General features: G+C 34.8%; 6 protein-coding genes across 14 annotated transcripts; 3 read left to right on the top strand and 3 right to left on the bottom strand.

The window, feature by feature from the left end:
* Positions 1 to 6411: 6411 nt before the first annotated feature.
* Positions 6412 to 8421, top strand: LOC25498018 (cell division cycle 20.2, cofactor of APC complex). The gene is made up of 3 exons (XM_013592755.3): positions 6412 to 6704; positions 6976 to 7245; positions 7481 to 8421. Exons 1-3 carry the CDS (start codon positions 6669 to 6671, stop codon positions 8183 to 8185), a joined length of 1011 nt encoding a protein of 336 aa, XP_013448209.1. The 5' UTR covers positions 6412 to 6668; the 3' UTR covers positions 8186 to 8421.
* Positions 8422 to 11340: 2919 nt separating this feature from the next.
* Positions 11341 to 15128, top strand: LOC25498016 (cyclic nucleotide-gated ion channel 18). The gene is made up of 6 exons (XM_013592753.3): positions 11341 to 11873; positions 12702 to 12914; positions 13184 to 13497; positions 13716 to 13827; positions 13935 to 14171; positions 14359 to 15128. The coding sequence occupies exons 1-6, from the start codon at positions 11397 to 11399 to the stop codon at positions 15052 to 15054; spliced, it is 2049 nt and encodes a 682-aa protein (XP_013448207.1). The 5' UTR covers positions 11341 to 11396; the 3' UTR covers positions 15055 to 15128.
* Positions 15129 to 20897: 5769 nt separating this feature from the next.
* Positions 20898 to 28428, top strand: LOC25498015 (uncharacterized protein YciO). 5 transcript variants are annotated; one of them, XM_039828043.1, is made up of 9 exons: positions 20898 to 21177; positions 21265 to 21380; positions 22532 to 22585; positions 22678 to 22702; positions 22918 to 23040; positions 24127 to 24293; positions 25318 to 25387; positions 26599 to 26697; positions 28106 to 28428. In XM_039828043.1, exons 1-9 carry the CDS (start codon positions 21007 to 21009, stop codon positions 28154 to 28156), a joined length of 876 nt encoding a protein of 291 aa, XP_039683977.1. In that variant the 5' UTR covers positions 20898 to 21006; the 3' UTR covers positions 28157 to 28428. The 5 variants fall into 5 exon arrangements, with proteins under 5 accessions (XP_039683977.1, XP_039683978.1, XP_039683979.1 ...); XM_039828042.1 differs by having other exon boundaries at positions 20899 to 21177; positions 28122 to 28428; XM_039828044.1 differs by lacking the exon at positions 22532 to 22585 and having other exon boundaries at positions 28122 to 28428.
* Positions 28429 to 29586: 1158 nt separating this feature from the next.
* Positions 29587 to 32670, bottom strand: LOC25498014 (DNA-directed RNA polymerase III subunit rpc9). Of its 2 annotated transcripts, none has more exons than XM_013592749.3 (5): positions 32515 to 32670; positions 32017 to 32043; positions 31793 to 31910; positions 31522 to 31674; positions 29587 to 30059 (listed from the first exon to the last, which is right to left on the bottom strand). In XM_013592749.3, the coding sequence occupies exons 2-5, from the start codon at positions 32022 to 32024 to the stop codon at positions 29859 to 29861; spliced, it is 480 nt and encodes a 159-aa protein (XP_013448203.2). In that variant the 5' UTR covers positions 32025 to 32043; positions 32515 to 32670; the 3' UTR covers positions 29587 to 29858. The 2 variants fall into 2 exon arrangements, with proteins under 2 accessions (XP_013448203.2, XP_024625504.2); XM_024769736.2 differs by having other exon boundaries at positions 32017 to 32048; positions 32515 to 32654.
* A 3455-nt stretch (positions 32671 to 36125) lies between these two features.
* LOC25498012 (DNA replication ATP-dependent helicase/nuclease JHS1) lies at positions 36126 to 53952 on the bottom strand. 4 transcript variants are annotated; one of them, XM_013592747.3, is made up of 34 exons: positions 53525 to 53952; positions 51974 to 52141; positions 51670 to 51888; positions 51397 to 51459; positions 50650 to 50859; positions 50515 to 50556; positions 50375 to 50436; positions 46926 to 47058; positions 46280 to 46390; positions 46027 to 46123; positions 45779 to 45861; positions 45491 to 45556; positions 44885 to 45040; positions 44736 to 44791; positions 44575 to 44632; positions 44389 to 44499; positions 44247 to 44303; positions 43637 to 43771; positions 43282 to 43524; positions 43122 to 43196; positions 42825 to 42940; positions 42660 to 42732; positions 42447 to 42551; positions 42164 to 42331; positions 41038 to 41107; positions 40801 to 40952; positions 39668 to 39745; positions 39482 to 39574; positions 39246 to 39383; positions 38187 to 38226; positions 38028 to 38101; positions 36917 to 37054; positions 36532 to 36651; positions 36126 to 36445 (listed from the first exon to the last, which is right to left on the bottom strand). In XM_013592747.3, exons 1-34 carry the CDS (start codon positions 53831 to 53833, stop codon positions 36257 to 36259), a joined length of 4008 nt encoding a protein of 1335 aa, XP_013448201.1. In that variant the 5' UTR covers positions 53834 to 53952; the 3' UTR covers positions 36126 to 36256. The 4 variants fall into 4 exon arrangements, 2 of the variants coding, with proteins under 2 accessions (XP_013448201.1, XP_024627209.1); XM_024771441.2 differs by having other exon boundaries at positions 39246 to 39368; XR_003007232.2 differs by lacking the exons at positions 36126 to 36445; positions 36532 to 36651; positions 36917 to 37054; positions 38028 to 38101; positions 38187 to 38226 and having other exon boundaries at positions 39482 to 39567.
* Positions 53953 to 64242: 10290 nt separating this feature from the next.
* LOC112416586 (uncharacterized) lies at positions 64243 to 66650 on the bottom strand. The gene is made up of 5 exons (XM_024770835.1): positions 66314 to 66650; positions 65985 to 66166; positions 65547 to 65874; positions 65293 to 65498; positions 64243 to 65196 (listed from the first exon to the last, which is right to left on the bottom strand). The coding sequence occupies exons 1-5, from the start codon at positions 66648 to 66650 to the stop codon at positions 64243 to 64245; spliced, it is 2007 nt and encodes a 668-aa protein (XP_024626603.1).
* Positions 66651 to 71101: the final 4451 nt, after the last annotated feature.

Raw genomic sequence — 71101 nt, 5'->3', positions numbered from 1 at the left:
TTTCAAAATGCTTGGCTCTTGAGTGTAGAATTGGATTCTTTGACAAACAAATAGCAGCAGTGTAGAATTGGCTTCTCACTTCTCTTGGTTTTCTCCCGTTTTCTCCAAAAACAGGTTTCGCGTAATCCTTCTTTTTTAATTCTAACTCTCCCCTTTTATATAAATCCTTAACCTACTTATTTTCTCTTATTTCCAAATCTGCCCTCCCAGTCTCAATATTCTATTCTAATATATATATATATATATATATATATATATATATATATATATATATATATATATATAATATAAAATATTTTTGTAACGAATGACAATATATCTCTATAACAATTATATTTCTATAACATATATATTTCTACACCAAATAACATAATATTTCTAAACAAAATAACATAATATTTCTACACCAAATAACATAATATTTCTACACAAAATAACATATATTTCTACACCAAATAACATATATATTATACTAATAAAATCAACATATAACATAACAAAATATCACTCATCAAAACAAATCGACTAAATTATAAAAGACATCTAAACTCAATAAAATAAATAAATAATAAAATAGGGTGTTACACAGGTTGGATGCATTGGAGTGTTCATTACTTTACAATCTTCCAGCTTGAACTTCTTCAGAAGCTCCTTGGTATATTTTGTTTGATGAACATATACTCCATCTTTGCTTTGATTAATTTGAATTCCAAGGAAGAACTTCAACTCTCCCATCATGCTCATTTCAAATTCATCATGCATTAACTTAGAAAATTCCTTGCAAAGAGAGATGCATTAGTAGATTCAAATATTATATCATCAACATATATCTGCACAACAAGAATGTCTTTCTCAACAGTCCTTCTGAAGAGTGTTGTGTCAACTTGACCTCTTTTAAAATCATTTTTAATCAAGAAATTACTTAGTCTATCATACCAAACTCTGGGAGCTTGTTTCAAGCCATATAGTGATTTCTTTAGTTTATAAACATGGTCAGGATGCTTAATATCCTCAAAACCAAGAGGTTGCTTGACAAACACTTCTTCTTCAATAACTCCATTAAGAAATGCACTCTTGACATCCATTTGATATAATATTATGCCATGATTAACTGCATAGGATAGAAGTAACCTGATTGCTTCCAATCTTGAAACTGGAGCAAATATTTCAGTGTAGTCAATGCCTTCTTGTTGACTGTAACCTTGTGCAACAAGTCTAGCTTTGTTTCTGATTACTTCACCTTGTTCATTCAACTTGTTTCTGAATACCCATTTTGTTCCAACAATGTTCTTCTGCTGAGGTTTGGGTACTAGATCCCACACATCATTTCTTTGAAACTGATTGAGCTCTTCTTGCATAGCCAATATCCATCCATCATCTGAAAGTGCTTCATCAACTGTGGCAGGTTCAATCACTGATAATAATAATATCATAGACTCTTCATGTCTGAAGTATGATCTTGTTCTTCTAGGACTATCTTTGTTTCCAATGATTTGATCTTCAAGATGTGAAGACTTGTATTTGAATGTATTCTTGGATTTGCTTGTTAAGAGCCATCTTGAGTTTCATCAAAAGAATTTTCATCTTGTGCTTCTGAGGTTGGTTCAGCTTCTGGAGTGGGTTGAGCTTCTGGACTATCTTCATATTCAACTATCTGATCAGGTTCTAAAATGTCTTCAGTGAACTGTGTAACGCCTCCGCTTGGTGGGCATGTAACGCCCGAGGCGGATGAGGGCGGGGAGTGGTCTGGCTCCTGGCATGCTTCTAGGCAAAACTGAATCATATCGGAATGAGAGGGATCTTGAGGCCCTGCAGGTATGGGACTGCATGGTTGAAGGAAGGCTTATAAGAATTGTTTGGTACTACCTATATTAACAAGATGCATCTTCTTTTCGGTAGCTCATTCCATAAGAACTCCACAGTTAAGCGTGCTTGACTTGGAGCAATTTTGGGATGGGTGACCTACCGGGAAGTTTCCCAGTAAGCGTGCGAGTGAGGACAAAAACACGCTGAAAGGACTCGTGTTGGTTTGTGGGGTCAGTCGGCAATCCTGAAAGCAGTCTGGGGGGTGTTACAAATGGTATCAGAGCAGACCTCTCCCAGTACGATGTGGTTCGAGGATGAACCAAGCGGAAGTTGGTGGGCATGTAACGCCCGAGGCTGATGAGGGCGGGGAGTGGTCTGGCTCCTGGCATGCTTCTAGGCAAAACTGAATCATATTGGAATGAGAGGGATCTTGAGGCCGTGCAGGTATGGGACTGCATGGTTGAAGGAAGGCTTATAAGAATTGTGTGGTACTACCTGTAACACCCCATTCCCAAATATAATTTATTTAATAAAATAAACGCACATCAGAGTAATAATTCTAATGGGCATGTCACACTTCGTTTTCAAATTTTCTTAAATAGAAATATAAAACTATTTAAAATAACCTTCATCAATAATATCATTAATCTGCAGCGGAATAATTGAATTTAAGCAACAACATCAACTGTTTTAAACTTCCAAAAACATCTTGGCATAAAAAGCCTCAACCAGAATAATCCAACAATTAAAGGGCTACAACAGCATTATCCAAAATTTGATACATAGGAATGAAAGAAAACAATAAAATCCCATCTCACGTATCAGAGCCCTAGACACTTTGAGCCACCACCTATTACTCGGGATCACCTGCAAGTTACCCATAGGAAGGACAACATTTCCAAGCAGAAGGAGTGAGATTCTCAATCAATAAAAATAACATATAATAACATTAATTGAAAATCTAACACCTTACAATATCAATGATTATTCAATAAGCATAAGTATTTCATAAATCAACAACAATCATCCATAATAGAATTCAATCAACAATGCAGTTCATCTTATGACACGACATCCCCCCTAATACTCCTCAATAAATGCAAATATGCATGTGGTACCATAATCCAGGGTCGTGACCCACACCGCTGTCGAATGGTTAAAGCATTCTCAACAGGACCTAAGTCCTCACCGCTCCACACCGCTTTGAACAACTAGTGTTCCACCGCTTTGAACGACAAGGCGTTCCAGAGCCGAAGCTCTCCCACTTGATGTTTATGCAACTACCCAACCTGTGTATATCTACATACAACTCAACTACTACATATATTTCATATGACTTAATACTCGACAATTCAGAACATACACAATTATTTATAATTATGCACATACATCAATCACATTCCTCATGTTATACATATACACGTATTCACTTATTTACATACACAATCAACACCAACATTTCCTAATACCAATCAATCCAATCACCGGCTTGTTCTAATAGGCTTCTGCTACCTACACCAAGGTTATACTAGTTAAAGAGGAAGTTATAGAATGCTCAAGAAGTCCCCTCATGCACTAAGTAATAGTTCAGAAAAGGCTGATTAAGACTCACTTCGCTTAAGCGACGGCTAGCTCGCTTAAGCGACCAACTTACAGTAGGTCTGGGTTCAGTTCGCTTACGGGTCGCTCACGGTTCGCTTGAGCGAACTTTGGACAGAATCAAAATGGTTTTTCGCTCACGGGGTCGCTTACCATTCGCTTAAGCGAATTCTTGGTAGAACCAAACTTAATTTTCGCTTACCAGTTCGCTCACGGTTCGCTTAAGCGACGGGTGCTTCGCTTAAGCGACCAATCATCTGGGCAGTGCAAAACCTACGGTTTCAGACCTCTTCTCACTCCAAAAACCCAATTTTAATCCCTCAATCACCCAAAATGTTTTCCAGCAGATGTTCACAGGTCCTATATACAACTAAGCATCTAAGGAAACACCAAAACAGCCATTAACAGCAACAATCACAGATCATTCCACCATCATACACAAATTCATCAATTCATCCAATCACTCATAAATTCCAAATCAGTTTACGATCACAGCAACAACAAGATTAAGTTTATATTCTGAACATTATATTACAATTAGAATTAACATAATCATTACCCATTTCTCTTCATAATCATCATCAAACCCTAACCCTCAATTTATTTTCCAAAACTATGCAATTAGGTCAATTTCAGGAATTATAAATTATGATTATTGAGAGATAGTCTCACCCTTACCTTAGTTTTGCAGAAATTAGACAGCAAGGATCGGTTCTAGGCTCACTCTCTTGTTCTTGCTCTTCTTCTCCCTTTTCTCCCAAAAGCTAGTTTCTTACGTTAAAACATTCTGACTGTTTTTCTTTCTCTCTTAACCTCTTTCTTAACTCCCTTCAATTCTATTAATTCCCCTTAATTTTAATAAATTCTAATTAACTCCCTATTTTCTAAAATTATATTAATTTCCACTTATCTTAAATTATTATTATAATAAACTATATGATAAAATGCACACATCAATTAAATCACCAAAAATCATATAAAATCACATACGAGACTCTAAACAAATCAAAATAATGACTAGGGCGTTACACTACATATATTAACAAGATGCATCTTCTTTTCGGTAGCTCATTCCATAAGAACTCCACAGTTAAGCGTGCTTGATTTGGAGCAATTTTGGGATGGGTGACCTACCGGGAAGTTTCCCGGTAAGCGTGCGAGTGAGGACAAAAACACGCTGAAAAGACTCGTGTTGGTTTGTGGGGTCAATCGGCAATCCTGAAAGCAGTCTGGGGGTGTTACAAACTGTATATTTGCAAAACTTTCATCTTGCTATGGAGTTTCACTTCCAGGCTCTTTCTCATCAAATTAACGTGCATTGATTCTTCAACACAGAGTGTCTCTGAATTATACACTTTGTATTCCTTTGACCTTTCAGAGTAACCTAAAAAGATTCCTCTTTGGTCCTTGGCATCAAATTTCTTTAGGTAGAGCTTGTTATTTAGAATGTAACAAGTACATCCAAATTGATGAAAGTAAAAGATATTGGGTCTTCTTCCTTTAAAGAGTTCATATGCTGTTTTCTTCAAAATAGGTCTGATATAGATTCTATTTTGGACATAACATGTTGTATTCACTGCTTCTGCCCAGAAATGTTTAGCCAAATTGTTTTCATGAATCATGGTTCTAGCCATTTCTTGTAAAGTTATATTCTTTCTCTCTACAACCCCATTTTGTTGTGGAGTTCTAGGAGAAGAGAATTCATGGACAATTCCATGTTTTTCACAAAAATGTTCAAATGGCTCATTTTCAAATTCACCACCATGATCACTTCTGACTTTTAAAATATTCATTTCTTTTTCAGACTGTATTTGAGTGAGAAGCTACTGAATACATCATATGCATTATCCTTACTTCTCAGGAATTTTACCCAAGTCCATCTGCTATAATCATCAACAATGGCTAATCCATATTTACTCCCATATAAGGATGCAGTGTTGACTGGTCCAAATAAATCAATATGAAGTAATTCTAAGGGTCTGGAGGTTGAGACAATGTCTTTTGTTTTTAAACTTACCACTCCCTCAGACACCTTCATGGATACGTGCACATGGTACCTCGTCAGCATAGTAGTGTCGTGTGGGGCACTTGGATAGTCATCAAGAGGCTCAGGGTCCGGCTCCACCACATGCTTCCCCCTCCGCCGCTGCTGCTGTTGGACAACATTCACATCCTCCTTCATTGCCTCAACATCATCCTCCACCTGATGCTCCGCGTCGATCTGCTCGTATTATAGGTTAACCTGAGGCTAAGGCTCATGTCAGCAACAACACGGTGTGGCCTGCCAGCCCTACGCATGGGAGCATGAACTACACCATCTGCCTCCGCCGCCTTTCGACGTGCTCGACTCTCTCTCTCCTAACGGATGCATGCATAGCCTCATTATCACCCCTTCTGCGATCAACATGATTCATACCTGTAACATGCATATTAGGGCACAACACAACACAACACAACAAAGGGGGAAAAAATTACAAAGGTGTATTTCAGATTTCATTATCCGAACTGCAACAATCTTGTTCGGAAAACGAAATCCAAACAGCTTCAGTGAACAAGAAAAAAAAAACAGCCAAAATTACTTGCATGCATAAGGAATTTGAACTAACCTTCAATTTGATGTTTGATAAAGCTTCAAATGCAGTGATTTTGAGCAAAAAAAAATTCCAAATTTAGACCGATTTGTGCTCTTCGGATTTTTAGTTAAGGGAGGGAGAGAGATAGAAAGTTAAAAGTAAAACTCTGAAACTGTAAAATGGGAGGGATGAACTTTCTTTTATATATCGAAGTTGTCCAGATTACATAAGCCGGAATGTATTTCGTATTTTTCCGGATTACGTAATCCGAAGGGCATGTTGGTCATTTTTGCAAGGCGGTGAGTATGGCATAGGGTGGGAAAAGTAATATTCTTAAATTATATAATTATTTTTGGGCCCAAGCCCACAAATAGAGAACACTTAGGTCTTTAACGGCTACTTCGAAACCTATATATAGTTACACCGTATAGTGTTGCTATTCACTCATTCTTCTGATTCTCATTCATTTACTCTTTCGTCTTTCTTTCTCTCTGATCAATCAATCTTCTTCAATCTTTGGTTTCATCGCTCTGAAACTAATCAATCGCCGCTACACAAAACAACACGCTTCAATTTATTATTATCATCAACATTATTATTTCTGTATTTGTTTTTCTTCACTTTTTCCGTTTAATTCTTCTCTGATTCTTCTTGCTTTCTCTCTTTCTTGCTTTCAGGTTTCTTTCACCAATGGCCAAATCCACAAACAATTCTTCTCAGGATATTGTAAGTCTATTTTAAGGTTTTCTTGAATTGTTGGTTCTAGGGTTTTTCTCAATTTACCGTTTTCTTGAATTGCTTGATTTAGAGTTTTCTTGAATTGCTCATTCTAGGGTTTTTTTAAATTTACCGTTTTCTTGAATTGTTCGATTTAGGGTTATTCTCAATTTAGGGTTTTTCTAATTGTGTTTTGTATAATCAATGATGAAATTCTTTATATTCTTTCAATTTCAATTTGCATATTTTGACGAATGTGTTTGTTAAAATGATTTTGCAGACTTATGAAAGGATCTTGGACGCCCCTTATATCTTAGACGACTTTTACTTGAACTTGTTGGACTGGAGTAGCCGCAATGTTGTTGGTATCGCCATTGAAAACTCCGTTTATCTGTGGAATGCTTCTGACACTTCCAGTTCAGAGCTTGTCACGGTGGATGATCAACATGGTCCTGTCACAAGCATTAACTGGGCTCAAGATGGATGCCATTTAGCCGTTGGGTTGAACAATTCCCTTGTTCAAATCTGGGATACAACTGCTAAGAAACAGGTAAATATCATACAAAAATATAGGCCTTGTTGTTATGGTGCTGTTTGTGTTTATATTTATCAAAAAGTATTTATGTACATGGGCAATAAACATAGGAGAACAGTACAAATAGCATGATAAGAAAAGTAAACCGATACTGTACTAATTAGTTTAACCATTCTTTCTATTGTTTCATAATTCAAATGTGAAATTGTTCTGAATTCATTTTTTTATGGTTTGACTTTGGTGACTGCAGTTAAGGACATTGAAGGCTGGTCACAGTCACAGAGCAAGAGTAGGTTCACTGGCATGGAACAATCATATTCTAACAACTGGAGGAATGGATGGTAAGATTGTTAATAATGATGTTAGAGTGAGATCTCACATTGTTGAAAGTTTCAGGGCACATAAAGGTGAGGTTTGTGGGCTCAAATGGTCACCCTCAGGAAAGCAATTGGCGAGTGGTGGAAGCGATTCTGTTGTTCACATATGGGATAGTTCAGTGGTTTCGTCGAATTCACGTACCGGTTGGCTTCACAGGTTTAATGAACACAAAGCTGCTGTGAAGGCACTGGCTTGGTGTCCTTTTCAGGCTAATCTATTGGCTTCTGGTGGAGGTGGAGGTGATCGTTGCATTAAGCTGTGGAACACACACACGGGTGCACGCTTGGATTCTGTTGACACTGGATCACAGGTATCTGGTCTGCTGTGGAACCAGAACGAGCGTGAGCTTCTTAGCTCACACGGTTTCACGGAGAACCAGCTTACCCTTTGGAGCTATCCTTCGATGGTGAGGATGGCGGAGCTCAGAGGTCACACTTCGAGGGTGCTGTGCATGGCGCAGAGTCCAGATGGGTGTACAGTGGCATCTGCATCCGCTGACGAGACTCTGAGATTTTGGAATGTCTTTCGAAGTCCAACATCAGCATGCAAAGCAGCTGCAGCAGAGACAGATAAATGAGCCCTTTGCTAATTCAACCGTATCTGTTGAAGAGGAAGACTTGTGTTACTCATGCGAACCTGAGTTGAAATATCTTAATTTCTTTTGAGGAGGTTGCACTATCTTAATGACAGTCCTATACTTTTAGTTTGCACTAAAAAATGATTGTTTTTTTTTTTTTTTATGGTATCACCCGTTCTAGTTTTTGTAGGTAGTACACAGATGTATTTTTTTTTTTTTCCACGGAAAGATACATACATTATATACATAACTTTGAATTAATGAAGATGATTTGATTTTTTATTTTCACTTTGATTATTTATCTTTCTGTTTATATTGTTCTGGGAAGAGCCCAAATCTTCAAGTTGGATTGTTGTATGAGCTAAGTGTATGGATTTAGATTCTTTGATTTTGAAGTCTTCACACTTATTTGTCTCATCCATTCATGATAATTTTCATTTACCGTACAATTAGCAATGCATCATAAGCAATGAACTATTTCAAATTTATTCATTGTAATCCTCCATTACCATGAACACAGCATAGTTTTTACTAGACCTTGCAAACGGAAATATGATTGATATTTCTGAACAATCAGAGTTAGAGGATATAGTGCATATGGGAAATGCTGAAACTGAAACATCCAATGGGAAACCATCAGTTGTAGCTTGGCTATAAGGAAGAAAAAGGAAATGCTAACCTTGCAGCATGTTCTGAAAAATATTTCCCAGCTGTCTTTGCCTGAGTGCATGAAGATCCCCCAACAGGACAAAACTCCATAACCAAGCAAGAGAATGATTCTGTCTCAAAGTGTGTGTACAATGAAGGTAAAAATGGATGATCAAGAGACTGCAGTATCTCTCTCTCTCGGTCTGCGCCCTCGGAAGCTTCTTGCAACTCGACAGTTCAGTCTTGTTCATCACTAACAGCACTTCCAGTACTCCCTCTACCAATGCTCGTCTTCCTGCTCTCACCTGAATTAGTAACCTCTCCACTTTCAACTGACTTATCGACACTAACACATTCATTGATTCCAGTGTTGGTGAAACTTTCTTTGGCTTCTAAAAAGTCAGTGGTAGAATATAACTATTCTGTGGGCCTGAGCAAAACGTAATCGCTGAGTTTTTCTGATCGTTAACTCGTTTCGATGAACCCAATATGCCATTGTCAGATTCTATATGTCAACGGAATTGTGATCAGTGGAATCGTCGCTGATGCACAATTTTGTTTCGATTGTGGAAATGTTCTTTACCAAACAACTTTCAAAAGTTTCGGTTTGGCTTGCATAGTCAGATTTACTATTAGGGTTGTGATATTGCTTCTCCATTTTAGCTGTTCCTTCATGCTCCACATTTTTAGCTTCCTCATAGGCATCTTTCATCTTTCCTTGACTGTGATGATTGGAAGATGGCCCTTGATTTCTAGATGCCCCTAAAGGTGGCCAAGATGTTGAAGGCGGATTGTGATCTAACGCCGGAAACTGATTTCTGAACCTCTAGTAAAGAACCAACTCCATCAAAAGGTGACTCCACCAATAAATTATTAACAAGCTGCAAAATCAAAATCAGCAAAGAAAATCTCTGAGATGTACTCATAAGAAGAAGAAAAAAAACTCAATACTACAAGTTACAGAATCTCATGAAAAAATTCCTACTAAAAAGTAATTAACACAAATAAGCTTGTTTTAATTAAAAACTATACTATACAAAATTAAAATTGGCCCAGAAAACCTCAAAAACTGAAAATAAAATTAAAAATTAAAATTAAAATCAAGAGACCCATTTTAGGTACAATCTGCAGAAAACCAATATCAAATCAAACATAATCTATTTATAACAGAAATTGATTGAAACACTAAATTTAGAAAAAGAAAACCATTGAAAAATAAAGAGCTTTCACATATCAAAGTTTAAGTTTTTTACAAACATACCAATAGTCAACAAAAACATAAAGAAAAAATAATAAACCACACTCTTCTATTTAAAACAGTCTTTCTCATCATCAGTTTTGTTATCATTATCATTTGTGTTAAAACATCAACATGTTTTAACACAAATGGGTCCTTTTCACCTTCCTTTACCTTGAACAACAAAATACTTTGTCTTAACAGTATTTCAATTTTCAACAGAACATTGTCTCCAATTTTAAGAAATTCATTGGTTGAATTTTGGAAAGAGTATATGTTTGCTGCCAAAGAACTCTTCTAAATATTGGAGGAGTCTCTGAATGACTCATACAGTGAAGGTGGTGGATTCAAAATATATGTTTTCTTGGCAAGTGTATACTGTATAAAGAGAAAAATCTGGTGGAACATGTCCACAGTAGATCTAGTGAGACCTCATATTTCAACGGTGCAAAAATATTGGTGTTGTGTATAATCTAAACGACATGTGCATGGTAAGGGAGGTCAACTTACATCCATAAATGGGGGATCCCAGTGGGAACCATCCCATTTGGGGATATGTTGGTGGGAAATTTTCCCTGTGGAGACGGTGATGGAGAAGAAAGGTCGTCCGAGGGTATTGTAGGGATGGGAATGGAGATCATATCCCCCATTCCGCGAAAATCCTATCTCGGAGAAATTTACTAAAATACATTTTTATATTTGTATATACAATTTTTTTTTTTTTTTGGTGTGTATATACAAATATTTATGTTATATTTATTTATCTTTTCACAAAAAAAACACATGTGAATATTTTTTTTCTTTTATATGTGATGTAATGTCTTAATATTATATTTGTTGTATGGCTTAATTTGAACTTTTCTTTGCCAACTAATTGATTAAAAACAATATAAATTGATGGGGATTTGTAGGGATGGGATAATATATATCCTCATTCTTTCATAGTTGATTAAATATAATATAATAAAACAAAATTGGCCTCGTTTAATTTTGAAATGACGATAATGCCCTTCGAACGAATATTCATAATTGTGTTCCAATGTCATTTCTCTTTAAATACTTAAATATTTTATATTTTAAATTAGTTTTATATATTGTGATGTATACGTAGTGTTTTATTATGTTTCCCTCCTACGTTTGCGCATTTCCTTAAGATACCCGCGAATTTCTCAAGCTTTAAAAAAATGTCTCTCACCATTCTCCTTCCTCTTTGCAACAACCTCATCTCTTCCTTCTTCCTCTGCATTCCTCTTCTTGCCTCTTTCCTTTTCCTTTCTCAACCAATCTGCCGCGGAATCCGTTTAACCCCGGAATCCGCAATGGAAGATGTATAGAATAATATCCACGCCGGCATCCAAGTTCCGCCAATTCCGGCGACTCGGTTCTAAACCAACCATCACCTCCTCCACTGAAGAAGAAGAACAAGCTTCACATATTCTACTATGGCGGTACCAGATCCTGGACCCGGACAGCGAGTTGGTTGCATATTGGAACAAAGTCTTCCTTGTTACGAGTCTCCTCGCATTGTTCATAGATCCTCTTTATTTCTTCCTACCGACGGTTGGCGGACCCGCTTGCTTGTCGGTGGATCCTAAACTAAGCATCGTCATAACCTTTCTTAGAACGTTTGCGGATTTGTTTTATGTTCTTCATATGGTTATGAAGTTTCGGACGGCTTTTGTTGCTCCTAATTCGAGGATTATTGGTCGCGGTGACCTTGTTATGGATCCTTATCAGATTGCTATGCGGTATTTGAAGTCTGATTTTGTTATTGATCTTGCTGCTACCATTCCATTGCCCCAGGTATGTACCATACACCTTTGATGCTTTTTTGAAATGACAAATGTTGGTTGTTATTTGATTATTTAATCGATTTTGAGATAGATAATCGATTAATAGTATAACAAAATGTAACATGTTGGGTAATCCATTAGGGAAATGATATGAGTCAGTATAACAAAATGTATACTTCACCGTCATATAATATTCATTGTATATCAGATTAGATTCAAAGGGCTTAGGTTTAGAATTGGCTGCATTATAACCTTTTGAAGATTACTCGACCTATGGTCCATTTTACTCGGCGCAGTTGACAAGTATATGGCGTGGAGTCATATGATATGGGTCGAGAAGGATCTGGATAAAAATGGGGCTGGGCCCAAAAATTCCTCACCAAAGAACCTAGCTGAATAGGCTGACATTACGACGCAAACTTGGCTAGGTGAATAACAATAACTAGGAAACATTACAGAGAAAAATGTTGTTATTGGTTTAACCTAAACACGAAAAGTTCAATTTAAGAATGAAGGGTAAATCTTAGAAAGTAAATGTTAAATATAATTCATAAGTAATTGAATATATGTTGTTGATGGTTATGTAATGATATATAGTTAGGTATTGTTTATTATAAAGTATAATATTGATTGAATGAGTATCATTTTTGGCATTTGGGGGCAATGACAGAGCGAGTGAGATTCTAACCAATGCATGTTATTGTTGTTTGAAAACTATTTCGAAACCTCCGCTTAGGTCTAAGTTTCGGTTAGACCCTTGAGAATTTTTGGAAAGACTCCCTTTTGAGGATAGCCTGTTTAAAAAAGATATTGATTGATGAGTTTGTTCGAATTGCAGATTGTTGTTTGGTTAGTAATTCCAGCGAGTAGAGGCACAAAAAGTGATCATGCCAACAACAATCTTGCACTTTTTGTTCTTATTCAGTATGTTCCTAGGCTCTTTCTCATCTTTCCTTTGAATGCTCGTATTCAAAAAACAACTGGTGTTATAGCAAAGACTCCCTGGATTGGTGCTGCATACAATCTTGTTCTCTACATGCTAGCTAGCCATGTAATGTGACTATAACCTTGCACTAATTTTATTGAATTGTCTTCATGATTCTAGATTACGGTTAGCAATTGTAATTGTGAATGCAGTATAACAGTTTTAGAAGCCTCCGTAACATCGTTGCAATTGTGGTCAAATCACATTTGTCTGCATTTTACTGCAATATAAAGGTTCACTGTGTAGCCGTAACCGCAACCACAATTTAAGACCGTGGTTTTTTAGTCTTATTATTTTGGTAATTAATTAATGTTTGAAACTGGAAACTAGAACAGGTTACAGGAGCAACTTGGTACCTATCATCAATAGGAAGACAATTCAATTGCTGGAAAACGCAATGCGAACAGGAAAATAAATCGCATACCCTCTCTTGCTTGCCTAGTTTTCTTGACTGTAATAGTATGGATAGCCCTGATAGACAATACTGGATAAACCTCACAAATATTACTAGCAAGTGTGATGCAAAGAGCAAGGTCAACATCAAATACAAGTTTGGGATGTTTGCAGATGCTTTTCTCAATGATGTTGTCACTACTAGTTTTAAGGAAAGATATTTCTATTGTCTTTGGTGGGGTTTAAGAAATTTAAGGTAGATTTTTATTTTTATTTTTATTTTCTTCTGTTCTGTCATGTGTATTCCATTCCTACAATTCATTTCTACTAAAATTACATTTTAGTTCTGTTCTATTCTGTTTGAGTTGTGCTACATTAGATATTGATGTGAATATTGTTCATTTTTCAATTTTAAATCTGTCCGGTAAATGCGATGATTTACATATTTATCTTGGTCGTTATTTCTTTTTGCAGTTCTTATGGACAAAATTTGGACACCACCACATACCTTTGGGAGACACTTTTTTGCATCGTCTTATGCATTGCTGGATTAGTTCTCTTTTCACTTTTGATTGGAAACATGCAGGTAAGAATATTGGATCAGAATTTTACATCATCCTATATAAGTAATAATACAAAATTGGTTTTGTCTATTATTTTGAATTTATTTTTACTACATTTCCCTTGTGGAAGACATACTTGCAATCGATGACGGTTAGACTAGATGAATGGAGGATTCGGAAAAGAGATACAGAAGAGTGGATGAGGCATCGACAGTTACCTCCAGATTTGCAGGAGCGTGTCCGTCGCTTTGTTCAATATAAATGGCTAGCAACAAGAGGAGTAGATGAGGAGGGCATAATGCTTTCCTTACCTTTGGATCTTCGCCGTGAAATTCAGCATCACTTGTGTCTCTCTCTAGTGCGACGTGTATGTCTCTATCCTTTTTCTTCTTCTTAATCTTCCAGTTCATCAAGAAATAACCCTCACTTAATTTGGTGTTCGATCCTGAGCTAAATAAAATCTGGAAAAAACAAATTGTTCTACTCAGAGATCGAACTTGAGTATTGAGTACCTTACTTGTTAATTTGTTTATATAAATTATCATATTATATAGGTGCCTTTCTTCTCACAAATGGATGATCAACTACTTGATGCAATATGTGAACGCCTTGTATCATCACTAAGCACACAAGGCACATATATATTTCAAGAGGACGATCCGGTAGATGAAATGTTGTTTATCATTAGAGGAACATTGGAGAGTTCTACAACAAATGGAGGAAGGTATGGATTCTTCAATTCAATCACACTAAGGCCAGGAGACTTTTGTGGAGAAGAATTGTTAACATGGGCATTATTACCAAACTCAACTCTCAATTTACCTTCCTCTACTCGTACCGTAAAAGCTCTTACTGAAGTAGAAGCTTTTGCGCTACAAGCGGAGGATCTAAAATTTGTGGCGAGTCAGTTCAAGCGTCTTCACAGCAAGAAACTTCAGCATGCTTTTAGATATTATTCACATCAATGGAGAACATGGAGTTCTTGTTTCATACAAGCAGCATGGAGAAAGCATCAGAAAAGAAAGGCAACAAGAGAGTTGTCAATTAAAGAAGGACTTTATTACATGGTTGATCCTGAGATTGAAGAAACATCAAGGAGTGGTAAAAGTTTTAATAATTTTGGTGCTACTGTTTTGGCTTCAAGATTTGCTGCAAATACAAAGAAAGGGAATGATAAGATTCAAGAAAGTGACCCTGTGCCACAGTTGTTTAAACCTCATGAACCTAATTTCTCTGATGATCATGTTTAGTGAGTAAATAACAAGGTGAAATTCAAATGAGTTTAACACTAATTCAATAGGATTTGTTTTGAGTTGGATGTAAATGGTACTGTATTAATATAGATTAGTATTATTCAAAAAAAAAATATAGATTAGTATTATTAATTCTTGCCTTAAAGGAATTTAATTTAAACTTTAATTAAATTTCATGCATTTTGTAATGTTTGGAATCGCACTTGGACTATTTGTTTCATTACCAAATCCTTCGTAAAACGCATACACGTTCGTTCCTTTTTCAAATGTTGGTTCTTCCAAATTTTAGATACAAGAATGTTTAGATGAGATGATATAAATCTCTTTTAACTTGACCAAGGTTCCGGTTTGAACTCTAGATTGGGCATGCAGCAATGTATGTAGAGTTTACCGCTCATTTGAGTTCTACAAAATTTGATAGATTAGTCTCTACAATTATGCGTGAAAAATACCTGTTTACACCACGCACAAAAAAAATAATCATAACTTTTTTTCCAAAAATATTTCATGGAAATCCAATTTTTTTACGTTTGCGACACCTGATTAATCACATGGAAAATGTTGGTTAATTTGATAATATATATGGTTAATTTAGAATATGTTGAAAATTGAGAGTCGTTAATGTTGGAGATTGATATTTTTCTGTTTTGTTAATTACTTTTTACTGCTGTTTTCTGTCATAATTAAAGTGTTGCTTGTTTATGTAGAAGTGCCATAATTAGATTGTTGCTTATTTAGTAAGTAAAATAGTCCCTAGGTAATAATGTCTATTGTTCTTAGGTAATGATGACTAGTGCTTAAGAGTAGATTTAGTGCAAATTTTATGCTCACTCTTACAAGCAAGCTTATGGCTTGGCTCAATATATTTGTATTTTATGCTTCAGTTTAATGTATCAAAATATTTTAGTTTTTATTACTTTGTTCACAAAATATTGTTGTCTTCTCTAATTTTCTGGTTTTTCTTCTTTCTTCTCCATCATTTTCACCTTTAGGTCCTTTTTTCTACATGGTATCAAGAGTCCTATTGATCTTAACTGATCTGTGAGATTAGAAAACTAGTGTAAAAAATTTTAGGGTGAGAGAAAACCAGCAAGAAAACCTTCACAATAACCTTTTAAAAAAACTTTTAAACACCAAAAATGGCTTCCAATAGTGGTTCTTTACCTCCACATCTTGTGTTTTCAGGAGAAAACTATGATTTGTGGGCTGTAAAAATGAAGACTTATTTGAGAGCTTAAAGTTCATGGGATGTGGTTGAAAAGGGCAACAACCCACCACCTCTCCCAAACAACCCAACATTAGCTCAAATAAGAAATCATAGTGATGATGTGGCAAAAGAAGGTAGAGCTCTTGCCATAATACATGCAGATGATATTTTTATTAAGATTTTGAATCTTTAAATTGCAAAAGAAGCTTGGAACAAGCTGAAGAAGGAGTACCAAGGACGTGAAAGAACAAAGAAAATGAAAGTGTTGAACTTGAGAAGAGAGTTTGAAGCACTAAAAATGAAAGAAACTGAAACTGAAACTGTTAAGGGAGTTTTCTAACAGAATTTCTAAAGTTGTTACACAAATCAGATTGTTGGGAGAAGATCTCAGTGATCAAAGAGTTGTGGAAAAAATACTGGTGTGTCTTCCAGAGATGTTTGAAGCAAAAATTTCATCTCTTGAAGAAAATAAGAATTTTTCTGAAATCACAGTTGCAGAGCTTGTTAATGCTTTGCAAGCTTCTGAACAAAGAAGATCTTTAAGGATGGAAGAAAATGTTGAAGGTGCCTTTTTGGCAAGCAACAAAGGCAAAAATCAAAGCTTTAAATGTTTTGGGAAAATGAAGTTTTCACCCTGTCCACATTGTAAAAAAGATATTCATTTAGATAAGTTTTGTTGGTACATGCCAGGAGTTAAATGTAGAGTTTGTAATCAACTTAGTCATGTGGAGAAGGTTTGCAAAAACAAAACAAACCAGCAGGAACAACAAGCCCGAGTTGTTGAGCACCACCAAGAAGATGAGGAGCAATTGTTTAAGGTTTCTTGCTATTTAGCATGTAGTAGCAAAGAAACATGGCTAATTGATAGTGGATGCACCGATCATACGACTAACAATGTTAGTTTTTTTAAAGAGCTTGATGAATCTTTTTACTCCAAAGTTGTCATTGGTAACAGACAACATGTTGAGGTCAAAGGCAAAGGAGTTGTGACTGTTGAAACTCACTCAGGTATAAAATATATTTCAAATGTTTTATTTGTGCCTGAGATAAATCAAAGTCTTTTGAGTGTTGAGCAAATGATGGAGAAAAAATATTCTTTGCATTTTAAGGATATGAAATGCACTATTTTTTATCCTTTTGGATCTAAATTAATGATTGTTGAAATGAGAGGCAAAAGCTTTCCAATAGAGTGGAAGCAAACATCCTTGCGTGTTAGTAGAGTTGAAACAAATTTTTCAGCTCAAAAAAAGGAAACTTTGGATGGCAATTATGCTAGATGCAATATCGCTATGCTAGATGCAATATCGCTATGTTAGAGACTGCAAGGTATATTGAAGCTGCTAATTTTGAGGGTTGTAAAATTACCATGCATGAGGAGAAAAAGATTATAGAAAAGGATGTTAATTGTAATGTTGTTGATGCCTCTGTTTATGACTTGTGTGTTTTTCAAAATGAAAGTGGAGACCTCCTAGATTATGCAAAAAGCGACGATGTCAAGACTACATTTGATTGTGTTTTTTCATTTGGGTGTGTTGTGTCCGGTTGGAATTCAAAGAAGCAAGAACGGATCACCCAATTATCAACTAAAGTTGAGTGTGTTACCGCTGCAACAAATCCAAAAACTTGACCAATGAAGTTTTATCAGATGGAGGTTGAAGAGATGAGGTCAATGCTTGAAGTTTTTTCAAGAGAAATATCAAGGAGGAGTGTTGGAGATTGATATTTTTTTTGTTTTGTTAATTATTTTCCATTGTTGTTTTCTGTCATAATTAAAGTGTTGCTTGTTTATTTATAAGTGTCATAATTAGATTGTTGCTTATTTAGTAAGTAAAACAGTCCCTAGGTAATGATACATATTGTTCTTGGGTAATGATGACTAGTGCTTAAGAGTAGATTTAGAACATATTTTATATTCAGTCTTACAAGCAAACTTATGGCTTGACTCCATATATTTGTAGTGTATGCTTCAGTTTAATGTATCAAAGTATCTTAGCTTTTTTACTTTGTTCACAAAACATTGTTGTCTTCTCTAATTTTCTGGATTTTCTTCTTTCTTCTCCACCATTTTCACCTTTAGGTCCTTTTTTCTACAATTAATTGTTTTTTTGAAAAAGCTAGAGAATATATTAAACGAACGAAAAATGTCCCTCTAGCACAAGACGTGCCAGAGAAACAAAAAGTCAAAGTAAGGTAATCAAAAGATCCAAACTTTAAGTAAGGTAATCAAAATCAAACAATACATAACGCACTTTAAATACGAGTGGCTTTTAACCTTTTCGTTGTTAATCATATAAACGAATTAACTACAATTTTAAGGATGAATCTAAATAATCTTCTATTTAACTCATATAATCACATTTTTTAACATAGTTGACCAAATGTTGTAGGTATAATAAAAGGAAAAAGATAGGTAGACACCCTTTTTTATACACCTTTCATGTACACCTCATGTGTTAGGGGTATTTTAGTAATTTCACATCACATCCTCACCCCTTTCATCTCTTCTTTCAACGTTTTTGCCACATGTCACAAATGTGTGTGGGTGTAAAAGGGTGTATGCCGCCTAAGGTGGTTTATGTATAACAGCTCATAATAAAAAATGGGTGTGTTGATAACATTACTTTCTTTTTTAAGAACATTATATCTTTATCTCTTCTTTTTTTCGCATTGTTCTATATATCGTAAGGGTAAAATTACACTCGTTATCCCTTAATTTAATTTCAGATAACGATTTTTTTTTTTTTATTATAGTTTTGTTTTTTTTATTCATTTGATGAATTTTTAAGCTTCACCCGCGATCCCTTAATTTAAAAAACGAGGTATCATTACCTCTTTTTTTGTGCATCGTTCTATATATCTTAGAGGCAAAATTGCACTCATGATCTCTTAATTTAATTCCATATAAAGATCTTGTTTTTTGTTTTTTTTAATCTTCTTTTAGTGTAATTTTATCCTTTTGAATCATTGCTTAAACCAATGTTTATTGAAGTAGATTGATGTAATTTGAATAATGGATATTGTTAACCTGCAGATTTATTGGCTTATGTTAATTGATCAATATAGAAAGCATATAAAACATTAGTAATAATCTATAAATGTGGTTCATGTAACTAATGAATTGACTTTAAATAAAAGATGATGTAATGTGATGGTTACAACTATAAAAGACAATGAAAGCATGAAGATAAGTGACATTATTTTTTAACGAAATGAACATTCGCTTTCTCATAAAAGAAAAACATTTTCATCATCATGGGATACAAGAAAATGCAGAGAGGCAAAAAATTTCCATAAAAATATCAAGAACATTAAGAAAATCCGCACCGTGGGTTCGAGTATGTTTTCATACTCTCTTGCAGAAATTAATGGTATAGTGAGAATTTTGCTAAGATTGTACTTAAAATATTGAGTGATTAAAAAAGGAAAATTATTCAGTGCTTCTAATTTTTCCTGAATTTCCCATTTCTCACTTAAGGACTGATTTTTGCTTATTTCTTTTTTTTGGAGATCTTCGAATCAAATGATATTTTTGTTCCAATTTTTGCCTCTTCTTCTCCCTCTCAATCAAACTTTTTTTTTGCCATGATGGTCATTCCTATTAGTATCAATGATAGAAGTCGGATCCTGGGATGTAGAAATAGAAGAAGGTGGTTTCCCTTTTTCATACAAAGAAATGATATTTTTGCAGATACAATAAAGAATCAAATTAACATTTCTAAAGGTCTCTTCAATTGACACACATCTCATCTAATCTTATAGTAGACATAAACCTTCCCAAATTTTTTTTTTTTTTTATGAAAAATGCTAATAAGTACTCTTAAGACATTGTTTAATTATTTAAATTCGATACCTTTTACATTTAAAATTGTGTAGTAATAAACCCAGTTGGGTTGATCTAGTAGTATTGATTTGGGATCTGGAGTGTACTCCTCCTCAAGGTCTCAGGTTCGATTCTCTCTGATGCTAATTTGAGCGGGCTAATTTAGCTTTTTAAACAAATTTTATAGGTTCTTTAAACAATGTTTTTATGACACTCTTTAACAAAACCATTCTTTTAAAATAGATAAATACCTTCTTTGAAGCTTAACACCCTTTGTTGCCTCTTACATGTTAAGTTTAGCCCATAAGAATTTCTTAGTATGTAATATACATTATTAACTTTTTTTTTAAACAAACTATTAAGTTATTTTGTGGTAGTCGGGGTTTGAACTTAAATCTTGCATATATTATGTATGGGAAATGCTAACCGGTGCCCTCGGGCACTGGTTAAAGAATAATAAAAAGGGAAATTATTTGTTAATTATTGCATTGAAAATTGTTTAATTAATCCATAAATAAGTCAACAAAACTTCCTTTTATGGTAAGAATTTCCTTTTTTTTTTTAACTTAACCAGTGCCCCGGGACACCGGTTAGCATGACCCATTATGTATTGTATGACCAACTGAATTAAGCTCGAAACAAATAACTAAGTTATTATTATTAGTTTTCCTAAAAAAAAATAAAAATATTATTATTAGTCTTTACAGTGATAAATAAAGAGATATATGTATAATTATTATTTTATAAATAAATTAAAAAATGATTTTGAAAATTGGATATATTATTAGTATTTGATTTGATGGGACCTTTTTCCTTCCAACTAGAGAATCCTTTACCACTAAATTCTCTTCTGCATTGTTCGGTGCTAGAAGGCACGCACGAAAATCATCATCATCATCATCATCCATTATCATCCATAGAAATGGAAATGGCAGCTTGTATTTGTGGCCATAAACCTCCATGGCTTTTCGACGCTTTCTCTCATTGGAAACCACAAAGCCACAGCCACCACAAATCCCGAGGAGGAGTATCAATGGCTTTTAAACGAAGCCCAAAGCGTCTTAAATACACAGATAATACTCGCTTCAACAAGGTCATTTATTCATTACTCTTTTTCCTCTTCTTCCCTTTACACTTTCAACTTTCAACTCAATTCAATACTGCAATATTTATATTACAGGATGGAGGTTTGATTTACATTGAAGCTGACCCTTTTGGTTCTGACTCGTGGAAATTGGAACCTGTTGTTAATCTTTTGAAACAAGGTGCTGTTGGAGTCATTCCTACTGATACACTGTCAGTGCTATCTATCTATCTATCTATTTTGCTATGCTTTTACGTCTGTATTATACTATTATTATTATCTTTGCTTTAACTTCAATATGTTTCTTTTTCATTTGTTATTATTTGTTGTCATTTTAGTCTCTAATTGTGTCATAGACACGAACACCGAACACAACTTGACAAGTCAAAACCCGTAATAATAATTTGAGAAAATAAACTATTTGAACGTAATCACATTTGTCAGTATCGGACATCAGACACAATTTTTTTTATCAGAGGTATGGATTGTAATGAATCACAGAGACGGACACCGAAACCGATAATAAGTTGAGAAAATGAAGAAAAAATAATCAATGTAATAAATAAAATGTGTCAGAGTCGGACACCAGACATGCATTCAATGAGAAATTTGGTGGTCAGGTCATATAGTCTGTAAATGTATCAAAAATAAAACTAAATGCATCTTTGTTGAGTATGGCTCATAGGTACCTAAGAAGCGGGCAGGGTTGAACTTGAACAAACAGACCCAGGGGGTTATGTTACAATCCGGACTGTAATATTTAAATAGAAGTTGTACAATGTAAATCATAATCATTCACTGATATTAATAAAAAGGAACGCAACTACTCTGCTGTTTGAGAATTAGGCACAATTAGCTGAACTTCATTAACAAACATTCTGTGTTTACTTACTGTGTTGGGCCAGTCCATACATGGTTTTGCTTGTTTCAATTGGTCCCTCAGATTAGTCACTCCTTGGGTCGGATACCAAGTTTTCAAAAAATAAAAAACTGTGAGTTTGTTGTTTAAATTTATCGTTTCTTTAGTCTTTTGTACCGGGTTGTCGTTCTAACAATCTTCTAGTAGCAATTTGATTAACAAACTGAACTAATGCAAGACCCATTCAATGACCAAAGTAACTAGCGAAAAACATATTCGAGGGCAAAATTAACTTATGAAGAGACACATTTAAGAATATTTTTTTAACTTCGACTAATGCAGGGCCTATAGTGATAACACTTGATACATTCAGAGACTAAAATGACCGTTAACTATATATTATCCATTTATTTAAGAGTAAGTAGGAGAGGATTAGTTTTCTTCTAATCTCTATATGTTAACAAATTCATTGATGTCATTGTTTTTTTTCTTTTCTACACATAGATATGCAATAGCATGTGACCTAACAAACAACTCAGCCATTGAACGGCTACGTAGGTATAATATAAGTTTGTTAATCTCAATTGAACCATGTTTTACCCCCCCTAAATCACTGCATTAAACAGGAGTATATTTGTGTTGTGTTGCAGAATCAAGAATATAGACGGTTCAAAGGTGAGGAACACAGCTATCTTGTCTTTACTCAGCTGTTCTTGCGCTACCAATTGGATTTCTATGTAGTGGTGTTTGTCACACGTGTCCAATTACTTTACATCTTATTTAGATTTAATGTGTTGATCACATCATCAAAATTTTCTTCATGTATGTTTGTATTCAGTAATGCTACTTGTTGAAGTCATTGATGATTATGGTACCTCTGTTACTTGTAGCCGCTTAGCATCTTATGCCACTCATTTAGCGACATAGATAAGTACACATCTGGGTTTCCGTGTGGTGATGGTCAAGGCCATGCAAATTTATTCAAAGCTGTTAAGCAATGCTTACCTGGTCCTGTAAGTATTCTCTTGAAAGTTAATTAATGAATTTGTGAGCATATTAATGATTTTTGGTGGGGGGGGGGGGGGAATTACATATGTGCGAGAAGCTGAGCTATTTTTTATACAGACCATGAACTATCAAGTAGCTTGACATCTATTTCATGGTGATTTTTGCCAAGTGGAATAACGCTGCTAAGAATGATGTGTGTGTGTATAGAAAAAACAAAATAATAGCTAAAATTTCAACATGCCTGTTTGCCAAAAATCACTAAGCACTAGTGATTTAACCAAGAATTTCAAGAGTTCAATCCCTGAAAACTAACATAATTTCTAACTTACTAATATTTGTCTATCCAAAGAAAAAATTAAAAAATACTATGGGTATCATGCGAAATATCAAGACATAGGACCTTTACATTGTAGGTGTTAGATGAAAGGATGTCAGTTCATTTATATTTAGTTGTTGTAGATGTGTATCTAAGCCATTAAGACTACGTCCGAATAATTATTATGTTGTTAGTGGGCGATAGCTGAGTAGAATTTGGGTTTAGTGCAGAGCTAAACGCAGGTGCAGTATGTTTTGTGCGAACGGATTTTGTGGCCGCAAATAGCAGTGGCATAGAGGCTGAATAGCCCTGTAGCAGCCGGCTATTTACAAAGACAGTGACTGATGTTCAGGTTCTCTGAATAACCCTGTAGGAGGATTCTCATCTGTTCTGCTCACCTCTATTTTCTGGCTATGGCGGCGATGACAATCTCCTGCTTCTTGCCTCTGTTTTCTTTTATTTTTCATCTCTGTTTCTGCGCAGATTTAGAATTTATGTTTAGTGGTATACTTTTCTCTAGTCTTCACAATAGCGGTCATCCCATTAACTGCTATTTGGGAACTTCTAGCCCCTTTCCGAGATTAATAACATATTTGTTATGTTATTCAGTCATTCTTATTCAGCAGTTGGTTTTTCTCATTTAAACATGTTATTCTCCCTATATTTACTACAATTTACAATATCGTGTCGTTATTTGGGTGAATCCTATTGTTTATGCTGTATAGATATTGACAATTACAGTGACTTGCTTACACTAGTCATGTTTGAGTGACAGTACACGTTCATCTTAATGGCTAGCAAAGCATTACCAAAACAGTGTATAAGGTTTGGGACTACTGCTGCCAAATATGCAGCACGAAAAAATGTGGGTGTCCGTATGCCTGATGATGCCATTTGTCAAGCAATACTAAAGGAGATGAGTACACCATTAATATGCACAAGGTATGTTTAATTTGTTGGATCCTTTTTTTTCTTGGAAAAATGATATTTTACTCTGTAACATTAGGCCAAAAGTAGGTTGAGGAGACCACCCTGAAAAACACATCACTTTGAAATGGCAAGATAAGATGGCACTGTCACACCAATGAAGTGATGCAGATATTTAAAACGGAAATGGTTAATATGATATGATGACAAATTGGACCAAGATAATATTAAGTTAAGCTGATGTACTATTATACCCCTTTAAGGTTTCGTTGCGACGAGTTGGGTTTCGAAGGGGAGGGGGACGAGAGGGCTTACTTTTCTTTTTTGAATTAAAGACACTATAAAATGTTTTTAAAAATAAATCAAGTGTGATTGAAGTATTATATGATCATCTATTATGCTGTTCTTTCAAAGCAAACAAAGCCCAAGAGTATATACCCATTCGCATTAGCTTCAGAGCAAAGTTCTAAATGAGGGTAAATAAGTTGGCGGAACATGCATGATGCAGAAGCAAACACTTGGTCTTGATGTGGCTACATCATCTAACCATTTTTACATCAGCCTATCTCAGGCCGTGAGGCTGTTTTCCACCCCCACCTCAGTGCCTCGGCAGCCACATCAGCCAGTTTTGACAACGTGGATTTATTATTATTGTTGGAAATTCAACCTTGGTTGTGGTCAGCCCTAGCTGCCTTATTGCGGCATTTGGGTTGCCTTCATTGCAGCTTTCAACGCCTTCATTTGTGATGGATGTGAACGGGTGGATTTAGTCCCACATTGCCTAAAGACATGGCTTAAGTAGTGCTTATAAAGTTTTAGCGGTTCTCAACATACAAGCCGGTTTCGTAAGGTTGAGTTAGATCCAACCAAAATTGTAAGAATTATCTATCCAATTTCTTTTCAGTATGCCTGCCTATAACCTTTAATGTCATTAGGGCATTGGACCCTTATTTTCCATAATTGGTGCACAAGAGTATGGAGCATATAAGTTGATGCTTGTACCTAATTCTTACCCTAGAATTTTTCTTCTCTATGTTAGCATCAAGTTCCTGAACGAAGACGAATGGTTGATTGATCCAGTTATGATAGCTGATACATATGGACCAGAGGTATCACCGTTTCTATTGCATGATTATTTTTCCAGTGTAAATAATTGTAAAATATAATGATTTTAGCCCCTTCCCAAACAAAAGGGAAAATATGAGTTGCATTTTATTATTTTTATATATTTGTTAGAAATAGGCTGTAAAAAAAACAAGAAATAGGAAATGTACAAAACAAAAGTGACCTAAAACCAACTTGAGTAAAAGAACTGACTCTCGATCTCGAATCAAAACTGATTGGCCCACCAGACTTTAGAACCAAATTAGCAGGGCACCCCTTGCCCCCGGTACACAAGAGAAAAACCATATCAAGTCAAACAAAGATTGCAGCTACGGGACACGCACCCTCCAAACTCCATAAACACCTAAACCACCCGAAAAGCAGAAACAAGAGCTAGTGACGACGAACATGGACCCGTGTAACAGAGGTTGCCTCCAAAGGAAATCACCCCAACAAACACCCACCTCCTCACTTAAAACACCAACCACCACCACACTTCACCACCAGCACCACTGCATCACCACCGCGCATCACCACCACCATCACTACATCACTACGCCGCCAAAGAGGTGTGAGATTCGCCGAAGAAGAGAAGATCAGGAACGCCGGTTGAAACGACCCAACAGTACATGATGGTGGTGTTGCCAAGTTGCCAAGGTCGGTTATGGTTGATATGAGACCTGAATGAACCCCATGGTGCTCAGAACAAACTTAAAACAAGTAGATCTTAACAACCATTCCCTGTTACGGGTACAAAATGCAACCGACAAAGCCTCCGACAAAGAAACGACGAAAGCTTTCTGAGCTGCATCGGGGATGTGGAGAATCTACATGGAAGCAGAAACTCATCACACCACCGTCAACTAGACTTACATGGTGAAAGTAGGCTTTTGGATTGGAAGGAAAAAAAAACTAACGGTGAGGAAAGAAAGTTAGAGAGAAGGCAGAGATATTTTTAGAGAGAGAAAGTTTTAAGTTTAGTAAATTATTTTTGTCAGTTTACTGCACATTCTATTTACGTAGTCATTTTTCTTTACAGATAAGAATTTTCCATTTACATTTTACACATGAAGAATGTGCTTAAAATTGAATACATGATTTTTAGACTATTTATAACAAATCTACTTGGTATGCTTGGCTCTACCAAACCAAAAAAGTTTTCTGATTTATTATAGGTTTTACAAAAGATATTAAAACCATCACTTCGGTTTTTCAGGGTCTTGATTTTGTTGTTGATGGTGGTGTAAGAGTGGCTCAGTCGTCCACTGTGGTTGATATGACCAAATTGCCTCCCAGAGTCCTACGGGAAGGAAAGGTAGTTATCTATCAATTTGAAGTTTACAGATTCTTACGTTGGTTTTTATATGCAAGAACCATTTTTTAACCATTTTTTACCCATTGTGCCATTGGAGACCGCTAATATGGATGGTGAAAACTGATATATATAAAAACCCATTCATAAATTTTAAGTTCTTAAGAGTTCTATCATCAAAATGGTTTTAGCATTGGAGATGCTCTAAGTGTTGGATTGATGTGATAAATACTTTATTATTAGTGTTGTAGAATATATTTTGTGCTGAAAATATATTTATGGACAATAAATATATTTTCGTACCGTATGAAGAACGATTTGATACAAATATATTTTGAAAGGGAATATTATATTTTTGATGCAAATATTCTTTCACTGAAGGAGAAAAAAAAAACGTATCTTCAGTGTGGTATTCGTTCCAAATTTATGAGTTATACTTTTACTATAAATATAGACCTTGAATCAAAGTAAACCTTGAGATAGAGGGGGTTGAAACAAGGGTTTAGAATGGCAACAACAAAACTAGGGTTTGTATAGAGTTTGTCTCTTTGGAACAAACACTAGAGTTTGAGGGTTGATTCACCTTGGGAAACACTATTAAGATTGAGTCTCTTGGTTACGGGAAGAGATTGGGGCTTTGGGTAGAATTAGGCGGGAGATTTATTCTTGTAACCCATTGATATCTCTTTTTGTAAAGTTACTCATCATTATAGTGAAACGGAGGGCTGCTCTCTCCCCCAGACTAGGTCAATTTGGACCGAACTGGGTCAACAAATTCTTTTGTGTTCTCTCTTCCTTTTCTCTCGCTGTTGTTTTCTACTTTTGGCTTGTGTTTATAATTGTTCCATACACTTTGTTTTGGTTGTTTGACGATCCCTTGCTCCACACATCAAGTTTGTTATTGGTGTGATTTTTCATCGAATTCACAACAATTAGCATATGTAGAGAGTGATGCCACTTACTTACTGTGTGCAATTCAATAAGAGCTGTCCAAATGGGTTTTGACCTATTAGCTAATCCGGCTCACAGGTGGGTTGGATTGCAAAAAAAATTAGGTAACTTATACAACGAGATATTTGGGCCATACTACTAAACCCACGAGCTAACATGAGTTTGTTATAACCCATGTGAGGTCAAGTTCACACCACTTTCTTTGAAATGCCCCATCTTACATGGTGTCTCCCCACACTCCGCCATCGAGCGGTGGCAGCACATTTCCCACAATTGATTTCCATAATGTTGCAATGTTTTGTGAGAGTATAAGCAACAAGAATATAATTTTTGTTACGTTTAGTAGCATTTCTATTCAAAGTGAAAATTTTCCTTATGATGGTTAGTAGTGGTAGTATGCAATATCCTATATTCAAATATAATTCATGCCCGTTGCAGTGAACTCAGAAAAGTTACTTAGAATCATATGATTTCAGGGTCCAATTTCAGACTGGATGGTATTGGAAGATAATCAGCAAACTGATGGTGAAGAGGATCTAATCCCTGCTGCCATTTGAATGTTAATCACCCTTTTGAATGAAGATTCAGCATCCAAGACCAGTTACTGACATTATAGGACTCAAGGTGGAAAACTTTATGTAAATAAAAGCATACTGTTGTAAATGTTGATATAGTTGACTTGTACACTTTTGTTGTTGACCAGATACCCTATACTTCATAGGGATATCTGAATTCTTTTTGCAATTAAATAAAATTTGCTGTTTCATTTTTATTTTGTCAAAATTGTCTCTGATTGAACATTTTCAGATATGCCTTCAGTATGTGTTCTGTTCTACAAGATCTTCAACATGAATTCTTATTTCTGACTATTTCTTTGCCTTCAATAACTTTTCCCTTTTGAGAGCTTGAAATGTAGTCGTTGAAAATGAGCTAAACGAAGAGGCTTGGTATAAATGCATGCTGCCTAATTTTCAGAAATGTGAGCTTAAATATTTTCTCTAATGATATGATAATTCATCTATATATGTTTAGTCCTTTCGTGAAAAATAGATTGGCAACTATGCATTGAGCTGATTAGTTATCACAAAAGGAGTATGAATACTGGCATTGGGGTTCACAGGTGACTTGAACCAATGCTCTATACTCTTCATTATATGACAGAGAAACATCATTTTTCTTACTTTTTTGTGGAATGTGAGATTCAACAAAAGAGAAATATTTTCTTAATCATTAACTTTTGTAATAATTAGAGTACTCTAGTGTATTAAAATTGTTGTAATATTGCTATTTTAAAAAAGGAGTGGCTAAGGTTAAGACGCTTACGATTCAGCTCGGTCTTTTTTTTTTTTTTGGAGATTAAGCTCGGTCATGTTATCCTTCAAAAAACACTTAAGTATTTTTTAAGGAAATATTAAAACACATCTACCAACCTTTTTGGGCAATTGAAATCATGTTAAAATATTTATTTTGAATTTTCTGAAGAAAAAAATAAATAAAACCCAATTTTAAACAGATTCACCTTAAAATAAAAAAGAAATGTGAAAACATGATTTCAAAAGTCACATAAAGGTAATTAGATGTATTTTAGTTTTCGTGAAAAAAATATAAATTAAAAAGTAATGTTTGAAGTCTTTTTTCGAACAAAAAAGGCGACTGAACCGTACTCTATCTAAGAAATATATATTGAGATAAGAAGATTCTTAGGAGGGGGGAAGACTATTAGTTATAGAGGGAGAGTTACTGGAGTGAGACATTATGTTTGTTTAGAAAAGACCTCAATTGTGATTTATCTCCTGATTATTTTTGTTGTCTAAGTAACAGAATCACTTATTTCCATTTGAATTTTCTCGTGTTCTATCACAGAAACTCGTACACTTCACAGCACAATTGCGACAATGTCGGTATTCTTTATCATCGCAACAAAGAAAACTCAAAACAACCATCACCAGAACATAAGGTATGAAATATAATTTTGGACAAGAAAAAATACAATGGTTAAAATTTTTTAAGAAAATCTAACAAGCTTTGTTTATAGAGTAAGCAAAGCCATCATTTGCATGCCAAAAGTTTCCTGTAGAAGCAAAGTCTAACACAGCCACCAGACTTACCCTAGATTCACATAAAAATCATTTTCACAGACTCAAAATTTTGCCTAATAAACTTCGTGACATCCTTTAGTGCTACTCATAACTTATCGAGGTTACAATCAGTTCTCAACTTGTGTCCATTTGTTCTCCATCTTCAGTTTGGTCTTGACTAATCTCATCATGTTTCTGTGTTTCTGTTTCTTCATCGCCCTTGGTGATTTCTTCTGGTGTCGCTTTGTCTGGCGGTGCTGGCAATGTGTTTTCCACCTTCTCTACTATTTCAGTTACCTCTTCATCTGGAAAACGCTCCTCACAATCTTCTATGATCTGCGTAATAATTAAAAGTTAACAAACTTATCATAATTATACAAGGGTACATACATGACATTCAAATGCATATAGTTAGTCCGACAAATCAATACTTTACCCTTAACTAGAATGGGAGAAATTGGTGTCCAGAATCAAACACAGCACAACACACTAACTTCTAGGCTTAACAAGTCATGCACAACGTTTTTTTCATAATCAGTATTTAACATGACACACGCAAACTTGATGGTCCTGAAATCCATACGCATTTCCAAGACAAAACAACAAGCCAGCAATTACCCCAAATGTGCATTTTACAAAAACATATAACAAGTATGATAATGAGCCTATGTCATTCTACAATGAAAATAAGAAGGTCGAATCGCTCAAAGGTTGTAAGATACCAATATTAATTGGGCAAAAAATACTGCATAATATCATTATTGGTGTAGAATGAGATCGATTGAAAGAAAAGATACAAAAAATGTACAATGAAGATCATAATATATTTGTGGCGTGGACACTAATATATTTAATACTAAAATACCATATTGTTCAAAAAGAAATACTAAAATACCTTAAACAATACTTAAAATTCATGAAGTATTCATAATTCATGAAGTTAACGTTTCAAAAATTACAAAACCACCCTTAAAATGGTTTAAAGTAATGGGCAAAACCATCTTTTTGCATGGTGTGTGTGTAGTGGCCGCTTTGGCAGCATTGAATCCGCCCCTCACTGCCGAATAGCGGGCCGCTTTGACCGCTATTCACATACGACACGCTCCGTCGCGGCTAGTAGCGGTGGGCTGATTTTTTCCGCTATAGCGGGTGGCGCGGCCGCTACGTCCTTGCAGATTATAACAGTTTCTTATATATTACTAATTATTATGTATTAGTTCACTGCTACACGATATATATTTTTTTTTTTTGGCTTTTGCACCGGTTTCCGACCCACCAAAGGTGAGCGACTAATCCGGCTCATGCGTAGAGGCATGCGCACTGGCCAAGTGTTGTTCCCCCTGGGAATAGAACCCGGTATTCCCCGGGTACGTCCTTGAAAGGAGCTCCTTGCCACGGGAGCCCAAGCAACTTGGTTTAGACGATATTTTTTAGATAATAAGGAAACATGAATACTCTAGAGTTTGATTGGTGAGCATTTTCCTATCTAATAGGAAAAGGCTTTCATTGGTGTTGACGTTTAACTAAAAATATAAATTACATTATAACCTGATACTTATTCATGTCAAAATTCAAAAAACTTGAGTTACTTTTTTTTTTTTGAGAGAAAAAAACTTGAGTTGCTAGTAACCAGTTAACAAAAAAGATTTGAACCCGACATTTAGAGCTAAACACAGATAACAGAAAAAACATATTGCAAAAAATGTGGACACAGACTAAGAAAATGCAGAGCTAGTGCAGCATCTAACAGATTACTCAGACATAAAATAAATGAGAAGAACATAGTTGTGATACTTACGTGATATATTTCAACTTCAGAAGCTGGTCTGATGTTTAACACGTTCAAAACCTCCGCCTCTGACAGATCATGCTGTTTAATAACTGTGAAATACTCCTTGACGCTTTCCCTTGTTTGAGAACCAGCGGGAGTTTTAACCAAGTAATCGTAAACCTGTAAAAGATGCAACACAGTAATCCACCAATAAAACACAAAAATTATTACTATCTATTGGCAAAAAACTAAAATCACGAATCGAAGAGAGATTTGTTGTCTCATCAGAATAACAAACCTTGTACTCAGACATTGCTACTTTGGCAAGAACCCTTGATGGATCTCTCGAAGCTCCTTTAGCTCGTAAGAAATCGAGGACCTCAAAATTTGTTAGTGCACCGGCATTTTCCTCCAAGCTATGAAAAAGAACATTAAACATCAATAATAACTCATGAAAGAGAGACAGACAGATAAATATGAAACATTTGTGCAACAAATTTGACAAGAATGGCAGTGACATACATTTTCATCTCGAGCAACAAATAAAGCCTGTCCTGCAACAAAACAAAATAAGTAAACAACAGAATGCAGTTAAATAAATGAGTTTCTGCAAAATTCAACAAACAATACCTATGAAGCACTGACATAGACACAGACAACGTACACAACACTGACACCTTCGTAACCGATAAAATTTTGAGAAAACTATATAATTCAATGTAATCACTAGTGTCGGTGTCCGACATTTGAAAGAAAGTACGATGCAAATTAAACTAAAAATAAGAAATAACATTGTTAGATGCAACACAATTACAATTAAAATGGTTAAAAAACAAATATAGTAAAAATATTGAAAAACTTGTAATCAATTAGTATTTTAAAATGTAAAGTGAGAATGCAGAAATTAAATTAAAAATTGAAAGTTAATTCACTATCCCCAATTTTTAAACCCTAACAAAATTTGGAATTCTGAAATGCTTATAGAAGGAATTGGAGAAATTAGAGAAGGAATTGGCTTACCTTTGCTTAGAGTGGGTTTGAACTTTGAAGAAGATGATGCAGCTGAGAGTGGAAGAGAGAGTTACTGAACAGGAGAGAAGATGCAAACAAATTGAAGCATGAGGAATTGATTTTTGGGCGCAAGGGAGAGAATGAGAATAACCAAGGCAACGTTGAGCTGGGCCCAATAAAAATAATTTAATTTGGGTTTTTGGAATTTTAAAATTGTTTTCAAAAATATATATTATTATATTTTTTTGGATTTTTAATCAAAGTTTTATCACACTGCCAAGTCTCGAACTGAGTTTCTCAAGGTTAAAATATTTATCTTTCAACCAAATGACCTCTCAGGAATCTGACATATATTATATTTTTATTTCCTACATTTAAATTTTTTTAATTGTTTGAACCATTTATATTCTGAAATGGTTGTCAAGAATATTTTACATAATGTTGTCACTCATACTACACTAATATATGGCTTTTGTATTGCGGGTCAATTGAAACAAGCCATTAGTTTGTTCACCGAAATGGTTTTGAAAAACATCAACCCTGATGTTTATACCTTCAATGAATTAATCAATGGTTTATGTAAGGAAAGAGATATGAAAGGACCTAAGTATGTTTTAGCTGTTATGATATGACAAAGTGTGGAACCAGATGTTGGTGATTTATAATTCTTTGGTTGAAGACGTGATTAAGGCCACATATGTATTCAACTCTATTGCCCGGTGGGGAGTGCCTCCTGATGTTCAAAGCTACAATATCATAATTAATGGATTGTGTAAGAATAAATTGGTGGGTAAATATGTGATTCTCTGCAAATAAATGAAATCCAACTCCTAATATTGTAACATACAATTCACTTATTGATGGACTTTGCAAATCAGAGAGATTCTATGATGTTTGTGATCTATGGATGAGATGCACGATAGAGATCAACCAGATGACGTTATCACTTACGGTTCTTTTGTTAGATGCTTTGTGCAAAAGCGATCATGTGGACAAAGGCGGTTGCATAATTGAGAAAGATCAAAGACTAGAGAACTCAGCGAGACATGTATACTATGATACTTCTAATCAACAATTATCATTTTGATGTAAGGATGTATACTATGATGATTGATAGGCTTTGTAAAAAGGTTTTTTTGTTTTAGTTTTTGTTTAATGAAGCATTGTCTCTACTTGAAAAATTTGAAGACCAACGATTGCACCCCTAACGATGTAACATGTAACATATGAAACTCTTTGTGTTGTGTTTTGTTCAAAAATGACAAGAACGACGGACTACACTTTCAATTTAGTGTTTTATTAAAGTTTTCAACAGAAAGCTGACTATTTCAACAGAAAGTTTTCGACAAAATCTTTTAAGAAATAAAGGAATATTTTTCTGATAACATGACACTAAGGATTAAGGAGGGAAAATGATTATGTACTAATACAGAAACTATTTGGAAAAGGTTCAGTTTTTAAACCATAAAAAACTGTATCAACAATTTACAGTGAACATTATATATGCCAAATTTTTAGTCTACTTTATGATCATATTTCAACAAACACCATTAGTGCCGCAATCTAGAAGGTAGTGTTCTCCTTTTTTGTACGAAACTATTGCGCTTCTGTCTGACTAGTCTCTCATTATATAAGTAAACATATAGGTTCAGCTGTTCTTTATACGCACTTCCTGAGCACTTGTTTGATTATATACTTAAACATTGTAGGAAAAGAAGCTGAGAGCTGCAGCTAAAACGGGTAAGAAAAGAGACGGAGATGTAAAACAGTACAGGATGAGCACATGATTAAGCGACTGACTGATATGATCATACTTTACTGACCATTTAATTCAGAAGCTAAAACAATCGTATAGCTTTCTATACTGAATTCCTTGGCTGCGTTCGCAATAAAACAGATCAGTAGACAAGAGTCGTTAAATAGAACTTCATACAAAAAAATATTTATAAAGTTGCAGAATTTGACCTCTAATAAGCACTAATTTGCTTTAGACATCCAACTACCAAAACTAACTTGCTACAGACTAAATTGGGCCTTTACCAACTAACTTCCTTAAGGGTCGACCATGGTATTATTATGATTATTATTCTATTTTTGACCAGTCTAATTAACTGAATATTAACAGACTTACAAAACGCTAACAGGGCTCATATTAACGGACTGAATATGTAATATGTCGGACTAGAAAAAACAGAAGACTGTAGCTTCAACAACAATATGAAGTTAACAACGTCTGACTTTAATAAAAAACTAAATTGAAAGTGTAGTCCATCTTCATTCTTATGCGTGACAGTAACAGGAAATAAAGATAGATGCCATCTCATGATGGCATATCATCATCGGTTGATTGACTAACCCTTACAACAATGTTCACATAGGATGCAAGCCGTGGTTTGCCGTTTGGAGGATATCAAGATATCAGAATGTGTTCTTTCCATGGAAGACAATCATACGGTAGAAGGTAGTGTTTTCTACATATGTATTGGTGCAGATTCATCCTTGAGGTATCCCCGGTATACACTTGTCTAGTTAATAATGCACAAAGGTTATAGTAAAAGTAGCCTAAAAGAATGTCAAATGTAAAATCATATGAAGTAGTAGGCCAGTTTACTAATCTTTTCTGAGTTTGAAATGAATTTTCATGAGTATAGTTTGTGTCTGTGATGGTATAATATCAGCAGGTCAGTTTAGTTGTAGGCATAATGCAATGGATAGTTAAATTGATACCAAATTTTGTTCAATTTATACTTTGATTGGTAGTGTTTGTCTATCACATATATGCCAGATTAGAACCCACCTATGATCATTCTAATTGTTTTCATGTTAAACTTGATAACTTTATAGTTTGATTGATAATTATAACTTTTTATCATCCATTCTAATTCTTTTCATGTTTTTTGTTTTGCAGGTAATCTCTACATATTGTTTTGGTCTCTAATGAGGATCTTGAAGTCCTAGATTATGACATTAGTATAGAATTTTGTAATCTTGTATTGGGATTTAGTTACTAGCATATTTGACACATTTGTCATTTTTATGTCATGTATTGATATAACAGGATATGTTGCATTTTCATTTTTCAATGTCTTATTTACAAGTAAAATATTTGGATTTCAAATTTAATATGTTTGCTTCTCTTATGCTTTATATATTTTTTTGTCAAAAACTTTCTCTAATTTATTTGATAATAAATTTGAGTGAAGCTAATTCATTTTCACAACGCAGAGCATGAACGATTGAACGAATTAGTGTTTTTTTAAAAAAAATTCGAAAGCATATAACACTTATATTATTATTGTTTTAATTAATAAATGGGAAAAAACATACATAGTGGAATTTGTTGGGAGAAATTTTTCATTCTTTTATATTTTTTTTAATATTAATAATGAAATTTTTACAAAAGAAAATGGAGTCTTCTCGAGGAGAGATAAATGATATAGGATTTCATTCAAAAGAAATTGCAGCTTCCATAGGTTCATGCTCAAATTTGCTACCTTAAAAGGAAATTTGTATGAGAGAATTATACATATGTATTGACTAAAGATAGACTTTTAGACATGTGTATTTGACTCCAGGTCATTTTTCTTAATTAAATAACCGAAAATAGCTTTCTTTTGGAGTGTACTAAAACACTATACAGAATTTCATTTCTAAATTAGTCCCAAAACACACACTCATACATTACATATTTACATCTGGTATATAATATTGCGCAAGCCCCTCTCAAAATGGGGAAAAGAATTTTGACTCATCATTTAGGAACATCTAATGTTTGTTCTGAACATGAAATTTGAGAGCATCTAATCAGCTCTCCTTTACTATAGATATCCTTCTTAGATACATTTAAAATTCCAGATTGCTCCTCAACTTTCTTTATCAGAAGCTTCAGTAATGGAACCTTCAATAGAGTTTTACGAGACCCCACCATTATCAACTTTCTCTGTAATCACGAAGCATGCATACCAATTACTTATGTGAAAGTTATATGAGTGAAAAGTAGGAAGAGTTTGAGCATAACAAAATTACCTTAGCACGAGTAAGAGCCACATTTATCCTGTGCCAGTCTCCCAGCAGAGAAGCGACACAGCTTGTTGGGTTCTCACAAGAACGTACAAAAGATACTAATATGCAGTCTTTATCTCTACCCTGGACAAACAGATGACAAATTTATGAGGATCTTTCTCGTTGTATCATGTTCTCTAAATAACAAATTGTAAATGAGGTAAAACAACAAGGCATAAAAACTAAGGCATGCCTTCAATATTAGTGAAATGCTAAACACTCGACAATTTATGACATTTTTAATCAATTAGTCTCTTGAAATGAAATTTTTTTAAACAGGAATTAAAAAAAGCATAGTTCTAAGGATTAGAAAGATACTAAACCCTTCTAATTTTTGCTCCAGCCTTACCTGGTATTTGTCAATGGTATGTATCTCTAAGGATGTTATGCAAGTAGCATGTCGTATGAGGTTTGCCTGTGAATTATAGGGAGTAATAATGCCAATGTTCTCTCCTCCAATTCCATTTTTTACCAATTCCTTTGCAACCTGCATTATAAAATGAATGAGAACTGTTCCCCTTTGGGATTGGGACTGTTTCTAGTAACAGATGGCAGCAACATAATTACATGGGATGACTTTGGTCCCAAAATAATCAGGTGCATTGATGAATTAAGATCAAAAAAGTAATGAAACAAGTTTTATATCGACCAATATTATCTCATCTCAAGGTATAATAACCAAACATGGAAGAATTAAGAAAGCATTTGATAAAAACAAAAAACATTAGGCCATTGACGAAGAGACACTAATACTAATATATCAGCTATTACATGTTTTTGCATACAACCCCATCCTTAAAATTGTAAGTATCACAATGATTTATTATTATGTATTACAATGATTTATCAAAATGATTCAGCATCACAATGGCTAGTAGATCCATTCTGTTTTAATTTTGTTAGTGTTGGCTCAGTCTGTAAATATAGATATAAAGACTTTGTCTTGCATCAAGAATTCATTTTCATCATCAATAAATGTAATGATTGTTCAGAATCTCTCTGATAGACAATGATCCAGGAATGAAATGGCATTGTTTTGTAAAAACATGTGAAATAACAAAAATATATCATATTTGAACCTCAGTTCAAGATTGAAGTCATAAATAAAATAACCAAAGAGACATGTCTGGCTATACAAAGTTAGACAAAAAATTGGTTGGCTATACAAAATTGGACAAAAATGTGGCTGGCTCCACTAAGTTCAAGTTATGATTCATTAGAACGACTCGTCTGTATTATAAAATATATTGATAACCATGGTTAATACTCTATAGTATTGAAATTTTGGCTAGTCAGAATCATCAATTCAATCCTAAGGGTTGGATGTTTACAGAAGACAATAATCCTTCGCAGTATCCAACAATCTCAACGGAAATATGTTGAGAATCAATATCCATGGTCCAAGGTTTGATATTCTTCCAACAAGAAAATGTGTTGTATTGCAAATACAAATGACATACCTCAGCGATTATGTGAGCTTCAATAGGGTTATTTACAATTTTGTGATCCCTTTCCTCTAAGGCAGGCAGCATATCTGAGTGGCAAAGAAATATTCATATTAGTGATCCCATTTTCAATGTCCTTTAGGATAAATGATGAAAATAGGATGATATACAAACCAGTATCTATAAATATCACTGGCCTTCTGGGATTCAAAACCTGCATTTGTGAACAATGAGGAATAAGATTAAACTCTAGGAACATATGATTTTACATTAATATTGACCAAAACTATCCAATGTTTATGTTTAGAATTAATATTGGCGAATTTTATGTCCACATTTCAAGTTGATTTGTGATCTAAAATGAGTATATAGATACTGTCACTTTTCTTAATGATTTCCCTTGATGTAGTTGGAGTTTTGATGGAAAGTTAACCTTGTGTGGTTTGTATATCCTTGATAATTGTTATAATGAAAAGGAAAAATAAAGACTTTGTGAGCGGGGACTAATTGTTAGTTTATTCATGAAGTTCAACCTAGGGAGATCATAAATACATTGTTTGTGAATGCCAATGACCTGTTGCAAGATATCTTCACCAAATTGCTTATAGGACCAAGAATATCTTATCTATGTGACAAGTAAGATGCATACGCCATTGAGAGACAGAGTTGAGATATTTAAATTTGAAATATCATGTGATGATACTATCATTGTAGATATTTTGTTCTAACATAATATGATAGATTATATTAGATTAGAGATTGTTTGTATCCTTATCTTTGGTTAGATACATATTAGTAGTATAAATGAACATATTGAGAGTAACTCAAGATATTTAGAACCAATTTCAGCCATTTTCTAAAAATTTAAGTGTAACAAATTCAGATCGCTTTAAAATTCAGAAAACAGTTTCAGTTTCAGAATGATCACTTTATCTAACTTCTCAAAAGTTGTAATGTAAACTGTTCTCTTAATTTCTCATTGGTCATCGGAGTCAAACACTGTAACAAGTACACATCCATTATTAAGTAAAATAAAACGAGGGAATAGAACTAACAAAAGAATGACATTAAGATATTAAGCTATACATAGACATAAAAAGTTATACAGAAAAAACAAATCAAAATTGATTGCATCGAAATTGGGTAGAAGCTCCACTAAACGAAACAAATTACGCAATAAATACAAATTCCACACAAATAAGATAATGCAAATATGGAAGATAATATCCTTACATTTTCTAGCCAAGGCAAACTGCAGTTTAAGCCAGAAAACTCAAGTTTGGCATTAGCTATCTCAGATGTACCACACCTCAGTCTGTCACCATATATCAAGGCATTTGACAAGTCCATAATACCCTGACACATACGGTACTGTATACATTTTACTTAGTAACTGATGTAGAGAGAAAAGGAAGGAAAAATGACAAAACCATAGCTTGTAATGCAAATATGTAGTAGCTACAACAGACCTGACTCTGTAAAGCTGAAATTGCCTGTGGATGAGCTTCTGAAAGCCTACAAAATAAACTCATCCCCATGCCATTCTCTCGGGCCTCTGTACTCTAAGAATGTTCAGATAAAAAATTTCACAATTCAGTGTTATCAATGAATTTTGTACACGAAAGTGTTGATACTGCAAGACTAAGGGCGCATACATGGACAAGTGGTGGCAGTTGATAATGATCCCCCACAAGAACAAACGTTGAAGCAAATCTTAGAGGGCCCAAGGACACCTACAGTGGAAAAATTTGCATTATAAGTTGTCATCAATAATGTATATTTGCAGTTATTAATAATAATTATGTTCAGCTCATTAATCCAGCCCATTGAATTTAGAATAGAGCATTTAAACAAATTAGTGCATGTAGTTTATTCAAGAATTTGAAATATATCAGATAGTATTTTCCACCAGGTATCAGTCTGTCCAATATTTGTTGGACCATCTGATATCAGGTCACATGGGTCACGCTCCAGATGTCATTCCTGGGCATAAGGGGTTGTATCAAGAGCCCCCCATTAGATGAGATAAGGCCTGAATACGACTTTATAAGTGGGGGTAGTCCTCACCTAACAAGCCGGTTTAGTAAGGGTTGAGTTAGGCCCAACCTATATTCTATGATGGTATCAGAGCTCCCGATTTTGAGGGCCTTACTTCGGCATAAACCCTAGCCACCGTCTTTGCGGTTTCTTTTTGTTCTTTCCGCCTTCATTGTGGTTTCTTTGCTGGCTTCTTTGCATCCCCTTAGAATTTCAGTTCCTCTTTATTGTCAGTTCCTCTTTTGTATATATATATTTGCACAACCTCATTGCAAAATATAAGTTGACCATTCTAAACTATTCAACTCACACAAGATCCGCTTTCAAAAAAATAAAACTCACACCAGACCCTGCATGTTTGTTTCTAGATTATATCCGCCATCTCCATAGGCTGCACACCTATTATATCCGCCATGTTTCATCTATAGGGTGCAACACTATGTTTATATGGCGGGTTTCTGGCTGGCTGCCATAATCTGTCATTCACCATGGCTAACACCAAGTTCAATTAAGGGTCTTTGGATAAAAGGTGGCAAGCCATCATAGAGGCTGCATTGCCATTCGTCTCTTTTCATTCCAAATACATGCTTTCATTTTGTGTCAGTTTATTTCAGCAGCAAAGAGATAATTTTGCCACTAATACAATCAATTTTTCAACGCTGCTACAAATTACAACCTTCCTATCGGTACATATACATGTCATTGATGTCACATATGCCTTGAAAATTTATGAGCTAAAAAAGAAACATACCGGCAGAGTGGTCTGCCCAGCTTCATCCATAATGCATACATCAAATCTCCTATTGGCAAGCAGGGGACTGGAAATGCCCAAACAAGTAACTGCAACAACTTTGACTTGTTCTAACCTTATTTTGATATCTTCAACACTCTTTACGTTTGTTTCTGTGATAGATACTTCTGTCAAAAGATTTTTATTCAAAAATTATGACGAATTAAAAGGAAGAGTACTAGTTAAAAATTGGCAAACCTGAGAGGCAGTGCCCTCTAACCTCTTCATGTACTGCTTCATGTCTTCCAACACGTACAAAATCAATGCCCTGGATCCATTTATATTGCAATAACATTTAATGAAGTGTAAAGTTATAATTTAAGAAATATAAAACCACGTTATATTATAGTCATTGGACTATAGAAGGCCATACAACAGAAAAGAAAATTAAGTACTCTGATATTTTCTGACAAATATCAACAGAAACACAGTAAGAAAAAGAGCTGAATCCCCTTTGTGTTTTTTAGTTCCCACACCATTACCTCCAAGAAATTAAATGGAAAGAATTTTTTGGATTATCGTAATGCATGGATTTATGGTATTTGACGGCCAAGCTTCCTGAACACCTCACTAAGGCTACTGGTATTTCTGCGTCTGAGAAAGAGGATGCTCACCAAAATCAACATATTTAGCGTGTGGTGCATGTTGATGATATTATCATTAAAGGTGATGATCAAGAAAACATTAATCCAAAAAAAAGAACATTAAGAACCTTACGCAACACTTATAGATGCAATTCCAAACCAAAGACTTAGGTCAACTTAGTTTCTTGGGAACACCAGCAGAACAATCTCAGAAGATGAAATAGAAAAGAAAAAGATGCTTTATGGAAACTATAATAAAGGACAAAGAACAATGTTTCTTGTGACAACTCTCTATTGTTTTAGATGTGTTGATTAAGTGATTAGCAATGAATGTGTAAGACATTAAATTTGATTACATCATTTTTAGCTTTTCGGTGGTAGATAGAAGAATGAAGTTAAAAACTATCATACCTTGTTTTAGAATTTTGTAATGAAGCAGATTGCTTGATTTCAGTTCACAATTTAAATTTTTATAAATAATGTTCATATTTTATTAATTAAAATAATTACAATAAATAAATTAATATATATTTATCTATCTGTTTTAGTGTCCTATGCTTTTGACATTAGCAATGTCAATGTGTTTGTGTGTTGTAAGTTGTCAGTGTCTGAGTCTGTGCTTCATAGATAGACAATGATCAATTTAAGAAAATACCCTGCATGCTTTACATGCAACAAGCAGGCATATTTAATGATAAGATGCAATAAATGAAGATGTTATAATACGCATGCATGGATACCTGTGCTTTTAACTTGATTAGTAAATTATCAACAGCAGAATTTGTATAGGCTGTTAGTAAAATGGATGTCCCTCTAATCAATAAGGCTTTCACAGCATGGACCATGGTGGATGTCTTTCCCGTTCCAGGCATCCCTAATATAAGTGCATAATCTTTTGCCACAAGTATCTGACAATCAGCAACAAAGCGGAACACCAAGAGATATTATTTTATTGATGACAAACTAAAGCAACTTGAATAAATTAATGAAATGAATTCCTGAAATTTCAACTTCATCAGAAACCTTGAGAATTGCTCTACGTTGATCATCATTCAAACTCTGCTCAGACCAAACGTAAGATATTGCTGGATCATGGCTAACTATAGAGCTACCGTCAAATCTAGGAGCCTATAGGAAGCATGCCATCAGGAGGACAGAGAAAAGGAGAAATCAGAATTTAGTAAACATGGTGATCTTGGGAGAGGGGAATGCATTCATAAATAGCAAGTTATTTACCTCAAGGTCAACAATCATCCTCCGGAGATGACCACTTTGATCATCTTGTAGAAAAAGTTGTACAAGATTAAACCTTCAAATAAAATGACAAACAAATAATTATAACATCTAATTTGTCACACCTAGCAAATCAAAGTTTGTAAAAAGCAGTAGACCAAAAAGCACCTCATAATTGCAAATGAAGTCACAGCTTCATCCTTGTCGATTCTCCAAACCTGCTGAAGGAGATCATGTTCCGTGGAAGACCTCCCAGGAATTCTCAAGAGCTTGGAAAAGGAAACCTACGAGAATTTTAAAAAGTGATAACAAGAACTGATCAACTCAGGAAGAAAAAATTGTTGAACCAAGGATTATGCTACGTTGTCTTTGGCTACATGTGCTTGTCAAGATAATAAGAAGTAAAATGGTAATTTTAGGTAAAAAGCAGAAAACAAACAAAAAAGAAATAATTATAAGACTCACAGATATATGATTGTGACTAATATCTGAAATCACCCCTTTTGCAATAGTTTGATGGCTCGATTCATTACTCAATATCTAAAAAGTAAATAAACATAAGTTACTAATTAAGAAGTTAAATAATCGATGATTAAATAATGCAAAAGACAACCATTACTCATACCACATAGTCACCACTTCTCAGTGTGAGATCCAAATCATTTTTCAAAGAGGCACTAGAAGGATCATCATCAGAAACTATAGAGGGATAAGAATTATCTTGTGGTACAAAACGATAAATGAAACGATTATCTTCGTGAGATGTTGAATAAGGTATTCCTTGTGAAGCATCAATAACAATAGAAGAAACACCACCGGCGCTGCGACTCCTCAAATTATATGAACGCCACACGTCTTTCTTTATGAACTGAAATATTCAAGGAAATAAGAAATTGGAAAAAGAAGGAATTTTTATAATATGACAAATAAGAATAAATCTTAGAGGACAAAAGGCAAACAAAAGATTTTAAAATTTTCACCTCAGTCCCTTTCGCTTCCAAGTCAATCAAATGATCCCAATGGCAGAGGAACTTAGAATGAGATGATCTTAAGTGATTAGTATTGGAATCAAAAATATCTCCCAATCCATTGTTCTCGACGCTTCCACCATGTGCCTATGCATTTTATTGTTAAGGTACCATGAACATATGAGAAAACATATTACCTAGACAACATTCTTACTTAAATTAAGTAATAACATTATGACATGCTCCATATGACAATATAGTTTCACGTCTTTTAACATCTTCACTACTCTAATACATATTCCAAATAGTGCTAGGCATATGTGTGATCAAGACCAGCCAGTGCTAGATTACAAAGGATTACACAGATATTACTTCCAATAATCATAATGGGAAGGAACAGAGTGCAATAAGAGATACTGGACAATGGTTAAATTCATTAAAATTGTACACTTTTAGGGCATGGTATCTTATTCTTAACTTTGGAAGTATAAATGCAATTACTAAATATAAATTATATATATATATATAGATAATCCACAATAAAAAAAATAAAAAAATTCCCAATCACCGGTGGTCTTTCAAAGCAGTCAATAGAATTATTATCTACAAGGTAAAGAAGTACCTTATGATAAATGCTACAGACATTAAGATGTCGACAACCTCTGCACATGCTAGTACTCTACAATCAGAAAATGAAGACTTGTAATGACATTCTGATGAAGTCATTAAAAGCACATTATTTAACATTATGGGAAACCACATACCTGTAACACTGGTGGAAGTTGTTGCAAGACTAATGCTTTGAGAATCTCACTTGCAAGCTCATTACGCCGTATTATTAACCCAACTAAGTCAGATCTTTGAACCGTAATTCCCTTTTGTACATAAAAAATTCAACAATGTTACCTTCATTAACAGGAAGAAACTGATTTAAAGCAACAAAACCTTACCTGTGTCTGATCTGTTTGGAGATAATACAGAAGACCAGAATCAATGGTCTTCTTGTACCTATTAACATAAGCAAGACAACATAAATAAAAGAAATCTTTTAGACTAATCCTTCAATGCATATGTATATATACATGTTCTGTAAGAAATAAATAGTTTGAACCTTTCAGACATCAGGAGAGTGTACAGAATTACTTGGGCATTATGTTCTACTGATGTCTGCAGATATAACAAGCAAAACATGTTAAAACTGGTGTATTTATCTTATCTGAATTTTTATGGGTTGATTAGAAATGAGGACCGGAATCTTGCCTGGCCACTAGGTGATTTTCCAGTTTTGAACTCTACTGGCATGATCTTCCCCTCTGGTCGATCTTTTCTAGAATGAACCTTCACTCTAACCGAAGCATCAATCATCCCTTTTAAACCATATTTTGGTGCCCATGCCATTTCTTCAATATCAATTACCTACTAATAACATAAGATTCTAAAAGTGCATATATGTGCATTTTATGCAAAACATTTATTATCAAGGGCAATCTGACATGCATTTATGAGCATATCCTGGAAATAAGTGATACACATCGAATACCTACATTCACGCTTTTACCTATCAAAGACTGTTCTGCTAAAATACAATCACTTAAACCTTTAATTTGACAATAGATAAAATTATATCAAGTAGAAGAGAGAAAATACACAACTATTGCAAGGATAACATATCTTAAAAAATGATCGGACTGAAAAAGCATATAGATTGCGTATTTGTAGGACAAATAAGCCTCAAACGTATTAGAATCTAAAGTAACTCGCAGCTTGCTTAGTCATAAATGTACTTCTGCTAGATTTATATTTCTGTTTACACAATATGCATGAATGATCATTCAGTTATACACAAGAAAGCAAATTAGAGCTTGCCTCAGATATGCCAATATTCTTCATTCCATTAACACTTCCAAAATTAACGTTAGGATCTTCTCTTTCCTGACAAAATACCCCAAGTCATCAGTCAAAATATTTCAAAATAAAAAATGGGATTTAAGCATTTTCCTAATAAAATGATATAGATTTTAGAAAAAGGTGAAAAAGAACATATGACCTTTTAACCTAGAAAGTTACATTTGGCAATAACAAAGGAAATATGGCCATTCTAAACTATAACAACAATTAGTGTTTGAGAACAGAGCATGAACGATTTTGACCCACCTCCATATTTCTGAACAGCATGATCCAATTGTATATTCTAGGGATAGCATCAATCATGGTTTTGTGAACATCCTTTTCATTTACTGCAATGTTCACGTGAAGAATAAATTAGTGCTCCCCAATAAAATGGTCCACAGTCACTAAATATGTTTTATCCAAGAATGACTGTTGATTAAATTCCGAACTCCAATGAGATGTGTGTACATATAAATACGTGATAATATAAAGAGAAAGACACAATGCCACACCTCCACATGCAAATAAACTTTCAACATTTCTTTGTAAAACCACTTCTGTGTAAGACTCCAAGAAGTCTATTGTAGGATTGTCATTTGTAAGCCCAGCCTACACGAAGAAACCAAGCCCAAATATAATTATAATATACACATACATAAATACACATGTGTATAAAGAAGTATATGTTTAATGCCGATTCATTGAAATGGGAGAACATGTAAATATATATACTGTCGTACAGGTTACATGATGTATTTTAGAGACCTGAAAAATTTGGTGAAGCAAGGTTCCACATAAAGCTGCAGTTGAGTACTCATTGCATTTTAGCCTTTCATCTAAGACAGTTCTCCTTGGGCAAGTAAAACTGGAAGCGACCTGGAATATACTTTTATATTAGGAATATACACATGCCTAATTATATATCACCTAAAATAAATCGATATGCACACAAAGACATTCAGCATGGACAATCAAGCCGAAATGAGCCTACTTCGATATTCAGCATGGACAATCCAACCGACACGAGCCTGCTTCGATAATTCCTTAAAATCCAGAAACATGAAGCACAATAACCATTTCTAATTAAAATCAACTAAAGGATCAAAGTTCCCTAAGTTGGACTAGAAAATAAATAGATGCAAATCTAGGACTATACGAATTGCACCTGACATGTCTGCTAAAACCACCACTTTTAAAGCATGTAGATGTGAAGAAAAAAAATAAAGTTTAACACAATCTGCAGTATGTCCACTTTAGAATAAATAACACTTATTATAAAGGAAATATTTGACAAGATAGAGTTTCATAATCTGAAACTGTAAGAAATCACTCTTAATACAAAAATATGTTGACAAGACTGAAGTAACATCTGGAAGTACGTAATTTGGATGAGAGAGTACAAGATAACTACCCGTGTTCCAGACACAAGAATATCCGGGTGTACAATCAAAAAATTATTATCATGATTAATATCACAACTGCCCCCTTCGTCAAATTCACCAATTATGTTCACAGTATTTCCAGGTGCGACTACACTGTAAGACCTGGAATAATTAAATGAAGGAATTAGATATGCTAGAAATAAGATAATTGCAAAGGGGGTGGGCCGGACTATACAAAACTGAGAACTCAATCTTCCAAACAGTATTGTAAAGAATTCAGTTAAGTGTTCATGATTATAACAAGTTAAGTAAATAACTAAAAAACCAGAGAAGCAAAGGACTTGTAGAGAAAAACAAATTATTGTGAATTGGAACCACACTGTCGAGTGTCTTAATTCCATGGTATTGGTACTAAACGAAAAAACCAACCCACTATAAAGCCCCTTAGCCAGTATAGACCAGTACTACTGTGGTATACCTACCTACAGAAAATAACAAAAATAATTTTGATCAGTGTTGTCAAGATCACGATCTAAATCATAACATCACACAATCTTACAATCTTGGCACCTCTATATGAGTTGGAACAAATGCAAAATTTCTGTTCGATGTGAGATCACATGCAAGATTGTTGAGATCATGAGAATATGAGATCTCAAAGAGAGTTAATGAGTCAGCTTGTGCAACTTGGTTCCCCTAAACCCAGGTTTTTAACCTTGCTTGAGCCCTAAAATGCCATTTTGCTTTTCCGACAATAGAAACCAATCTCTTTCGAGTCTATCTGTTCACCTCTTCGCATATTTCCTCAACTATCTCAACCCTCTATTCTCATTTGTCTGGCTGCATCACTCCATCTCTCAACCCTCTTTGTTGTGGTTGAGGTTCAGTTTTTGTTTGAATTAAAATTGGATAGTGGTTGAGTGTTTTCAAGTTGTGGGTCAAACTCTGGTGTGATTGGAAATCAGTTTCCATGCTGTCGATGGTCAATATTTGTTGAAAAAAGGCTTCTGTGCGAGGTGATAGTGGTTCTAGAGGTAGTGGGCAGGGGCCTGTGGTAGTGTAATTCTGGCTGCGTTAAGTTTGAAGTATTAATTAGGATACCTCATGTTTGTGACTAATTATAGCTTGTTTTGGATGTTAAGGTTATTAAATTTCAGTTTTCAGGTTATTAACAAGCTATAATTAGTCACTTACAGGTTTTTTATACAACCTCTACGTCGATCAGGACACTCTAAAGTTGGTTGCATAGCATGTGATTATAATTCCAACACTTGGCATGGACAACCACATGGTCATATTACGGGCTCTCTGATAGAAATCAACTGATATAGAAGAATAAAATAGGGAAAATCCCTTTGATTACGGAATAATATTGCAGAACTTCGAGGGTCTGCACCTCCCTATTGCCAAAATGGCCCCTTCCCAGTCAAATCCTCAGATGCCCCTCAATCTTCCCATCCCTCCCCAATTTATTCTTAAAACTTAACCTCCCACTACTGACTTAATTGATTATTAATCATAATATAATAATAAACCATAACTGCATAATTAACTACTATAATTATAATAAAACTGACACAATTCTAATAAGATATCCAACAATACTCCCCCCCTAAATATTCACCTTGTCCTCAAGGTGAAGGATATCATAAGTGTCCACCTGGGTCCCATAACTTGAAGTATAATGACAGAGCACTGTGTGAATCATGCAAACTTATGCCTTGATCATATACCCTGTTTGTGGTGATATTTTTTAGCAAAAAATACAGGATGATTGATGTCGTGGTGCCCACAGTAGTTCCCCTTATCTCTGACCCCATACTCATTTCTTTATTGCAAAGAAGTTTGCACAAATCTGTTTTGCTCTCCTGTCCCATTTCCACAATCATGACATGCATATGGACATTTTCTACATCTCTCTCTATTTTCCCCATTTCTACATCTTCCCAACCTTTCTCTTCTCCTATCGCGGTGGGATTTGGATTGCCCTGGTTAATATCTTGTGGTTGAATATTGAATGAACCTTGAGTCGTCAACCACTCCAATTCAGTTTCAGGTTCCTCTTCTTCATCAGACATAGGCATGATATCCCGATATTCCGGTTTAAAACGCCAAATAAATGCAAGTGAGAACATATGCCAACTAACCTGTTGATGGCGTCGATTCCACCAGTGTGACCATTGGCGAGCACGACCTCTGAGTAACATCAACGCATCTGTCAGTTTCTCCTCATCTGGTGTATCTCTCTTTTTGAAATGTTCCTCAATGCATAGCAGCCACCAGTATGCATCTTCTTTGCCATCAAACACTCGAAACTCCATTTCTTCCATAACGGTACAACGGTTCCAAGATCGATGCTCTGATACCAGTTAATAGAAATCAACTGATATAGAAGAATAAAATAGGGAAAATCCCTTTGATTACAGAATAATATTGCAGAACTTCGAAGGTCTGCACCTCCCTATTGCCAAAATGGCCCCTTCCCGGTCAAATCCTCAGATGCCCCTCAATCTTCCCATCCCTCCCCTATTTATTCTTAAAACTTAACCTCCCACTACTGACTTAATTAATTATTAATCATAATATAATAATAAACCATAACTGCATAATTAACTACTATAATTATAATAAAACTGACACAATTCTAATAAGATATCCAACACTCTCCAGTGCATCAACTCATTGGAAACTCATCTACTTAACCGCTACAGGGATCTCAAAGTCTCAAACCCTTTAGACTGAACCTAAAAATTCCAATACAACATGCATTAATGACTCAGCGAATTTCATGTGAAATACGTCATCGCTAGATATAATCCTAAGAGATACTCTAAGGTACTATAAAATTATAAACTGATCCTCGGAAATAACTTAATATGTTCTAATATAATATCGAAGATATTATAAGATATTTTAAAAGATTTGAACACTCCCCTTCAAACCAAATTTGAATAAGCTTTAAGCTTGTTGCTAATATACCCGTCAAAAGAGAAAACCAAACCAACTAGTATCAGAGCTGCAATAAATGCCCACAAAATATATCCAAACAAAATTGCAATAATATTAGGCCAGATGTTGTCATTCACTTTAAACAACAAACTTAAGTGTGTGACGGGTAAAAAAAAAATTTGAAATCAGTGCCGCTGACTCAACCTTGACATAAGTTGAACGAAGGGACTACTAGAAACTATTGATAGTGTACTAAGACCAATGACTAAAAGCCTTCAATTAGAGACGAAATTGAGAAAAGACAGCATATTGTGTGTGACAAGAGTGACTTGGACAAATGATCAACGAACAACTTGGAACTGAGTGCAAGACTTGGCATAGATGATACTAGCGAATGGCCTCAAATAAAAAGATGCAAAAGAAACTAGACAATAATAAAACATTTCTCTTTTCCCAATACATATTATTGAAATGCATTAAGGAAAGGATAGACATAAAAGCTCAAGTATACTAGAGCACACCAGCTTACCATTCATCCCACAAGTTTACAGCTCGCTCTTCTCCACTTTGTTCATTTAGTAAACGAAGCACCTATAAGAAGTTGATCAAAACTATGTCATTCATCATACTATTAGCAGTGAATAGTTTTAACATTGAGCATTACTACACCTTGTATGGGCCTTTAGCAGCAGGTTGCGATTTTTCAGATACCTGGAGTAAAAATGTAAATAACAATAAGCGTACGGAATTTTTCTTTTGTGCACCAAAGAACCAGTGATACAGAGCTTGATTCCAAAAGCATACCTCCAAAACCAAATAACTAGAATCGGAGAAAACACTAACAACCTCTTTAGGTATATGTGATTTAGTCCTTTCAACTAGATGGTTGGCTCTGACAGGTAGCCCGTCAGCAATTCCATCTTGTGAATTACAGGAATGAGTGGTTTTATCACAAACTGTATCATTATCAACACCAATTGCATCTTCGACTTGATCTAAAAGTTCAAGCAATGCCTATAAAAATAAAATATTCTCTGAGACACACATACATCATACAAAAAAAACGTGCACATGATACATGACCATTATATTGCCAATATATGACGCTATGGCTGCTACCTGAAACTGCAACAAAGTGGCAGATCTCATCGAGCCAAGTAGCAACTACACCACACAATTGTGCTGTTGTGGCTGCTACAGTCGCTAATAACTAGAGTCTAAAGTAACTCATTCCAATTTTGTATATCACAGTGTTTTTCCATACTTCCAGGTTCCTAAGCAAGGAGATAATACCTTATGCCCTGGGATGCCATCCTACGACCTATGTTTCACTCGTATTAAATAATTTTAATTCTAAAATTTTCTTCTCTCTTTAAAGCCAACTGTCTCTACTTTATCAAGTAATATATATGATAAAGAATATGTTTAAGTCCTTGTACCCCAAACGTCTAGGTAACTGCAATTAGATGTAGTATTGCATATAGTGGATCTCTAAGTAGTTCAGCTGAATCGGAATGAATTATTCTCACGTAAATCAATGGGAGACCTAACCTTTTTGTGCTGCCTCAAAAAAGGCTGGTCAGATGGTCCGTTGTGCTCATCATCCTTGGCAAGCTGTGGCAACAAATGAAACATAAAAATGAAGAAACTCAAACTCGCTATAAGATATATTGGAAGGGTAAAACAAATTCTCAAGAACAGGAAAACAATTAGGAAAACAATTCAACCAAGTAAAAGGAGCATTTGAGTTACAACTTTTTAGCAAACAAATAGTATATTCGAATAGAAAGGTTGTAAGGACCAATAAACTATAAGATAGATCACCTCGCGACAAGACAAAGATGGTGGTGTTCTGAAGGGATTTCTTCCAACAGCCACTGAAGAGTTGCTCAGAGTAGTTGGATTGCCATTACAGTCCACACCTCGGTCAGGGTTCAATTTTTTCAGGCCTAATTTACTCAATGACAACGGAGCTTTTGTAGATGCATTGGGAGTTGATGTAATAAGCAACTCGTCAGCCTTATCACCTTTATCCAGAGAAGTCTGTATCACACATCAATATACCACAATCTCATTATCCGACACTGACTAGTATCAAAGTAAAAGAAAATGATCCTTAAAATCTTGCCTTATCTTCTGAGCAGCGGCGAATTTGCAACATGTTGGCCCTCGAAGATTCAGCCAATGCTTGAATTATCTTAGGCATGCGTTTTGAAACTGCTTGAAGCCTTTCATTCACTGGAGATATCTTCCATGTAACCTCATCGGCCCCATCATCCTGACTCTGCTTGATGAACTATCCACAAAATATATGTCCATATATTGGTAATCATTTCAGAAACATGGCAGAGAGAAATATTAAATAATATAACATAATGCACAAAAGAACCACACATACTCAATCACTAGCATAAAAATGTAGACACCAAACACATCCAAGGAACTTCCCAAAGTAGAGCCTGATATTTGGATTTTCCAGATAAATAAATTACTTTAGAAAACCACTACCATAATTATTTTTTGGTTGCCCATTGGTTCCGATCACAGGAGGTAATCCTATTTGAGATGCTGTCGGCATTAAGTGTGGGAACCTCTCTAACCTGGGATTCGAACTTACCATTACCATAATGTTATTAACAAGTTATACCTAAGGTTATGTTTGAATCAGTGGTAAAGGATAGAATTAAGTGAAATGGAATAGAATGGGAAAACATTCCATTTTTTAAATCTAACTAGCTAATTCCATTCCATTTTACATCATTTCGACCCAACACTACTAATCAAAACATACCCAAAAACAATAATTTTAGTAAATCATGTAGTTTAAGAGCATGCATGAAAAAATAAACTGGTTACAATTAGAGTTTATTGAACATCCATGTCACACAATCAATTTCAAAATAACCATACAAGAGTGGGGTGATGTGGCAAAATAGTGTAAACTATTTTACACTGACAGTGCATTTCTTTTAATTTCTTCCAATTATGTTATAATAATAAGAGTTTATGGGCATGCACTGATACGACCTCCTTAGATGAAGGATTTTGTGAGCAAGTAGAGTGCACTTGATTACAATCGGTTTTCTCCTTTTCTAATTTTATGGTTATGTTTATTTCCTTTCCTAAATTTACGATTCTGCTATTTCCCATTCCTAAGTTTGTGCAAGTTGTTATGCCAATATTGGCTATATAAGATGTAACACTGAACCAATTTTAATATGATGAATGATAAGAAAAATTCTATTTCTCTCTCAAATTTCTTCTTTCTTCTTCCTAATTTCTCAAGGAGTATACACTCACTTGAAGAGTGCTTCTATCTCGATACACGACAGTGTATCATGCACTAACAGTGTAAAATAGTTTTACACTTTCATATAATAAGAAACCATCTATTTGGGATGTCATAAAATTAATCTCAAAATATCTGTGATTTGGCGGAATACAAGATGCTCGTTGGATGACAGTGTAAAACTATTTTACACTGTCAGTGCATGCTCATTAAACTCTTATTAGAGAAAATAGAAGATGCCCATTAACTAGTAAATGTTATTAACCTAAATCTATGTAGTGAACACTCATCCAAAATCTAATCAACATAACTTCAATAGCAAAAACAATACAACAAAATCAAAAAAAACAGAAAATCAAAATCAAAAGAAACAAAAGAAAGCTATGTTACCATTCCAGGCGAGAATTTAAACCGTTTCCGCGACATAGTCTTCGACATCTCTGGAGACACCTCAGATAACGTATCAGCCTCATTAACAGCATCGGTAGATTTTTCCGGCGGTGGTCGAGAATCGGAAGCAGCATCAGCAACTTGAGATGTTGCATTTGAATTGTTGGATTGAAGTTTCTGAGAGTTTTGTTGTTGAGTTGTGTGGCGATCGAAGAAGTGTTGAATACCGTATTTGGATGGTTGTGGATTGGGTTTCTTTGAAGATGAAAATGATGATGATGAATTGTTAGGTTTCTTCTTTGGAGGCATTTTAGGGTTTTGTGTTTCGGTTCAGATTTTGATTGTGAATTGTGAATATTTGAAATGAGAAGTGACGAAATTTTGATGCTTTGATTTTCCCGCGTTCACAATTTCAGGGCTCACTTCACTTCATTCACGGGTTTCGATTTGCGCCCAACAAGAAAGGGTATTATAGGGTAAAATTTCCAAAGAAAGGAATAAAGAAAAAAAAAAGAAAAAAATAGGTTAATTATTTAAATTGACATCGTAAAAAATACACGATGTTCGAAAATGACTCTGTAAAATAAAAAAAATAAATTTTTTTTTTTTGTGTATAGAAAAAATGGTAAAGTCATCATGAAAAAATAGATATTCTAATCGTGTAATTTGATGTTTTTTTATTTTTGACCCTATAATATACACTTGGTTCAAAAAAAATGATCCAAAGATTGACTTTTTTCACGATATTTTTTCAGACATCTCTAGGATGTTAAAACATGCTTTTACATAAAAATTATATTTTTTTTCAACTAAGGATGGATTTATTATGAATTTTGGTTCTCCATAATTATGAATTTCTTAAACAATTCATAATTAATTAGTATCTCGTTTAAAATCTCCAAAATTTCATGGTGAAGGTTCTTATGATATTCTAAACATACCTCCAAAATTAGAGAACAAAATTTGACCCGTGAGTATACGCTTACTCTGAACAAAATTATAATTTTGCATGTTTTGGTTGAAAAATAAAAAAAATCGAAACATTTTTAAAATGCTACGAAATTTTGCATATCATTTTCATGTATTTCTATAGATGTCTCTCTCTGCAAAAAATCAACTCAAAATTTTTGGTGCTTTAAAAATTCGTAATTAATTCTTCCTTAGTTTAAAAATTCTAATTTTTTGTGTAAAGTCCTATTTTAATGTCTTAAACGGGTATGAAAAAAATCAACCCTTAAGTAGTTTTTTCGGACTTCAACTATATTAGAGGGTTAAAAATAATAAGAATCTCAGATCGCGGGGGTTAGAATATGTGTTTTTTATTTTACGGGGTCATTTTTCAGACTTCGCATATATTACAGGGTCAATTTCAATAATTAACTCAAAAAAAAAAAACTGATTTGTTTTTCTTTTTCTTTCTTTTTTTCTTGATAAAATCATTTGTTTTTCGCTCGACAATTTATTAATAAAAATAGTAAGAGACTTGAACCTCTTAAACATATGGTTAAAAATTCGATTTTTTTCTCATGTGTATGGAAAAAATCAGTTGAAAGGAAAGAAGTCATCTTTTGAACCCCACACGAGATTAATCATTGTTAAGCGGTGGTGGAAACTTCGTGTCCATCTTTGCTCCATTTAGGGGTGTACATGGGTTGGGTCAATCCGAAAAACCCCATCAAACCCACAAAAAAAAAAACCAAAAAAACGGGTTGGACCGGGTAAATGGGTGAATGTGGTTTTAAAAATCGATATACCCATAAAATAAAATGGGTTCTGGGTAAAACCGGATCCAAACCCAAAAACCCATTTTAACCCGGTAGATGAGTAATTAGATCAATATTCCAATTTTTCAAACGTTGATACTGAAATTTTTTCTTCTTTTCAAGGCACATTGATACTTATACACATTCCAATTTGTCATAAATAAGTTCAGTTTCCAAACGGTGTTCCACCGATACACATTTAATTTTTCTTTTCTTGTTATGTTTTGGGCTCTTTCTGTGTTATGTTTTGGGCTCTTTTTTGTATTTGATGAGACATGATTTTGGTGTATTTTGACTTGGTTGTTGCAATTTGTCTCTTAAACATTTGCTATTTTCTTTTGCCAAGACTTTAGCTAATTTAAGATGTTGCGCTTTTTGAGTATTTTTATTCTAATGCAATTTTATGTTGTGCAATGTCTTTAAATTTTTGAGTTATTTTTATGAAAAAATTATGATGACTTGTAATTTGGTTTAATACTGCAAAAAAAAGAAGCAAAAATTAATTCGGGTAACCCACTACCCAACCCGAAAATTAGTGGGTTTATGTAACCGGCCCAATAAGCGCTTGGGCGTTTCGGCAAAGCGACTAGGCACATTAAGGCGGCCAGAAAAGCACTTGGCGCATTCAAAAGCGCCTGGTGTAAAAACCCGTTTTTAGCAAAGATTATTTTATTTATTATTTATATGTGTTTAATTGCTTGTTTGTGTATTTGATTTGGGATTAGTGGATTTTTAGCCTATAAGGGTATTTTAATCATTTATAAGATTAAGGGTATTTAATCATTTTACTAGAAAGGGTAATTTTGTAATTTTAGAAAGAAGAGTATTTTTAGTGGGAATAGTTATTTTTACTAAGTTAGTATTAACTTGTGGTAATTATTTTAAGATGGTAATTAGGAGATGTTTTAGAGAGTTGAGTGTGTAGTAACTTTTGAATTATGCTCTTCTCCTAATAAAAAACACACACTCCCAACTATATTTAATAAAGTGTCCTTGCATGAGTTAAATCACGTTGAGTGAGTTAACTCATACAGATTACTATTTTTGTATAAAACCCAGCAGTCCATATTCCAAGCACCATTTTCTTTCCCTCCACCTCCAAAAACCCAAAAAGTGTGATTTTTTGGGTCAAAATCTTCATTCCAAATCATCATGAAGCAAGTTTCTACACCCATCAAGCATCAAATATCAGACAATGTATCATCTAAACTCATTCGTTTTTGCTAGTTTTTTTGATTGGTTCGTCAGTTTTGGGAAGAAGGTTGCGCACATGTTAACTCACGCAAGGGTTGACGTGAGTTAATTCACACAGGGCTTAAGTTGACGTGGCTTAAGTCACGCAGGAGTAATGGCCAGCATGGATTAAGTCACGCATGAGTAATGTTAATTTTTTATTTTTAGCTTGTTGCACATGTAATTTATTTATTTTTTCCTTGTTATTTTGTTATTCAATAGACATAGTGGTAGGGTTGAAAATGTGGCGGATGATGACGTTGAACCGAAACCGGCCATAATTGAAGCTTCCGGCGATGTCAAACCAACCGTAAATGTGAAGTTGAAAGTCAAAATTCCCTTTCAAGCTCGCATTGCCCACATTGAAGAAAAACCTAAACCGGTACCTACCACCGGTGCCAAGGTTTGCGGTATTGAAGTAGACACCGCCTAATGTTTTTTAACAAATGAAAGATGGGGAGAGCGAGAATAATTACTTGGTTGTGTTCGTCGACAAGCGACAAGGGTTGGATTTACTATATATATATAGATAAATCTTGTTTAATAAAGCCATACTTGGCGATGCAATGTGAAAGGAGTGGTGAATACAAACCACCTAAGATGAGGAAGAAACCGAACCTTGAAGGCACGTGAACAATGAAATGTGAATGTCCGTTTAGGTTGCGTGGTTTCTTTGAAAAGGATATAAATGATTGGTGGATTACAATGCTCTGTGGAATTCACAGCCATGAGTTGGCGCCAAAGTTAGCCGACCATCTTCTTGCGGGTAGAATAAAAGAGGAGGAGAAGAAAAGAGTTATCGACATGACAAAGAGCTTGGCGGTGCTCAGTAATATTCTCACAGATTTGAAGGAAAAAAACAAAGAAAGTGTGACGACCATCAAACAAGTGAACAATGCCAAACTAGATGGCACAAAGGAGGGATAAGAGGTGACAAGACGGAGATGCAATACTTGATTTCAAAGTTTGAGAAACATAAATACGTCTATTTCACAAGAGAAAATAGTGAGGAAACCACTCTTGAAGATATATTTTTTGTTTCATGTAATTTATCTTTTTTGGCATGCATTTGTTTCATGGCTCCTCAAATTTTTGTATATGTTTTCTATTTGGGTGTCAACATAAAGATACAAATACATCATGCATTTGCACTTTTAATTTTGTTAGAATTTTTTTGACAAAAACATGTAGTAAGCAAGAAATATAATTTTTTTTAATAAACTTTGTACTGTATATTGCAAGAACAATGATTTTATATAAATCTTTCTTACGAGCACATACACATAAACAGAAAACAAATCGGGTCACATGGTCTTTTACAATCTTTTTTAGTTAAGCACCACCCACTATCTGTGATGTCAAATAAGAATTAAGGAGTATAACAAAAAAGAGATAAATGATTATATAATGTATATCAAAAAAAGAATAAAATTTAAAATGGGTGTGAAAAGAACTTACCATTGTACTCGTAGCTTGACACAAAAACAATTAGAAAAAGAAAGATGATCAAAGCATGAATAAATTTAAGAATTTTAGCCATATTTTTTCTCTTTTGTAAGTAATAAACATATATTAATTGACCATTTTATAAATAAAACCCACACATTGTTAACTTCAGTTTATCAGAATAACGACATTCAATTTAATTTATTTAAATAATTTTATATAAGTTATGTGCAGTTGTTTAGCTGTTAAACAACCAATTTAACTACCAAATTGTAATTCAAGTAGTGACTTTCTTATAATGGCAATTTTTTATTTATTTTAATTGAAAGCTGAATTTATTTATTTATTTTATAACTGAACGTCAGTTTAATTTGTCTTTCAATTACAATTAAGTTTGGTTTTATAACGTATTTGACAGGGGTCAACCAAGTAAAAAATACCGCATTCGTGTGTTTTGCAAGAAAATGCTATCGTGCTATATAACATTTTTCTAAGAGTAAATTACACTCTCATCCCCTCAAAGATCCTTAAATTACACTTCCCTCCTTTCTTATGTTAAAATATACACTCCCCTCCCTTCAAAATAAGATTTATACTTCTCCTCCCCTATAAGATGTTTGAATTACAACCCCCTCCCTTAATAATTAAATATGAACACCACTTTAATCTATTTTAATATGAATAAATATTTTTTTAATATATATTAATTTTGAATCACCATTTAAAAAATATAAATTCGTTTCTTTATAAACTAAATATCAATGAAAATTAAATTTAAATATTTTGTAATTAATTTTATAATATAGAGTACAAAATTCACTTTTAAATAACCATACTTAATCGACTTTAGTAATTTTTCACATATTTTAATTTTATTTTGGGTTGTTTCATATTTTATAATAGGGTTTAAAACTATATGTTAATGAAATTGTGAATAAAAAATAGAGAAAGATATGTATTCAAAATTTGATTATATTAAAATGAATCCACAATATTATTTTTCTTTAAAGTGTGCTAGATTATTAGAAGAAAATTTTTTATTGAGGGACTAAAGCGTAGATTTTAACTTAAGAGGGAAGTGGAATGTAATTGAAGTTTCTCTCAAGTGAGGGAGTGACATATTTTCTAATATGTTTTGAATAATAGGGGAGGGGAGTGTAATTCAAACATCTTTGAGAGGAAAGAAGTGTAATTTACTCTTTTTCTAAACAAAATACCGAAAGTAAGGAGATAATGGAAGAATGATGAGAAGAATGTTCACTCTAATCTAGAGTGTAATAGAGTGTAATCCCCGTACACTCTCAAGAGATTTCATTATAATCAACATATTAAAAAAATACCACTAAGACAACTAAGTCCTAGATTTATAACAAGAGATCACAAAAGATGTGTTTACATAACTCTAGAAATAGTAAACATATTTAAGCACGGTACACTTAAAAGTGTATCTCTAATGAATTTCTATGACTGTTTCTAGACAAGACTTGTAATATAAAAAAATATGAACAAAAAATGTATATTTCATATGTATATGTGTGTGTCTATGTGTGTGCATTTGTGTATCCTTCTTCACTCAAAAGTTGCTCTTTTATATAGATATGAAGCTTAATGATTGTAACTGAAGAGAAACCTTACCTTTGAATTCCTAATTGAATATTGAGATATTCTTGATTAATTGTACTCAAAGAATCAATCATTCATTTCTATCAATGATGGTCTTGATGAATTTTACTCAATTGCATAAGTCATAACAAAGTTTCCTTTCTTAGCAATGAGTTGTTGCATACATCAATGACGTATAGTTGAGTCAGCGCTTGGTAAATGTTAGTCGATATGATGAGTATAATATGAATCTAGAGAGGATGAATAGATTCCCTCTTAAAATTTTATTCGAGAACGAGGTTTTATAAAATCTTTTGCGTATTCAAGTGACTATCGGAAATGATACAATTATATCAATGGAAAACTAAGTAAATAAAAGGATTTGATATACGATGAATCAATTGAAAACATAATACCCAAAAAATATATATATATATATATCAATTAACCTAAGAAAAAAAATTAACACATATCATATTATAATTTTAAGAAAGAGCACTGCTATACAGCATGACAAAGTCAGCACACGAGAGCCACACGAACATACAATTTGTTGTATTATTAGTTTCTTTCAGTTTATTGATGCTTTTGTTTATAGTATATATTAAAAAACAATGTTATCAAAGCAATAACATATAGAACCGACGTTCCAATGAACTATATATACAAAAGAAATAGTATATATTAAAAAACAATGCTACCAAAGAAATGGTGGGTATGACACGTACAGAAGTTGATTTGGACCTTGAATGAAGTGTTTTCTCATAAGAAATATACAGTGGAGGAAAAATTTGTCATTTGTGTCAAATCAAAATTAGGAAAAAAATAGGAAGTGGTAATTACAAACTTGTCGTGTAAATCTGTCGACAAATTTTGTCGTGTATTTTAGCATTTTCCTTCAAGAAATAAAGAAAAAGGAGAAGAAAGCAAGCACCAGGATTCATATTGGTTCCCTCAAACATCCTCGCTGTGGAGTAAGTCCACTCTTCGTAGAGAAATCTATACGGCTTTCCACTAGTATGATGAAATTTACGAAGTCAATTATAATGATTCATTCAATTTATGAATCCAACCAATCAAATATCTTCTATGCTAAGTAATCACTCCAAAACCTCTAATCTTTAAGCCTCTTTGAAATTGGATCTTTTAAGCTCGTAAAATCTCAAGCTAGCATGAAATTCTTCAATCTTCTTGTCCAAGAAACTTTCTTTTTTGATATTAGCTTCAATCCTCTTCAACCTTGATGCCTTGAGAACCAACCCCCACAATTTCCTTTTGAGGTGAAAAGCACTTACTTTTACTTTAGATCCATGAGGCTCTCACAATATCCTTGAGGGTAACCGATTCATACAATATCCTTTGAAAAAGTGTTTAATCAAAAGAGTTTCTAGAGAGATAGATTGAGAAAGTGTTTGCAAAATTGATTTAATAGTGCGAGAATAATTAGAACTAAGTATATATAGGTGAGAGGGAAAGGAACAAGTTTTGCTCAATATAAAACCAAAAATAGACATTTGATTTGAATCAATGAAATCATGATTCAAAACAGTTGTGCAAAACCGAGTTCCGGGTTGCTTTGAAGATTAATTCGACACCCATGAACTTTGGTGTGATCTGGGGAAAATGCGACACTATTTTTCCCGGATATGAGCTCTATATAAGCTTTCATTCATCATTTTGTTGGGAAATCTCATGTAACTAAAGGAGTGAATTTAGAGGTTAAGAGTTTTGTATCTTTGGGTAAGAATCTTGGGTTGAAAAACAACTGTAAACATCCTGGATGCGTAAAGATCATTGAATTTCTTGATCACAAGAAGAGATTCGGGAAAAATGGTAGAAATTAGGATTGCACTTTGAGAGTTTGTTGAAACTAATTTATTGTAACCGTTTTGTATCTTAGTAAAGAAACTCTTATAATAAAGTAGAGATATCTCTCTCCTCTATACGTAGGTTATTGTTATGTCGAATTGGGTGAACAAATCTCGGTGTGTTTGTTTCTCTTCTCTTTTTATCTTTATGTTTTGGTTTTACTTGTGGTTTCTGCTTTACACTAGGTTACTAAATTAAATCTATGTATGTTGTAGTTATTGTTGCTTGAAGTTATTTTGATTATTGGTTATTACTTTCTTTTGATCCACACATCTATTCCTTTTGCTCTAACACTTAGGCAAGTCTCAAAAATGAGAAGATATGGAACTTCCTTGCTACATCACAAGCTTTCTCACCATCGTGGTCTATGGTGTTTGATTTTTCTTCCTCTCTCTACAAACTTGGTTCGATAAGAGGTGGAACTGTTGAAAATTGTGATTTTTTATTTGGGAAATGCTAACCGGTGCCCACGGTATTGGTTAAGGATATGAAAAAGGAAATTATATAATATTTAATGTATTGAATTTGTGTAATTAATTTATAATAAAGTCAAAAAACAGTTTCCTTTTATGGTAATAATTCCCTTTTATGGTATGCTTAACCAGTGCTCTAGGGGCACCGGTTAGCAGAACCCTTATTATTTTGCAAAACTAGGTCAGGCATTTAACTGGCCAACACTTGCTATTTTCATTGATTTATCTTTTTTTTTCCTACTGCTGCACACAAGTTTCACAGCTTTTTAATGAATAAATATACTTATGAATAAATGTCACATGAGTAGGAAAAAGTCCAATTCAACATTTTTATAGTTAAAGGACCCGTTTAAAATTCTCAAATTAGTTTAGCGACTTGCATAATAATTAAACCTTTCAAGATATATGCAGTAATGTGAATATCTAATATGAACAAATTGTGTTGAATGTTAATACGCATATATATATATATATATATATATATATATATATATATATATATATATATATATATTCTAACAAACTAAAATGGAATAATATAATAATAACGTAGTTTACCTCGCACAAGGCGTGCAAAAGGCTCCCACTCAAGAGTATTTACAAGAACAAGGTGCCTAACTAGGCAACACCACCAAAAAAAGACAAACCAGAGAAACACTAATACAAGTGGACACCCATACAAAGGAGAGGATGGTTCCACCAGTCATAGTAACTGTAGCTAAAAAGTCCCTGTTTTGACTTCAACCATAAGAAAGAGTTTAGTTTAACCTTTGCCAAAAGGGTTGAAAGATCAGAATCTGTATTTTGGAATACACGATCATTCCTTTTCTTCCAAAGAACCCAAACAGAGGCAAACCAAATAATCCTGACATACAAATGAGTTGATCTAGGCAACCCCGCCATCTTAGTAAACTGAATAAAATGTTGACAAAGATCACCTGAAGGAACAAAATCAATACCCAGCCAAGACCATACATGAAACCAAAGAGAACCAAAAATGTTACAAGATACAAACAAATGAGATGTTGTTTCCAATTGCCCACAACCTGATACACAAGCCACACCACCAATAGGAAGAACACGTCGCCTCACCAAGTTGTCTTTAGTGGGAAGTCTGTCACGAAGAAGTCGCCAAACCATCAGAGACACCTTTGCGGGAATTTGCTTATGCCAAATGTCTTCAACTAATGTCCGATCCACCAACTCACCTGAATTAGTGAGAAAGCGGTAAGCTCCCCGCACCGAATACCCATGAGCAGGATCAAGCAACCAACGCCAATCATCACTGATATTTTCCTGCAAAACAATGTTATGTAATAACACAGAACACTCCATCACACTCTCCTCCTCCCACGCCATTAAACGACGGCGCCACAACCTCTCCCACCCACCATCTGCCCCCATGACCCTCAACATCTCCTCCAACGAACACTCTTTAAACACAGACAACTCAAAAAGGCGAGGAAATTTCACTTTTAACGGAATTTCCCCCGTCCAAATATCATGACAAAATAAAGTATTTTTTCCATCCCCAACCACCCTCCGAATGTTACTATCAAACCAGCTTCCCACACCCTCACCTATCCCTTCTCTAACCCTACACAAAGACCGCCACTAGGCAGAACTATGCCTACCACCCTCTTTCAACCGCCCCCTCCTCACCATAACGGGCTTTCAATACTCGATACCACAGGCCCTCCTTATCAATCAACATCCTCCAACACCACTTACCTAACAATGATAAATTAAAGACTCCTACCCTCCTAACCCTCAAACCTCCATCCTCCTTTGGAGTACAAATTGACTCCCATTTGATCCACGCGATTTTTCTATTATCCTCACAACCCCCAAATTTTTTTTTTTTTTTTTTTTAAAAATAAAGATTCAATAGAAGAAATTATACCTGCAGGGGCTTTGAAAAAGGAAAGAAAGTAAACCGGCAAGGAGGATAGGACAGCTTTAAGAAGAACCAGACGGCCGCCGAAAGACAAAAATCGATGATTCCACAACGACAGACGAGAGACAATGCGATCAACAACAGGTTTCCAAAAAGCAAATTTCCGAGAGTCACCGCCAATAGGAAAGCCCAAATACACGAAAGGGATGGTTCCCCTACGACAGTTCATCACCAACGCCGCTTCTGACAACCAAGAATCAGGAATATTAACCCCCGTCAGCATACTTTTGTTGAAGTTAACCTTGAGACCCGAAATATTCTCAAACAATAGCAACACTGCTCGCATAGTGCGCACATTCTGCCAACTTTTATCACCAATAATGAGTGTGTCATCTGCGAACTGCAAATGTGTCAAACGAAGCTCACCCACATGCCCTACTGCACACCCGCTAAATTTTTGTGCCCCACAGCCGCATTCATAATCACATTAAATCCTTCAGCAGCCAATAAGAAAAGAAATGGCGATAAAGGGTCACCTTGACGAAGACCCCGCTCAATAGGAAACTCCTCCGTTGGACAACCATTCACTAACACTGACGTTGTTGCCGTGCCAACACATTTCGAAATCCATTTTCTCCAAATAGTTGGAAAATTCATACTAGCCATAACAGAATCCAGATACCTTAAATCCACGGAATCATACGCTTTTTTGAAATCAACTTTGAACAAGAGCAACTCCTTATTCAACCGTTTAGCTTCAACAACCGCCTCATTCGCTATTAAAATTCCATCTAAAATTTGTTTCCCTTTAATAAAAGCAGATTGAGACTCAGAAACCACACTACCCAAAACTGATTTAAGCCTATTAGCCAGAACTTTAGCTAACACCTTATACAGACAACCAACCAAGGAGATAGGCCGAAAATCATTAAGCCGTTGCGGACTATTCACCTTAGGAATTAAATGAATAAAAGTAGAATTTAAACCTTTTGTCAACTTTCCATTTCGATGAAACTCCACCATAAATCTCAAAAAGTCATCCTTTAATATGTCCCAAAATTCTTTGTTAAAGCCAAAATTGACACCATCAGGTCCCGGGCTCTTGAAGCTGTCACAGTCCCATACAGCCTGCTTGACTTCCTCAGGAGAAAAAGGTTTTGTTAACATACCTGCCTCGCCATATGATAACCTACGAAAAGGAAGACAACCAATTGCTGGTCGATTTGCTTCAACAACCTTAAAATGCGAAGCAAAATGATTGAAGACCGCCGCACGAATGTTATGCACCCCATCCACACTAACACCTTCAACATACAAAAAATTGATAGCATTTTTACATCTCCGCCTAGACATACACCCATGAAATTTTTTGGAGTTTGCATCCCCTTCCTGTAACCAATGCATACAAGATTTTTGCCAATTGATACTATTCTGGGTTTGGGCCATAGAATGCAAATTAAAATTTAAATCATGCAACTCCTGAACCTCTTCTTCTAACAACGTAGCCACCTCCCCCTTTTCATCCAAGACCGCTATTTTATTTTTAACCTCCGTCATCCTACCTTCCAAATTCTGACAGCGTTGCTGATGCCAGACCATCAGGCTTGCTTTCATCATCTTCAGCTTCTGTTTTAAAACAAAGCCGCCCCAACCATGACACGAAAAGGATCCCCATTTATCGCGAACAAAATCTGCATAACCAGGGTATTATGTCCAACATTTAAGCATCTGGAGCGGACGAGGTCCCCAATTAGTATCATCAGTATAAAGCAAAACAGGAACATGATCAGAAAGGCCACGCTGATAAGCAACCTGAACACAATTTGGCCATTTCTCACACCACTTGTTAGACAACAGAAACCTATCCAATCTACTCATGGATACACCATCACCACGGTACCACGTGAACAACCGGCCACAGATAGGTAAGTCAATCAGTAAACTATCATGAATAAACATATTAAAAATGTCAGCATCACCCTGCCTAAAAACATCACCTCTACCTTTCCTCTCATCAACACTTCGAACAGAGTTAAAATCTCCACACACACACACAAACAGAAGTCGCTATAATTGGTGACCAGAAGGTGCAACCGATCCCATAAAACTTTCTTAGCTACCAAATCGAAAGGCGCATACACGTTACAGACAACAAAATCTTCATCTGTCGAAAGAACCTTACCTTTAATTATTAACACATGATCAAGTCTCATAGAAGAGAAAACCACAATGCGAGACTCATCCCACACAGTAACCAAACCACCAGAGGCCCTAATCGATTGTTGATAAGAATAACCAAACAGAGTATCACCCCAAAAAGATTTCACCACCAAATCATTAACCATAGTCAGCTTAGACTCTTGAATACACAAAATCATCGGATGCTTCTCATGAACTAACCTCCGAACTTCCACCCTCTTCTCCCCGCCTCCTAACCCCCTTACATTATAAGAAAGAATCTTCATAACTACCACCCTCCACCCTTACCCACCATCCACGCCCTTACCCGACACTTCTCCATCCACCCTATTGCATGCACTCGCTGCCCTCCACTCTCGCCTCCCCTCCTTCGACAACAAGTTAAAGGAATTCACAGTTTCACATTGATATCTCACCCCGACAACCTTCCCTAAAGACATAACATCGTCTGCCACCTTATCTCCTTTACCATGTAAATGCACCCAATTCTCCCAATCGTTGTTGACGGATGAAGTAGAAAGATTGGATGAATGTGATTTATCTACGGTTACAGCCTTTGATACTTGATTACCTTCCCCTCCCTTTCTTTTCCGCTTCTGTTTCTTTAAAACACGTAAAATTTGTTTGCGCTCCGTAGCAGACATCCGAGCTATTCTTTTCATAAAGCCAACAAAGTGATTACCAACACCACCTTTTTTTTTTTTGTAGGACGCCTGATTGAGAAGAATGAATATGTCCTGCTTCAGCTAATACTTCACCACTCTTATCATTGTTATGAGAAGAATTGAAAACTATTCCCCCTTCCGCTATAGGCTGCTGAATGTCAATAAAATCAATGCTCCAAGGACCCGGATTCTTACACTCCTTCGCCCCATCTGCGTGCTTCAACGGGCTACCCTCTACTAAATTCTCAGCCGCACCACCTAAGGGATTCACAACAGGTTGTAAAATCGGAGAAAGTTGTACCGTAAAGAAATCTTCCCCATAGACCTTGCTCGCAATATTATTCGAATTTAAATCACCGGAATTCTGAGCCGCCACTTTCTTCCCTTCATGTTGACTCCATTCATTTTGCAAATCATGAACAAGGTCATCCAATTCCCATTCCCCTTGAACCTCATCGATACCTACATCATTTAAAGGTTGCGACATAATATTTGGCGTAGAAACATCTTCAACCTCCGTCATAAACACATCCTCCCCCAAATTGCACCCCCATTCCTCCACCAATTTAAGAACATACTTACTTCCATCTATTAAGATCTCCGAAGTTGTGTTGATAATTTCAATATGCGGTGTGGAGATGAGAATTCTAACAAAATCCAACCGAGCCTTGTCGACCTAACACTCATCAGCATGAATATATCTTCCTGCTCCTGAAACACATAATCTAAAAAACACCTCGTTCCAAGCATGCACAGGAACACCGTAAACCCGCACCCATGCCCCTCGTTCATAACGAACCTCTGAAGCCGACCACTTTTGAATGTTAGAGAGTATCACATTAAAAAATTCAAAAGCTCCCTTGTACACCTTCCAAACGTCCTCCCCTCCAATACAATACAAGAAAACACAGTCACTTCCCAAAGGAGTTACAACTAAATTCGGAAATCCAGCATCTTCAACACGTTGCTGCAAAGTCACCGCCGAGTCTCCCGCAATTACAGATGCTACCATACTTGAACTTGCCCATTTACGATCCTCCACACAGGAAGAATACATTGGAGTAAAGTGAAACACATCAACGAGTTGTTGTAACTTAACAGGTTCATGTATTCCCGCGTTCTTCTCTTTAATTATGACATTATGTTGCTGTATAGAAAGAACCTGTTTTCCCAATGTTTTCCTTTCTTCCTTACGGTCCTGCTCCTTCCTTCCATCACCCACCGTCCCCTCCTTCCTCTCGGTCAACACTTTCATCTCTTCCCTCCCCAACCGGACAGCACCACCCACAGTCTCATTCACCCTCCTAACCTTCGTTTTTATACCTGCTACCCCGATTGGAACATCCACTCTCCCAACCTTCAAAACCGAACCACCCACCTCGCGTTTCTCCAAACCAGCACCATTCACCCTCTCTATTTTACCTCCCTTGTTTCTCTGCAACTCCACCTTCCTATTCACCACAACCTCTTTCCTCCTAACTATTACATCCTCAGAAACAATAATGTTGTTATGCGCGAACGTATCAAACCTTGCCTCACGAGCTCACACACGACAGTCCCCAAACCAAACACTATTCAAAGCCTGTGACAATTTAAATTTGTTCTTCACATTAACATACCTTACAAAGCCATATTCCTGACCACGTGCGTTCCGATGTCAAGCCACATACACGTCTGATAGAATGCCACAGACTTCGAAAGATTGACGTAAACGAAACAACAGGAGATTGTTTGGAAAATTTGTAATATAGAAAGACACCTTGAGCCCTTGAATACTCCTAGCCATTGATACATCAGAAGCATGCCATTCAGATGAACCCATGCGTCCTCCCACATTGTTGGAGAAACCACCGTCTTTCCGTGCCTCTGTAGCTTGCCTATCGCGAAAATTCCCCTTGGAAACCCTATCAGAAACCTGAAATCGAACGTGCCCAATACCTGTCGCCGCTCCTCTTTGCCCATCTGACCCTCTTACGCTGTCCCATCCTCTGTACGCCGTTTCCGTCGCTTTCCTCTTCCGAGACCGCACTGCAAACCAATTTCCCCTATCCCCCCAATTTCTGCTACCCCGGCTGGACCCCGATCCCCCCATATGATCTCACTGCCGGTGAAAGGCTCCAGCGCGGTTGCCCTAGAGGTTTCGCCTCTCGCTCTCCCTCTGTCTCTCATCGCGTTTTTAACGATTTTAGTTGAAAAAAAAATATGTTAATACGCATATAATATTTACTTTTTGCCAATGTTATAGGATGAAGACACTTATTTTTGGATACTTAAATGAATCTCATGATTACACCTCGCTCATTTATAATTTTTTCATCCAACATCTCACACAAATTTCTTAAATGTGACTTACTAATCAACTATCAATAACTTTATATCATAACATTTCAAATTTTTTAATATTAAAAAAATTATGGGTCCCACGTAAGATTGAAGACTCCGAAAAAGTTTTCCTCAATAAAAATACCTAATTGGTACTAGGTCTTAAAATGTTAAGACTCTTCTATTAAAAATGCTATGAACAAATTGTGTAACCTGTGAAATGTTAAGACTCTTCTATTAAAATGTTAAGACTCTCCTATTAAAAATGTGAAATCCATGTTAACGAAAAAAATGGAATAAATATGTAATGGAAAATGGAGGCTGTAAGACACTACAAGAAAAGTGACAGATTCTATGGGAAAATGGCAGAAACCCTTGTGAAAAAGGCATTTGCGAGGGGCGGAATCCATGTGAAATCCTCTCATCGCAAACCATAAATGAGAGGTTATAAAAAATGAGGGGTTATACCCCCGTCAAACGGTCTGACTTTTTTTCGGTCATAAACCCTCACAAATTTCATTGTATTCTTTCTATCTACTATGCATCTGTTCTAACTCACTGCTGTTCAGCAGGTTCACTTTGTGACGGACATTGCGAGGGGTTTGACCCCTGTGAAATGGTAATTTTTTTATTTTTATTTTTTAAATAAGGTTTTTCTTTATGAAACCGATTTTTTAATAAATAATTAAATGTTTTAAAAATCATTTTAATTAATAAATGTATTTAAAATAATAAAAAAATATATTTTTTTTAAAAATTGTTTTTTTCAAAATTGTTTTTTAAATATAATTAATTATCTTAAAAATCAATTTAATTAATAAGACTTATTAGGATATTATTTTTTTATGAAGTGTTTTAATTTAAAAAACATATTTAATTTAAAAAAAAAACTGATTTTGACTACACTTTATATTAGTATATTGTTTGTTTTAAAGTGTTTTAATTAAAAAATTAGATTTAATTATAAAAAAACTGATTTAATTTAACAAACAGTTTTAAATTAAAACAAAAATGACTTTAGACTACGCTAATTTAAAAAACGGTTTTCCCTAAATTAAAAAAAATACAACAGTTCTAAAACAATTTATAAAATAAATAGTTTTACAAAATAAGTAGTTTTACAAAATCAACATACATAATTATTATTAAAGCCTAATGCAAATGAAATAGAAAATATATGTGTAAATAAGTACTCAAAAAATATAAACAGAAAATTATACCAAGTGAAGAAGGTGGAGAAGAGTTTTAGCAAATTAGAGAAGTTTAATGAAGGTGGAGAAGAGTTTGCAATTTTTTCTAAGTGTATGGTGAGAAGAGTGCAAGCTGAGTGTGGTGTTGCATATGTTATATAGAGGGAAGAAGAGCCGGTGGATAAACGAGGAGCTGCCCTTGGGAAAAAAGTCAAGGGTTTAAGCTCATCTGCAAAGGGTTAACCCCTGGAAAATTAGCTTTTCAGACATTGTGTCATAACTTTGTCTTGTCAACTGCAAAAAGCAAGATTCCTCCATTCGCCAGGGGCTGGCCGTGGCAAATTCCCTGTCATATGGCCTGACACATGCTGCACATGTTCCCCATTTGAATTTCTTTTTCCCGCCCATTTCAAAGGCAAGGTTTTTTTCCCATTTGTGAGGGGTATGCCTCTGGTTTATGTTAAACTCTACAAATGCGTTTTTCCAGAGGTTTCCCTGACTTTACCCCTGGGAAATTTGCCAGGTGTTAATGGCCCTGTCAAATATCCCTGTGAAATTGTAGAATTTCTTGTAGTGAGAGTGGGAGGGAAAAATTGTGATGAGGTGACAAAAAATGGAGGGCAAAATTAGAATGACATGGCAAAAGATGGAGATTGGAGATTATGTGTCCATAACTATCTTCCCATTACATATAATGGACGGATAATTGTGGCATTGTTGCTATTGATTATGATTTTGATTTTGTTAATTATGTTGATGGTGTTGGATTTGTCTCCTAAGCTTGTATCTACCACAAATTTATTTGATACCAATCTTTTTTTTTTTTTTTTTTTTAAAATAACATCAACATAGTTTTTAATAACAACAAAATTGTCAAAAAAGTATTAAAAAAATTGTTTGACCAGTTGGACCGCAAAC

Source organism: Medicago truncatula, chromosome 7, assembly GCF_003473485.1.
Source record: "Medicago truncatula cultivar Jemalong A17 chromosome 7, MtrunA17r5.0-ANR, whole genome shotgun sequence".
NCBI classification, from domain to species: domain Eukaryota; kingdom Viridiplantae; phylum Streptophyta; class Magnoliopsida; order Fabales; family Fabaceae; genus Medicago; species Medicago truncatula.
The sequence above is the reverse complement of the archived record's forward strand: the minus strand, read 5'-3'. Positions and strand labels throughout refer to the sequence as shown.

Bases quoted from the DNA above. Each gene is read 5' to 3' on its own strand.
- LOC25498012 (XM_013592747.3), bottom strand. From the start codon at position 53,833: ATGCCTCCAAAGAAGAAACCTAACAATTCATCATCATCATTTTCATCT. The intron at 46,124-46,279 runs GTCTCTAAAATA...TTCTTCGTGTAG, and splicing joins TGCTTCACCAAATTTTTCAG to GCTGGGCTTACAAATGACAA. The intron at 43,525-43,636 runs GTGAAAATTTTA...TGAATATTTCAG, and splicing joins TGGAAGCGAAAGGGACTGAG to TTCATAAAGAAAGACGTGTG.
- LOC112416586 (XM_024770835.1), bottom strand. From the start codon at position 66,650: ATGTCTGCTACGGAGCGCAAACAAATTTTACGTGTTTTAAAGAAACAG. The intron at 65,875-65,984 runs GTTCTTTCGACA...CACCAATTATAG, and splicing joins TGTTAATAATTAAAGGTAAG to CGACTTCTGTTTGTGTGTGT. The intron at 65,499-65,546 runs GTCCGCTCCAGA...CTGGTTATGCAG, and splicing joins TGATACTAATTGGGGACCTC to ATTTTGTTCGCGATAAATGG.
- LOC25498015 (XM_039828042.1), top strand. From the start codon at position 21,007: ATGGAAATGGCAGCTTGTATTTGTGGCCATAAACCTCCATGGCTTTTC. The intron at 21,178-21,264 runs GTCATTTATTCA...TTTATATTACAG, and splicing joins ATAATACTCGCTTCAACAAG to GATGGAGGTTTGATTTACAT. The intron at 23,041-24,126 runs GTAAGTATTCTC...TTTGAGTGACAG, and splicing joins AGCAATGCTTACCTGGTCCT to TACACGTTCATCTTAATGGC.
- LOC25498018 (XM_013592755.3), top strand. From the start codon at position 6,669: ATGGCCAAATCCACAAACAATTCTTCTCAGGATATT. The intron at 6,705-6,975 runs GTAAGTCTATTT...ATGATTTTGCAG, and splicing joins ACAATTCTTCTCAGGATATT to ACTTATGAAAGGATCTTGGA. The intron at 7,246-7,480 runs GTAAATATCATA...TGGTGACTGCAG, and splicing joins ATACAACTGCTAAGAAACAG to TTAAGGACATTGAAGGCTGG.
- LOC25498014 (XM_013592749.3), bottom strand. The intron at 31,675-31,792 runs GTTTGTTATTCT...CATCTTTTACAG, and splicing joins TAGCAATGTCTGAGTACAAG to GTTTACGATTACTTGGTTAA. The intron at 30,060-31,521 runs GTAAGTATCACA...ATTATTACGCAG, and splicing joins CTGAAGTTGAAATATATCAC to ATCATAGAAGATTGTGAGGA.
- LOC25498016 (XM_013592753.3), top strand. From the start codon at position 11,397: ATGTATAGAATAATATCCACGCCGGCATCCAAGTTCCGCCAATTCCGG. The intron at 13,498-13,715 runs GTAGATTTTTAT...TTCTTTTTGCAG, and splicing joins TGGGGTTTAAGAAATTTAAG to TTCTTATGGACAAAATTTGG. The intron at 13,828-13,934 runs GTAAGAATATTG...CCCTTGTGGAAG, and splicing joins TTTTGATTGGAAACATGCAG to ACATACTTGCAATCGATGAC.